The 70,461-nt window shown below is 34.6% G+C and overlaps 6 protein-coding genes across 7 annotated transcripts; all 6 read right to left on the reverse strand.

Annotated features, from left to right (window-relative positions):
- Positions 1-3,497: 3,497 nt before the first annotated feature.
- LOC132662434 (olfactory receptor 56B2-like) lies at positions 3,498-4,457 on the reverse strand. Its single transcript, XM_078433969.2, has one exon. The coding sequence runs from the start codon at positions 4,455-4,457 to the stop codon at positions 3,498-3,500; it is 960 nt and encodes a 319-aa protein (XP_078290095.2).
- A 7,720-nt stretch (positions 4,458-12,177) lies between these two features.
- Positions 12,178-13,161, reverse strand: LOC132660618 (olfactory receptor 56B2-like). The gene has a single exon (XM_060604423.3). It carries the CDS (start codon positions 13,159-13,161, stop codon positions 12,178-12,180), a length of 984 nt encoding a protein of 327 aa, XP_060460406.3.
- Positions 13,162-21,086: 7,925 nt separating this feature from the next.
- LOC132662432 (olfactory receptor 56B2-like) lies at positions 21,087-22,046 on the reverse strand. The gene has a single exon (XM_060607901.3). It carries the CDS (start codon positions 22,044-22,046, stop codon positions 21,087-21,089), a length of 960 nt encoding a protein of 319 aa, XP_060463884.2.
- Positions 22,047-30,007: 7,961 nt separating this feature from the next.
- Positions 30,008-31,156, reverse strand: LOC132677473 (olfactory receptor 56B2). Of its 2 annotated transcripts, XM_078433968.1 has the most exons (2): positions 31,138-31,156; positions 30,008-30,945 (listed from the first exon to the last, which is right to left on the reverse strand). In XM_078433968.1, the coding sequence occupies exons 1-2, from the start codon at positions 31,154-31,156 to the stop codon at positions 30,008-30,010; spliced, it is 957 nt and encodes a 318-aa protein (XP_078290094.1). The 2 variants fall into 2 exon arrangements, with proteins under 2 accessions (XP_078290094.1, XP_060485281.2); XM_060629298.2 differs by lacking the exon at positions 31,138-31,156 and having other exon boundaries at positions 30,008-30,964.
- Positions 31,157-43,423: 12,267 nt separating this feature from the next.
- On the reverse strand, positions 43,424-44,389 carry LOC132662431 (olfactory receptor 52N4-like). The gene has a single exon (XM_060607900.3). The coding sequence runs from the start codon at positions 44,387-44,389 to the stop codon at positions 43,424-43,426; it is 966 nt and encodes a 321-aa protein (XP_060463883.3).
- A 21,262-nt stretch (positions 44,390-65,651) lies between these two features.
- Positions 65,652-66,617, reverse strand: LOC132660617 (olfactory receptor 52N4-like). Its single transcript, XM_060604422.2, has one exon. The coding sequence runs from the start codon at positions 66,615-66,617 to the stop codon at positions 65,652-65,654; it is 966 nt and encodes a 321-aa protein (XP_060460405.1).
- Between the last annotated feature and the right edge of the window lie 3,844 nt (positions 66,618-70,461).

The following is a 70,461-nucleotide window of genomic DNA, read 5'->3' on the forward strand; positions in this document are numbered from 1 at the left end:
TACTGAGCAACATTTACATTATTTCCTTATCCTGTATCAAGGGTTCCAGTGTACAAACAGACATTTTTGTTTTGGTATTCACTACCCTAAGGTTCCTAGCAAGCTAAAACATACTACATTGCTAATAGTAACTTATCGTTTGGATGTACATCATGCTGAACTTTACATTTGCAGTCTATCTCTCTTGCTGAAGTTAGACACAATTCTACAGCTCCATGTGTGTTAGACAAGATATAGAGGTAGACAGACCTGAAACTTCTCCAGGTGGCTCCATGAGGTTCAGTGAATCTCGTAGGTATAGTCCTACAACTCTCAAAGTTCTTCCATACTACTAATATCTTCTGGAGCAGCTGCAAATCTAACACATCACGATGAGCTGGGTATTATGCTAATTGTGATATAAATTATAAGTCAATGGCTGTTAAATTTAAAGTGAAGAAAATGTACTTGCTCAGTCAAAAGTATTCATTTATAATTTACAGTGTACATCTTACATTATATTAAATGCTATTGATACAGAGATGAATAAGTCATTAATCTTTTCATGGAATGTTTGGTCCAGAGGTCCAGACAGTTGTACAACTGGCACATATGCTATAATATGAACGGCTGTGTTGTGAAAATTAAGAAGGTTCTTAGATAATCAAATGAAAGATCTTTTGACTTGATCTAGGGCAAGACTGTGCATATCATTTAACTAGTTGATTAACAAAAATAATTAAATATCCCTTAATTAACAGATTACACTAACAGATTACCCCTAATTCCTGCTAGTATTAGTGACTTTCAATACATTTTAAAGTCAAGATTTGTGATATTAACAAAGGATTGACTGAAGGACATCTGATTTCTTATATTCATTTATATATCCACAATTTAACAGTTAAATGAAAAAGAATACGAGAGAACTTTATACCAGGATTGCAGTGAGGTCAACATTGTGCCCTTATGAAATTGCATTTACTGAAACTTCTTTTCTTGTTATTTCCTTAGTCCTATGAGGTACACTATATGAAACAACAAACAGGAAAAATCCATTATTTTTGTTATAGAGATGCTATTGGGAGTTCCATAAGTTATAAAAGTGCTTATATTGATTAGAACTCATGCAAAATATCACCTCTCCCATCTCAATGTCAGGAATGTTGAGCCCATCCAGAACAACTTGTTTTGATTAAGCTTTTGTGAAACTTATAATTTAGAACTTTCTTTTTGTAGCCAAAATGATTGAAGGAAAATTTAAATCCCAATTGTAGCAATTTTTAAGCAACATGATATAAATTTCTTTCTTTTTCTTTTGATTTTATAGTTTTAAGTTTTTATTTAAATTCTAGTTATCTAACATATAGTGTAGTATGAGTTTCAGAAGTAGAATTTAGTGACTCATCACTTACATATAACACAAAGTGCTCCTTACAAGTACCCTCCTTAATACCTTTCACCCATTAAACCCACCACCCTTTTCCCCTCCGGCAACCCTCAGTTTGTTCTCCACAGCTAAGAGTCTGTTTTATGGTTTGCTTCTCTCTTTTTTCCCCCGTTGTTCATCTGTCTCATTTCTTAAATTTCTTAAATTTCACATTTGGGTGAAAGCATAACTATAAATTTCTGTTTGTGAATTTTGTAATTAGATTATATTTTCTTATTCATATTTTGCTTATGCCATATTTCCACCAATTCTTATCTTTTTCCTATTTTATCACCAGCATTTTTGCAATCTATGTCAGTTCAACAGTTAAATGGGTGGTGAGGTAAATATATAAACAATAAACAGCAAGTGAAAAAACAGATTTCAGTTGCCTCTAAGATGACTTAGAGAGATCCCCAAATAAGATTGGACTGAATAACAGGATGGCTTTAAGTGGATGAAGCCCCCCTGAAAAAAAAAAAGTGAGTAGCCTGGTATAGAAGAATAAAAGGCTTAAAAACAAAAAAAAATTATCTCAAACATGACCATGGTCTTTTGGTTATGATCATTGAGAAAAATTTTTAAGGGTAGTGTAACCATGGCATTGGCAATATTAGAAACAGTCCTGATACTTTTTCATTCATAATGTTTGTTATACATTTTATAAGCAGTGAAATTATGAGAGTGTATCTACACCTCAATGTAAATTACATTAAATGTTTTTTTCATTTTGCTTCTTCAGTGCCTACCGTCCCCTGTAACATTCCTCCTCATTCTGGAAACTGCTCTTTCAACAATTTATCAACATGGAACCCATGAAAATCATGTTACAAATCCACAAACCCCAAAGTAGTGTAGCAATTCTAGATGCCCTGAATTCAAAATAGGAAAATATGAAGATGCTTTAATTATATACAGTTGTTAAAGTCTTGCCAAGTTACAAAGACCTCTATTAGTGTTGATACTCATATAAAGTTATTTTCTAGACACTTAGATTGCAGTATTTTAATAATCCATTAACAGTGTATTATTCTCATGACTTTTATTTCTTTTTTAAAATTGTTTCTTTATGCTTATTTATTTTTGAAAGACAGAACGTGAGCAAGTGAGGGGCAGAGAGAGGGAGACACAGAACCCAAAGCAGGCTCCAGGCTCTGAGCTGTCAGCACAGAGCTCGATGTGGGGCTCGAACCCACAAACTATGAGATCATGACCTGAGCGAAGTTGGGCTCTCAACTGACTGAGGCACCCAGGCGCCCCTCATGATTTTTATTTCTTGTTACTTTGGTATCCAAGGACATTATTTAGTTTCTAACTGAGTGATGCATGAAGGGTATGGATCTTGGATAATGGTTAATTATTTCAGAAAGGATTTCCCAAAATAAATATGGACAGAATGCTTCCCTGGACATTTGCAATGGGAAAAAATATTCCAATTGATACTGAAATGTATTGAACGAATAAATATGATTAATTTGGACAATCAGTATTTTCTTCCTTGTGAATTGAGAAATGGAGAAAGACAGTTTTTTAAGTTTATTTATTTATTTTTATACAGAAAGAACAGGGAGGAGCAGAGAGAGACAGAGAGAGAGAGAATCACAAGCAGGGATTCCAACTTGGGGCTTGAACTCCTGAACTATGAGACGAACCATTAAATGAACCCTGAGATCATGACCCCAACCAAAATCAAGGGATATTTAACTGACTAAGCCACCCAGGCACACCGCTGGAGAAAGACATTCTTAAACAAGAAAAAAAGAGTGTGAAATATGCAAAGAAAAGATAAACCTCCTCAGAGAGGTCTGAGGAAGGTCAAGTAGTATATTTCACTTGTCTTTCCCTAGAATCCCTGGGAATGTAAGAATCAGAATGGTCCCCTTTTCCAGTAAGATGTTTGCTTGAAACCCAAACATTTCAAAACTAATTGTCACCTGGTTGTTTTTTAAGTTCGTTACCACTAATTTGTTACATTAACTGAAAAACTGCCACAGTGCCCTTTTTCCATAGTACTTCTGTCATGCATAATGATAGGAAAAACATAAGGATAAATATTTGGGATTTTACCTAAGTGAGCCCCTTCTCCATGTTAGTTGCTTTTGATGTTCAACTTAAGAGCTTTATATAAGCCATGCCTGAGTTCCTTATTCTTGAGTGCATACACTATGGGGTTGAGGGCGGGAGGAATGACATTGTGTAGTACATTGAGGAGAACTGGGACAAGGGGAAGCGTGATTGCTGCACTATGGGTGATAGAAATGACAACAATGACTGTGTAAAAGAACAAAATGAGGATGAGGTGGGAAGTACAGGTACTTAGGGCTTTGGAAGCAGCTTCTGCTGAGTTCAGTTTCAGCACTGAGTGAAGTATCAAAACATACGATAAAAAAATCAAAGCCAGGTCACTCCCCATCAGTGTCCATGCCAGAAGTAGCTGGTAGATGCTGTTGATTGTCCTGTCATCACAGGATAAGCTAGTGACTCCAAGATTAGAGCACAGGCAGTGCTCAATTTGGTTCTGTGAGCAGTAGTGTCTCTGAGCAGCCAACACAGGCACTGGGATGGTAGCCAGGCTGTTTCTAAGTGTCATGAACACAGTTGCCTTGACCACAAAAGAATCAGTAACTATTGCTGGATAGCGTAGTGGTTTGCAAATGGCTACATATCTATCTATAGCCATGCAGACAAAGATACCTGACTCCATAACCACAAAACAATGTATGACATACATCTGAGCAAAACACTCAGGGAGACTGATGGCCTTGGCATTGAACCATAAGATGGCCAAAATCTTAGGCATGATGGTGGTAGCCAGTCCCATGTCTACAACAGCCAGGACACCTAGGAAAAAGTACATAGGCTGATGCAGTGTGGCCTCCTGATTGATGATGATCAGGATAAGGATGTTGGCAGTGAGAGCTAAGAGGTAGAGCAGAGCCAGGGGCAGGGAGAGCCAGTGCTGCCAGGTGTGAATGCCTGGGAATCCCATCAGAATGAACTCAGAGACCTGGAACTTAGAGATGTTGGAATGTGTGAGATCCTGGAACATCCTTCACTAAGGGAAAAGCATATACAAAGTTACAATTCTTAATATTCTCTCTGACAGTATTTTAAAAGATGTTACCCACCTTCATGTTTATGAAATGCAGGAGTCTTCATCTTCATTATTCTGATCCTGCCACTAACATTTATCGGACATTTATTTTTTTTAACGTTTATTTATTTTTGAGACAGAAAGAGACAGAGCATGAACAGGGGAGGGGCAGAGAGAGAAGGAGACACAGAATCGGAAGCAGGCTCTAGGCTCTGAGCAGTCAGCCCATAGCCCAACGTGGGGCTCGGACTCACGGACCGCGAGATCGTGACCTGAGCTGAAGTCGGATGCTTAACCCACTGAGCCACCCAGGCGCCCCAATCGGACATTTCTAATGACATGAACCATGATAGCACATTCCATGTTTAACTCTCTTAATCATCACAAAATCTCCATAAGGCAGGTCACATTATTTCCACCTTCTTACAATTGAAGAATAAGGACATTGGAGTTACCAGAACCTTGGTCATTACCTTCCATCTTATAAGTTATGGAGACTGACAGGATGAAAGCAATCTTGTAACACAGCCTGGCCTCTTAAGCTTTATTTTGACAGAGTTGGTTATTTTAGGAACCAAAGGTATAGATTCAGAGTAGAGGTTTTTATGCAGAGAAACCTTTTGGTAACAGATTAGGTGAAAGAATATAAGAATTATCTGTTTTTAAAAGTTCAAGTACTCAAAAATTTGTGAAATAATCATGAATATTATAATGTCATTATAATATATGAGGTAATTTAGTATATTCATTTTTAAACAGGAAAACTGATATCTAAAAATGCAAACAAGCTGTCTAAAGCCAAGTTACTGTAAAAGAAATATACCTGGAAACTCAGTAGTTTGTGTCCACTTGATTCTGACTTTGAGTGACTTTCCCCTAGTGGGACATACTTTTGCATCTTAAAGCTGTCCAGCCAGTCACACTATAATGAATAAAGCAGATAGGAAAAAATAGAGTTTAAGATAAATGATTTGACAGAAGTGTTGCTATAATCAAATTACACTGTAACATTCTTATTTTAACCATTTATAATATTTTAATTAAAAACTGAAAGCAGATTTTCATTATCTGTTTTTACCAAAGATGTTCTATTTATTATTGTTTTCAGTGTTTCAAATATCAAGGGCATAATAAAACACAATAATTAATGTTAATGTAGACTGGTGGATATACTAATCTTAAACCATGTAATGACATGCCGTGTGCTTATAACATAGTGAAGAAAAATAAACTATGTATTTGTATTAATATACCTATTCTGCTTCATATCTATTGTTTTTATAACTTCTAAGGTTGAATCATATTTTTGCTAGCTTGCTTTATCTTTTAACTTTAGTTTGGGAACTATTCCTCAAATGTTATGCAACATTTGACTATTAAGTTACACTTAATACAGAAGAGCCTTTGAAGGCTTACTTGAGATTCCAGGTGATGAGTACATATCATCAGTTGGTATCTTTTCCTTTGAGAGCTCTTATAGGGACTACTGCTTCTTTGTAGACATTCTTAGTGATCAGTGTTATATGTCTTTTCTCAGGGACTCTGAATTTGTTCAGAAAATAACCCACCAACTTACTTCCTGCAGGAATATATGACTGGTTGCTAGTTTGGAGTTGAGTAGTAGATGAACACTGGGTTTCTCACATTTAGTATGAATATTGAATTCTACCCTCTCATTTTTTATGATGCTTCATCCTTGGCTTTCATTATATATGTATATATATATATATATATATATATATATATATATATATATATAGTGTTTGTTAAAATTTCTTCTCAAAATAAACTTTCAGTCATCATAAGGGAATAGTTAATATTAAGGAGAGTGGATAGATTAAAAATATCAATTTTTTTTTGGTTTGCCAAAAAATCATGTTATTACATGTTTAAAGTTCAAGTTAAAAAAACAAAACAAAACAAAATCTTTCCAGGGAAACTAGAACCAGAATTTGGAGGTGCTGTCCCCTGACCCCTTGGCCAAACCCCACTCCATTAACTTAGTTTTATGCAATCATATTCCCCAACAAGATTTGCATCTGTGCCTTGGAGATTAGTTTTTACACCTACATTTCTCTTTTATCTTTATTCTCATGGAAGAATGAAAGATTAGATGCTTCAAAAAGCAACATTTTTTGGAAGTAGCAAAGCAGCACAAAGCAAACTAATTAATAAGAATGCTCCTTGAAGATGGTTCTGGTGTCATCACAGATCAGGCAAAACTAGAGGGAAAGGGCAACTAAGCCAACTTCTCGTGGAGATCAGGAAAGTTTTCAAAGAGGAAAAGACAAATGCTCTTAGACCTGAAACATGATTAGGATTCTGCCAGGTCAGCTATCTGTTATAATGCTGTTTGCTCTTTCCTACTCAGCTCACACTGGTAATTTGGCGTTTGATTTAGCACCCCTCCAATCTATTTTGTGTCCTCCCGCCACCGAATCCAGCTGCAATCATCACCTTCTTCAGAAGAACAACTATTTCTCGGAAAGGAGAGAGACCCACCCCTTAAATGTTCTTAATATCAAATAATTGGAAAAGTGGCAGGCTTTGTAGGTAAGGAGTATATCTCCTGATCTCTTTTTTCTATTCTAACATCATGGTATTGTAAAAGCCTACTGCGTTCTTGAATCAGCCCAGCCACAATTTAACCAAACCCTTAATATTTGTACATACTGTATTTACATTTGTATTTGCAGTGTCTAGCAAGGCATCGTGCACATATTAGATATTACAGATGTTTTTGAGTAAATAAACAGATGAATGAAAATGATTTAAATTTCCTAATAGACTTTAAGAATTAGTATGCTGTTGTCCAAATATTATTCTTTGAAAAGCACAAAAGGAGCCACCAGAAGAAACAGAACTACTTCATACGAAAGAAACTTAAAATTGTAAAAAAATAAAAATCCTTTTTCATAAAATAGATTAAACAAAGGAAATTCCCAAAAAAAGCAAAGAAAAAAATAAAGCAGAGAAAAAAACATGCATTTAGGATTGGGCAGTAAAGGTCAATTAAACTACACTATTAATTGGTCATATTACCTAGTGATTTTATATACACATATGCAATAAAAATATACATATATAATTTACATATGCATATATATATATATAAAGCAATACACAAATTATGCACAGATGTTTTGGGGAAACAAAGTACATACTAACACATCAAACACATAAAACAAAATTTGGCTGGAAATATTAATGTCACACAAAATAGAAAACAAAAGCATAAGTGGGATAAAAGTCATCTTTGAGAAATAATAGATGGCATACAATTAAAGTTGACTGTACCAAATTATTTAATCACCAAAGGTTTAATACATTTTTCCACACAGAAAATACTGACAATATCGTTTTCACTTTATTAGTACATGGTAGAAAATTTTTGTTTTTATTTTTTTAAGTTTATTTATGTATTTTGAGAGAGAGAGAGAGAGATTGAGAGAATGCAAGTGGCAAACGGGCAGACAGAGACAGAGAGAGGGAGAATCCCAAGCAGGCTTCAGACCACTAGTGCAGAGCCCGGCTGGGCTTGACCTCATGAACTGTGAGATCATGACCTGAGCCAAAGTCAGACGCTTAACCGACTGAGCCATCCAGGTGCTCTGGGGTAGAAATTTTTTAAAAGAGGAATTCGCTTAAATATTTAACAACTTTTTGGTTGTTTTTCAATTTCCTGTTTGGCAACACTGGTGTACACTAGAAGCTAATCACTGAAAGACTAACAAAAGCCTTGTAATTTGTGTTAATGACAAAATAATAATATGAGTTTGCAGTGTAAGAATCTGGACTTTTTTCATACCAATATTGTCACCAAGTTTCTGTCCAGCTTATACATTTCTACTTAATGTTTGTATAACACATTATGTCTTTCACTTTTTTTTTGAAATTATCATTAAGGAATAGAAGTATTACAATTCATATATGGGTACAGATGCATAATTACCTACCCATAAAAATAAGTGATTACTATGAAAATAAGATAGACTTAGAAATATATTATTGATAAATATTTCAATAGGGTGTACAAATTGTTAAAACTGTTGAAAAAATTGGATCATTCCTCATTTCTCCCTCTCAGTATTTTTAACCAGTCAGTTGTTGACATTATGTTTTCCTGCAGCTGAAGAAAGTAGAAAAATTGGGGAAAGCTAGATACCCATAAATTAAGAATAGGAAGTATGTCTGAGATCAATTTTGCTCCTTTCTAAAAAATATGTTTCCTATATGTGATATAAATATCCTAGTTATGTTCCTTGTGTTTCTCTTTGGTAGTTCTAGTGTTGGTTACTAAAACTGGTTTTATTTTTATGAGACATTTAGGTCCATCTTCGATACATTTGCAAACCTTTTGGTTAAAGATACCAGTTAACACCATGTAATATGGTATTAATGACAAATTATATCAGACTTTTTCCAAAACAAGATTAAATGATTTAAATATATTGTACTTTAATTTTTCTGCAAGAGAAACGGACTGATATCATGCTAAGGGTGGGTGGGCAGGGGTATTCAAGTAGTAACATTAACAAAGGAGTATTACCACTACTAAAGCACAATTTTATATGGTCTCTTGTCTGTTCTCTTTTCCAAACCCTATAAAGAGTAAGGTTGTTTTCTCACTCTGTGCAATCTCATGTGACTGTGTCAATATGACAGTGAGTTCCTTCAAGTAGGTTTTGCTATCTAGAATGGAAGAAACAGAGTCACAAATAAATCTCTCTAGAAATGAAGCAAGTAAATTAGAATCTCATTCTGAGACAATAGGAGGGCAGGTAAAAAGCAAGAGTATTTTGACCAGGACTGAAAACTATTCTCTAGTTATTCTATTTCTTCCTGTCATGAAGGTAATTCATATGGGACTTCTAGAACCAATAATTCCTATTTATTTAGGAAAATAGCATAGATATTCATAAGCATGTTGCAAATTTACACTAAATTGCAATGTGAGAATTGAGGAAATAAAAATTGTCAAGAAAACCCAATATTTTACAACACCTCTGCCTTCACATGGGTGGATGCAATCAAACCTGTGTTTCTGAGAATATAATAATCAATTCATAGGCACTCAAAGCCTGTCTCTTCTTTATGAGAGCTTCCCTCCAGTTCAACTTAGAACTAAGAAGAACAGCAAAAATCCTATTACTAGTCCCACTTTTTATATTCTTTTAATACCTTACTTTCTGGACAGCAAAAACAATGAGCTGAAGGCAATCTGGTCTAGATGTTGAGGGTATTGGTAAAAAAATTACAATTCTACAATATATGTATATGTACAGCTCTAAACCTCTAAATCCCTTGATATCTATGCTGTTGAACTGAATCCTTAAAGAAAAAAAAAAAGGTGTGTTATATATCCCAAGGGGCTATTTTGCCACATTAGAGCATAGGTGCTGATATGAGACTCCAGTCAAACCTTATCTGAGGAGGAAAATGAATGGAAACTTTACCTTCTTGCCACCTATAAGATGATATATAAATAAGAGAGTAATTTTTTTTTTTTTAATTTTTTTTTTCAACGTTTTTTATTTATTTTTGGGACAGAGAGAGACAGAGCATGAACGGGGGAGGGGCAGAGAGAGAGGGAGACACAGAATCAGAAACAGGCTCCAGGCTCCGAGCCATCAGCCCAGAGCCTGACGCGGGGCTCGAACTCACGGACCGCGAGATCGTGACCTGGCTGAAGTCGGACGCTTAACCGACTGCGCCACCCAGGCGCCCCAAGAGAGTAATTTTATGTGCATGTATTTATATCTGCTTGTGTAAGAGAATTATATATGGGGAAGATTGGAATAAACACAGCAACATCTACTGAATGCTACCAATTTTAATATTGATTGAAGAGTTGTGTTTCTTTCTCTGTTGGACCAGTAGGATGCATTTGACAGTATTTACAATGTGTCAGAATGTTGTAATCACTCTCATACACGTTCATTCATATGTTTATTTGATTTCTTTAAAAAAATAAGGTTGATGATGGATATTTTGGCATTGTAGAAATTCATCAAAAGTCCCAGTTAACTAGCTGATATATTAAGTTAGAAATATTTAGATGCCCAAATTTTGAGATAATAATGATGAAGGAGATAACTTGAACTCAAATTAAAGAGACTACAGGTAACTTCTTATGCATTTCTTAATAAACATTTGCTATATACATTTTTGAAAAAAATTAGACACTATCATTTTAAAATATAAATCTTGTAATTTTCAATTGACATTATATAATAAGCAACTCAAACAAGATTATTCAGTAATATTATAATTAAATAAAAGTATTATCATACATAATTACATGGTTTGTTTATCCATTTTTCTATTCTTAGACATATATGTTCTTTATATTGCAGGATTGAAACAATAAGCACATGTGTAGAGAACACTTTTGACAGTTTTATTTTATTTTATTTTATTTTTTATTGGGTAAAATCCACATACCATAAAATTAACCATTTTACCATTTGAAATGTAAATTAAATGGCTCTGAAACCATCAGCACTATATAATTCCAGAACATTTCATTACCTCAGAAGGAAACTCAATAAACGTTAATTGTCCTGTCTCTCCTACCCTGGGAAATAACCAATTTGCTTTCTAATTCAGTAGACTTACCTGTTCAGAACACTTCATATAAATGGAATCATACAAGATGTAGTCTTTTGTGTCTGGCTTTTTCACTTAGAATGTTTTCAAAGTTAATATCTATAATACCATGTATCAGTACTTTATACTAATAGATGATTAATTTTCTTGTGTGACTACATCTAATTCTCTTTTTCCATTTAAAAGCTGATTGACATTTGGGTTATTCCCATTTTTTTGGCAAATAATGCTACTAGGAACATTCATGTACAAACTTTTATAGTAATACCTATTTTTAAGTAGTCTGGGTATATACTTAGGAGTTGCATTGTTGAATTATATAGTAAGTGTACTTAACTTTTTGTCTATTTTCCTGAGCTGTTTGCCACATCTCTTGCATGATTTTACATTCCCACCAGCAATACACAATGATTCCACTGTAGCCACAAAATCCAACACTTGCTTACTTGATTAAGAAAAAGAAATTACAGCCATTTGAAAGGATGTAGGATGTCGTATAATATCACTCATCATCAGGGAAATACAAATCATGGTTTTGAATTGAATTTGTCCAATGACTAATGATATTGAACATTTCTTTATGTGCTTGATGGCACTTACACATCTTTAAAAAAATGTCTACTCAAGTATTTTGTTCATTTAAAAATATATAAGGCACATTTAAAAGCAAATAGACAAATGGCAGGAGTAAGTCCTATGTTTCAGTAAGTAAATAAATGTGCATGATTAAACTCTCCAATTAAAAAGAAGAGAGTGGCAGTATCTGCTCTAACCACTTCCACTCAACACTGTCTAGAAATTGTAGCCAAACAACTAGCATGGAAAATGAGATGAATATTCTACTTGTCCCTTCCTTGGATTCCTTGAGATAAGTGGCATCATTGTGTTATGATGAAGATCCTTCCTGACTTACAAGATTTGAAATATTAGTTTCACCCCCTTTTTGGAAGCTTCATTTACAAAAGAGATTCCTTACACTAACTGAAGTAGCCACAATGCCCATGTACCCTACTTCTTCAACCACGTATAATGATTGGAAAATATAATGGATAAATATGTGGGAAAATTACCTAAGTGAGCCTCTTCCACGTTCGTTGCCTTTGATGTTCAGCTTCACAAGCTTATACAAGCCCTCCCTGAGCTCCTTGTTCTTGAGTGCATATACCATGGGGTTGAGGGCAGGAGGAATGACATTGTGTAGTACATTGAGTAGAACTGGGACAAGGGGAAGCGTCATTGTTGCATTATGGGTGATAGAAATGACAATGACAACTGTGTAGAAGAATAGGATTAGGATGAGGTGGGAAGTGCAGGTACTTAGGGCTTTGGAAGCAGCTTCTGCTGAGTTCAGCTTCAGCACTGAGTGAAGTATCAAAACATATGATAAAAAAATCAAAGCCACATCACTCCCCATCAGTGTCCATGCCAGAAGTAGCTGGTAGATGCTGTTAATTGTCCTGTCATCACAGGATAAGCTAGTGACTCCAAGATTAGAGCACAGGCAGTGCTCAATTTGGTTCTGTGAGCAGTAGTGTCTCTGAGCAGCCAACACAGGCACTGGGATGGTAGTTAGGGTATTTCGGAGGGCCATGAGCACAGTTGCTTTGACCACAAAAGATTCAGTGATTATTGCTGGATAGTGTAGTGGTTTACAAATGGCTACATATCTATCTATAGCCATGCAGACAAAGATACCTGATTCCATGCCCACAAAACAATGTATGACATACATCTGAGCAAAACACTCAGGGAGACTGATGGCCTTGGCACTGAACCATAAGATGGCCAAAATCTTGGGCATGATGGTGGTAGCCAGTCCCATGTCTACCACAGCCAGGATCCCCAGGAAATGGTACATAGGTTGGTGCAGTGTGGCCTCCTGATTGATGATGATCAGGATAAGGATGTTGGCAGTGAGAGCTAAGAGGTAGAGCAGAGCCAGGGGCAGGGAGAGCCAGTGCTGCCAGGTGTGAATGCCTGGGAATCCCATCAGAATGAACTCAGAGACCTGGAACTTAGAGATGTTGGAATCTCCAGGATGCTGGAACATCCTTCCCTAAGAAGGAAAGTATTCAGGGTCATTATTCTTAATAACCTCTAATTATTTTTGAAAAGAAGGCACCGAGGTTTAAGTTTTAGAAATGGAGAAGTCTTCGTCTTAATTATTCTGATACTGCCACTATCATTTATTGGAAATTTCTAGCAAAACAGTAAACATGGTAGTGCATTCTACATGTTGCCTCAGCCAATCATCCTAAAAGCTCCATAGGCAGGACACATTATTTACATCTTCTCATAATTGAAGAATTGCACATTAGAATTGTCAGGACTTTGGTCATTATCTTCTGTCTGGTAATCATGGAACCTGGAGAAGAGGAAAGCGCTCTGATACTTTCTCTAGACACCTAACATACAGAGGGAAAATAGAGATGTTTATGTGTTGAGACACTTAAGTCACAGATCAGAATATAGATTACTGAAGAGAACTCTGTTTTGATTCAAGTACATGAGAATATTTTAAGTATTCATGAATACTATTTAATTTTATTTTTTTTAACATTTATTTATTACTGAGTGACAGAGAGAGAAGGGCATGAGCATGGGAAGGCAGAGAAAGGAAGAGATACAGAATCCAAAGCAGGCTCCAGGCTCTGAGCTGTTAGCAGAGAGCCAGACGTGGTTCTTGAACTCATAAACCGTGAGATCATGACCTGACCTGAAGTCAGACACTCAACCAACTGAGCCGCCCAGGCACCCCTAAATACTATTTAATTTTAATTAAAATGTGTGAAGTAAGTAAGTTACCCTTTTTTTTTAGTGAGGAAAGTGATGTCCAGAATTGTGAATGACCTGCTCAAATCAAAGTAATTATAACAGAGAGAAATATGTTTCAGGTATCTCAGTATTCTTTAAATCCAGTTGTTTCTGGTTTCCTCTCTTTAACACATTTTTTCTTCTTGGAGCTGTACAGCTACTCACACTATAATAATTAAAGTGAATCCTTAATGAAAATGAGTTTGAGATAAATGGATAAATGTTTTTAAAACAAATGAATAAATTATTACCACATATCTAAGCAAATTCTTATATTTAAGCCTTTCTTTATTTTAATGTAAAAACTGAAACAAATTTTCATGAAGTAATTCTACCAAATACGTGCAATTTATTATTTATTTCCTTGCAATAATGGAAATATTAAGGACTTAATAGAAACAGAATATTTTAAAAATAATCTGTTCAAAATTATAGTAGAGGATCAGTGTGGATTAGACTTGATGGATAAACTCACTGTAACTCATGTAAAAACTTTCCTTTACACTTATAGTGAAGAAAGGTAAATGAAAGGTGAAATTATATATACAAAGATATATATATACCTATGTATATATATTCTGCTTTATATCTGTTATTTTTATAACATATTACTTTCAATTTTTTTAATTTTTATACCTTGATTTTTATCTTTAATTTTGGATCTATTTGTCAAATATCTTGCAATCTTTGAGCATGAATTCACAGTTAATAAAAAGTCTTTGAAGCTGATGTGAAACTCCAGGTGATGATCGAGTCTCAGCAATTGGTAGGATTTACTTTGGTCCTCCTGGGGACCTCTTTGCTCCATTGTTGACATCCTTAGTTATCAGTGTTTATAGGTCTTTACTCAGAGACCTTTTTTAGAAAAGAATCCACATGGTTAATTCCTGGAGGAATATGTAATGGACTTCCAGTGTTCTTGGACACTCTGGGCCTCACACTTGAATATGAATATTGAATTCAGCCCTTTCATTCCCCCTTGCCCACATCGCAGTGGATGCATCTGCATGTATAGTACACGTTAATGTTTCCTCCCAGAGCGACCAGGCATCATAAGATGATAATTAATGTTGTGTTGCATAGTGGATGAATCAGAGATATCAAGGTGTTCTTTATGCACTTCTCCAACCTACATTTCTCTTTTACTTTTATTCTCATAGAAGAAAGAAAGATTAGATACTTCAAAAAGCAACACTTTTTGGAAGTAGCAAAGCAACATAAGGCAAACTAATTAATAAGAATGCTCCTTGAAGATGGTTCTGGTGTCATCACAGATCAGGCAAAATTAGAGGGAAAGGGCAACTAAGCTAACTTTTGGTGGAGATCAGGAAAGTTTTCAAAAAGGAAAAGACAAATGCTCTTAGACCTGAAACATGATTAGGATTCTGCCAGGTCAGCTATCTGTTATAATGCTGTTTGCTCTTTCCTACTCAGCTCACGCTGGTAATTTTGGCATTTGATTTGACACCCCTCCAATCTATTTTGTGTCCTCCCACCACCGAATCCAGCTGCATTCATCACCTTCTTCAGAAGAACAACTGTTTCTCAGAGAGAAGAGAGACCCACCCCTTAAATGTTCTTAATATCAAATAATTGGAAAAGTGGCAGACTTTGTAGGTGAGGAGTATATTTGCCAATGGATCAATCTCTCTTTTCTATTCTAACTTGATGGTATTGTAAAAACCTACTGATGTTCTTGTGTCAGTTTAACCAAACCCTTTATATATTAAATACATATTATATTTATATTTATTTTTATTTTTATATTTGCATTTGCAGTGTCTAGCAAGACATTGTGCACATGTTAGTTGTCAACAGGGGTTTGTGAGTGAATGAATGACTAATGTAAAAATAACTCAAACTTCATAATAGACTTTGAGTATTCTTGTAGGCAGTCAAATACTATTTTTTGTAGAGTATAATTTTTTGGAGAAGAGTATAGGAAGCTGAACTATAATGTGTACTTCATAAATTTATAGAAAACCTAAATTTCAAAAAAAGTCCCCATCATGAAATAGATAAATCAGAAGAAACATAAAAAAGCAGAGAAATAATAAGGCAGCAAGAAAAACGAACGTTTTGGATTGGGAAATAAGGGTCAATTAAGTAACATATACTACATTTGGTTCACAGCTCATAGTGATTTTATATACAAACTTATGCTATAAAAATATATGCATATATATAAATAAAAATATTTTTGAACAAGATGTGCAAAGCAAACCATACACAAAGTATGCACAAAGACTTTTGGTTAACAAAAGTCATACATACACACTAAGTGCATACCCCAAAACTAGTCCAGAGATATTAATGTCAGACAAGAATGAGACCAAACAAGCAAATTTTGGATCAAGATCACTTTTGAGAAACAAGATTACATGCTTGACACAGTTCTATTCTCTATGATTCTACAAAGTGTTTCATTTGCAGTTATGAAATGATTTTCCATTTACAAAATAATAGAAAACTCTGAAATAACATTTTTCACTTTATTAAACCACAGTGGAAAATTCAAAAGTGGGGAATTCACTTAAATATATTGAAACTCATTAGCTAATCTTCAGTTTCTTGTATAGCAATCATCTGCCATTTCTTGTATAGATTTAAATTGCATTGAAGCTCATAATTGCAACACTAACAAAAGCCTTGTAATGTACAGCACAGATAGAATAATAACATGAGTTTACAATATTAGCATCATCCCTTATTCACCAATATTGTCATCATTCCTCTTTATCAGTCTTGTAAATTTCTACTTAATGTTTGTATACATTATATTTTTCATATTTCATTTCAAAATTATTAAGAAACAAAACTATAATAATTCATATGTATATGTATTTATACATATATATGTGTGTAATAATTACTATGGAAATGCAATAGACTTTGAAATGCATTGACTGATGTAATTTGACCTGTGTCAAAGTTGTTGAAAACAATAGGATCATTTCTCATTTCTCCCTCTCAATACTTTTGAATAGTCAACTCTTGGCACCAGGTGTTCATGCAACAGGAGAATGTAGAATACCCATAGAGTGAGAACAGGAATTATGTCTCTTAGATTACATGTACTCCATTCTTAAGAACACATTTTTATATCTGAGATAAATATCCTTTTTATGTTCCTTGTGTTTCCTTTGGATAATTCTACTGTGATTACTATAACTGGTATTATTGTTATATGAGTCATTTAGGTTAATCTTCAATGCATTTTTAAAATCTCAGCTAAAGGGGCGCCTGGGTGGCTCAGTCGGTTAAGCATCCGACTTCAGCTCAGGTCACAGTCTTGCGGTCCGTGAGTCCGAGCCCCACTTCGGGTCTGGGCTGATGGCTCAGAGCCTGGAGCCTGCTTCTGATTCTGTGTCTCCCTCTCTCTCTGCCCCTCCCCCGTTCATGCTCTGTCTCTCTCTGTCTCAAAAATAAATAAAAACGGTAAAATAAAATAAAATAAAATAAAATCTCAGCTAAAGATCCGAATTAACTGGGTAATATAGTATTAACCACCAATTACATTAGAATTTTTCTAAAACAAATTTCAGTAATTTCAATACATTATAATTTAATTTTTCTCTAAGGAAAATGGACTCATTATGCTATGGGTGGGCAAATATGTAGAAGTAGTAACATCAACACAGGAATATCACCACTTATAAAGTACAATTTTACATCATCTATTGTCTACTCTCTTTCCCAAACCCCATAAACAGGAAATTTGTTTCCTCACTAGACTGTCCTCAGGGTAACCTCATGCTCTTCTTTCAATATGACAGTGGGTTCCTCCAAGTAGGTTTTGTTATATAAAATGGAAGATACACATCACAAATAAATCTCTCTAGAAATGTAGCAAGTTGGATTACCATTCTGAGAACAAGGAGAAGGCAGGTAAAGAGCAAGAGTGTTCTGACCATGACTGAGAACTATTCTCTAGCTCACCACCATTTCCTTGTATCATATGGGGTGATTCATACCTAACTTCTGCTGAACAGGAACAGTGATTCCTATTTGGTTAGGAAGATAAAAGATATTCATAACATCATGGAAATTTAGTTGCACTAAATTGTAACCTGAGAATTGGGGAAATAAACACTTTTAAGAAAACCCAACCTTTGACAACATTTATGCCTTCAAATGGGTGGATGGAATCAAACCTGTAATTCTCAAATAGAAATCAATTCATTTCATATACTCTCAAAGACTCTCCCTAATTTATCTCAGTACTAACAAAAACAACAAGAATTTTGTCAGTTCCACTTTTGTGCTTTCTTTAATACCTTAGTTTCTGAACAGCAAAAACAGTGAGTAGAATGCAATCTGGTCCAGGTGTTCAGGGTATGGGTCAAAAACATTATGATTCTACCATATATGTACATTCACAGCCTGAAAACTCTAAATCCCTTGATATCTGTACCATTGAACTGAATCTTTAGAGAAATATATGTGTTATTTATCCCAAAGGAATATTGCACAACATTTGGAGATATAGGTTCTGGTATTGGAGTCAAGTAAGAGTGGAAGCTTTACATTTTCTTAAGTAAAATAAATCTTTAAATTGTTATTAATATCCATTTTACTTAAACATTGTGTAAATTAAGGTGTATAATATGATAATTTGGTACATTTATATGCCGTAATATGATGGTCAAGGTAGCAATAATTAGCACCTATATGATGTTACATAATTATTCTTTCTTTTCACTGGTATAACAAAGTTGTAGTCCCTTAGCCAGTTTGTTAATTTTAAATATTGTAAATCAAGGGGAGAGAAAAAAGTAACAACTTAGGCTGCCATGATTCTGACATTATGTAAGCTTTACATTCGTACTGTCTATAAGGTCATATACAAATAAAATAATAATTTTACATGCATATACCTATATCTCTGTACTTGTGTGAGAAAAGTATTGGGTGGGGGATGGAAATGAAGGTAATTTCAATAAATATTAGCAATTTTAATATTTATTGAGAATTTTGTTTCTTTCTGTGAAAGACATTAGGACCACAGTTGAAAGCACTTAAAATGTTTCAGAAAGTTTGATGTACTCTCGCATACATTCATGTCTTTTTTATTGGTTTATTTTCTTTTTTTCTAAGTGAGGCTGATGATAAATATTATGGCGCTGTAGAAATTCATCCAAAGATCAGGCTTATTATGCATACATATTAAGTAAGAATATTTAGACACCCAAATTTTGAGATAATAATGATGATGGTGATGATAGCAACATATCTGATTTTAGTTATTAATAATGTTAATTAGATAATAAGATTCATTCCTGTATATTTGTATTCATTGGAAAAAGAAAATTATTTTGGAGGAAGATAAATAGAACTCTCAAATTCCATAATTTAGGGGTAAATTTTGATTTCTCTTAATAAATATTTACTATACGTTTTGGAAAAAAAGGTTTGGGTAATACAATATTAACATATAAGTTCTGCCATTTTCAATGGACATGTATTAAGCATTAACAGGATTATTCAGTAGTATTATGACTACATAAAAGTACATCACATGTACTTATACCATTCCTTTAACCATTTTCCACTTTTAATCATATTTAATTTTTTTATTTCACAAGCTATGTAACAACAAATATAAATGGAGATAACACTTTTTGCACGGTTTTCGACTTTATAATTTTATTTTATTGAGGTAAAATTCACATATCATCTATTACCCATTTAAATCAATTAATGTGCATAATTAAGTGGCTTTTAGTACGTTTCCAATGCTGTGTTACCATCAGAAATATATAACTCCAGAAAGGATTCAGTCCCAAACAAAACCAGAAAACAAAACAAAACAAAACAAAACCTTCATAATCATTAATCAGTACTCCATTTTGACCCATCCTTCCAGTCCTGTGCAACAAATAATTTGCTTTCTAGTTCAATGGACTTACTTATTCTGGACATACCAAATAAATGGAATTTTAAATACATGTACAACTGGTAGCTTTTTGTGTCTGGCTTTTTCCACTCAGCACAGTGCTTACAAAGTTCAGCCATGTAACAGCATGGATGAGTACTTTATCCTATTTATGGATGAATAATAATGCCTTGTATGAATATGCCTCAACCTGTTTGTCTATTAGGCTGCTGATAGACATTTCCATTCTTTCCTTTTTTTTGGCTAATATTGCTATTATGAGCATTTGTGTATAAGTTATTGTTATAATATTAGTTGTCATTCATTTGGGTATATACTTAGAGGTTGAACTGCTGAGTCATATGGTAATTGCGTTCAAATTTCTGAATAAATATCAAACTGCTTTCCACATCTCATGCATGATTTTATATCTCACTAACAATGTATGAGGATTGTAATATTTACACAAAATCTCCAACACTGGCTAATTTAAAAAATTACAGCCATTTTAGGGGCACCTGGGTGGCTCAGTCACTTGAGCGTCCGACTTCAGCTCAGGTCATGATCTCAAGGTTGACGAGTTCGAGCCCCACGTTGGGCTCTGTGCTGACAGCTCAGAGCCTGGAGCCTGCTTCGGATCTGTGTCTCCCCGTCTCTCGGCCCCTCCCCACTCATGCTCTGTCTCTCTCTCAAAAATAAACTTAAAAAAAATTACAGCCATTTTAGGGGATATATGGGGTCTATTGTGGTTTCATTTGAATTTGTCTAATGACAAACAAGATGAGCATGTCTTTATGTGCTTGATGGCAATTGCACATCTTCTTTAGAGAAATGTCTATTCAAGTACTTTTGTCCACTTAAAAATATATGTGACACGTTAGAAAGCAAAAGACAAATGGCAGTATCAGTATCAGTATCACTACTTACACCAATGCACGTCAATTAAACTCCAATTTAAAAAAGATTGGCAGATATCTCTTCTAACTACCTCAGTTACACATTATCTAGAAGTTTTAGCTAGGGAGGCCAGGTAAAAAAGTGAGATGCATATTCTATTCATCCCTCCCTTGGATTCCTTGAGATAATAAGCATCATTTTGTTCATCTGGAAATCATTCTTGACAATGAATATTTCAAATGTAGTTATATTTTGAAGTTTCATTTTCACCAGATTTCTTATACTGAGTAGTTGCCAGATTATATGTTCCTTAGTTCTTTCTGCAATATGCAGTGTTTGAGAATATATATATATTAATATGAAAATTAAAAGTGAGCCTCATGGTCATGTTAGTTGCCCTTAGTGTTTAGCTTTAGAAACTTATACACGCCCTGTCTCAGCTCCTTATTCTTGAGTGCATACACCACGGGGTTGAGGGCAGGAGGAAAGGTATTTTCAAGTACATTGAGAAGAACTGGGACAAGGGGAAGTGTGATTGCTTCACTATGGGTGATGGAAATGACAATGACAACTGTGTAGAAAAATAGGATTAGGATGAAGTGGGAAGCACAGGTACTTAGGGCTTTGGAAGCAGCTTCTGCTGAGTTCAGTTTCAGCACTGAGTGTAGTATCAAAACATATGATAAAAAAATCAAAGCCACGTCACTCCCCATCAGTGTCCATGCCAGAAGTAGCTGGTAGATGCTGTTAATTGTCCTGTCATCACAGGATAAGCTAGTGACTGCAAGATTAGAGCACAGGCAGTGCTCAATTTGGTTCTGTGAGCAGTAGTGTCTCTGAGCAGCCAACACAGGCACTGGGATGGTAGTTAGGGTATTTCGGAGGGCCATGAGTACAGTTGCTTTGACCACAAAAGATTCAGTGATTATTGCTGGATAGTGTAGTGGTTTACAAATGGCTACATATCTATCTATAGCCATGCAGACAAAGATACCTGACTCCATGCCCATGAAGCAATGTATAGCATACATCTGCACAAAGCACTCAGGGAGACTGATGGCCTTGGTGTTGAACCATAAAATAGCCAAAATTTTGGGCATGATGTTGGTAGCCAGTCCCATGTCTACCACAGCCAGGATCCCCAGGAAATAGTACATAGGCTGATGCAGTGTGGCCTCCTGATTGATGATGATCAGGATAAGGATGTTGGCAGTGAGAGCTAAGAGGTAGAGCAGAGCCAGGGGCAGGGAGAGCCAGTGCTGCCAGGTGTGAATGCCTGGGAATCCCATCAGAATGAACTCAGAGACCTGGAACTTAGAGATGTTGGAATCTCCGGGATGCTGGAACATCCTTCCCTAAGAGGGAAAATATTCAGAGTCATTATTCTTTTATTTTAAATGTTTATGTATTTTTGAAAGAGAGAGAGACAGAGAGAGATAGAGACAGAGACAAGGAGAGAGAGAGAGAGGACAATTGAGGAAGAAGCAGAGAGGGAAACACAGAATCCAAAACAAGCTTCAAACTCCAAGCTGTCAGCACAGAGCCCAAGGGAGGATCAAACCCATGAACCACTAGGTCATGACCTAAGCCAAGTCGGACATTTAACTGACTGAGCCACCAGGGGCCCCAGGGTCATTATTTTTAATAACCTCTCTGATTACATTTGGAAAGAAGTTATCCATGTTTAAGATGTTGAAATTGAGGTTCTTCATCTTCATTATTCTGATCCTACCACTAATATTTATGGACACTTCTGGTGAAATGAAAACTGTGATAGCACTTTCTATGTGTTAACTCAGTTAATCATCCTAAAAGTTCCATAAGACAGAACATATTACTTACACCATTCCATAATTGAAGAATTGCACAGTAGAATTTTCAGGACCTTGGTCATTATCTTCTGTCTGGTAAATCATGGAGCCTGAATAAGAGAAAAGTGATCTGATACCACAAGCTGGCCTCTTCACTTTGATTTTGCTATGGGGTTACTTTCTTTACAGACTATTTGACTCATCCTTCCAGCTCTGGGCAACAAATAATTTGCAGGTATAGAATGAGAGTACAGAATGAGAGTAGAGATGTTTAGGCATTGAGAGAGTACAGAATGAGAATAGAATGTTTAGGCATTAAGACATTTAGGTCATGGATCAGGTTATAGATTTTGAAAATTACTGCATTTACTCAGGTACATGGGATTTTTTGAGGTATTTATGAATATTATTTAGTTTTAATGAAAATGCATGGAGTAAATTAGTATACCCAATTTTTTTGTGAAGAAACAAATTTCCAAAATTTCTAATAACTTACCCAAATACAAGTAACTAGAACAGAGAGAAATGTGTTTCAGGAATCTCAGTGCTCTTTAAATCCAATTGATTCAAGTTTTGAGTAACTTTCTCCTATTTCTACATACTTTTCCTCTTGGAGCCAAGTAGATCCTCTCACTGTAATGAGTAATACATGTTTTTGAGAATATGAGTTTGAGATAAGGGTTTTAAGTCATATTACTGAATTACTGTATATCTAAGCAATTCCTTAATTCAATAATTTCTTCATTAAGAGGTAAAAGTGAAAGACTTTTACTATGTACTTCTACCAAATATAGGCTATTTATTATTATTTCCCTTAAAACTGGACATATTAAGAACTTAATATAAAAACAGAATATTTGGAACATATTGTGGTTCAAATTATAGTATCTACAGAAGAGCAGTGTATAAATAGACATGACACATATATTCTTCCTCACCCAAGTAAACACATTCTATTATGTATATACATCATAATGAAGAGTTGTATATTAAGAAGATATGTATTTATGTAAATATACCTATTCTGTTTTTTATCTGTTATTTTCATAAGATATTACTTTCAATTTTTTAAATTTTTATAGCTTGCTCTTTTATCTTTAATTTTGGATCTATTTGTCAAATATCTTGCAATCTTTGAGCATGAATTCACAGTTAATAAAAAGTCTTTGAAGCTGATGTGAAACTCCAGGTGATGATTGAGTCTCAGCAATTGGTAGGATTTACTTTGGTCCTCTTGGGGACCTCTTTGCCCCATTGTTGACATCCTTAGTTATCAGTGTTTACAGGTCTTTACTCACTCTTTTTTTAGAAAAGAATCCACATGGTTAATTCCTGGAGGAATATGTGATGGACTTCCAGTGTTCTTGGACACTCTGGGCCTCACACTTGAATATGAATATTGAATTCAGCCCTTTCATTCCCCCTTGCCCACATCGCAGTGGATGCATCTGCATGTATAGTACATGTTAATGTTTCCTCCCAGAATTACCAGGCATCATAAGTTGATAATTAATGTTGTGTTGCATAGTGGATGAGTCAGAGATGTCAAGTTGTTCTTTATGCAGTTTTCCAACCTACATTTCTCTTTTACCATAATTCGTATAGAAGAAAGAAAGATTAGATACTTCAAAAAGCAACACTTTTTGGAAGTAGCAAAGCAACATAAGGCAAACTAATTAATAAGAATGCTCTTTGAATACTGTCCTGGTGTCATCACAGATCAGTCAAGACTAGAGGGATGATATGGTTTTCCACTCACAAATTAATATAAAACCCTGAAGTAATATTTTCAATTTATTCATCCAAGGTGGAAAATGCAAAGTGGGGAATTCACTGAAATATGTTGCAACTCATTAGCTAATCTGCAATATCTTGCATAGCGGTATTAATGTGCATTTAAGCTAATAATTGCAAGACTCTCAAAAGCCTTATAATTTGTATTATAGATAAAGGATAGTAGGAGTTTGCAATATTAAAATTTGATTTCTTACATACTAAAATTGTCATCAAGTCTCTTTGTGAGGGTTGTAAATTTCTCCTTAGTATTTATAGATAATTATATTTCATGTTTCTTTTAAAAATTATTGAGGTACAAATCTGCAACAACTTATATCCATGTATATATACTATGTATTTGCATACCCATAACATTTGATTACTGCATATGTATGATAGATTTGAAATGTTTTATTTATTAGTATTTGATGAGTGTTACTAGTTGTCAAGATGTTGAAAATAGGATCATTCTTCATTTATTTCTCTGTTTTTTGAATAGTCAATTCTTGACTCAATGCAAGAAAAGAAAGTAGAAAATGAGCAAAAGCATACAAACCCATAAATTGAGTTTAAGAAATCTGTCTCTGATATTACTTGTGCTCCATTCTTAAGAATATATTTCTTCTATGAGATAAATATTTATTTTCCTTATGTTTCCTTTTGATAGTTCTAGTGGTGATTACTCTAATGTTTTTAATATTACCTGAGAGATTTCAGTCCACCTTCAATACATTTGCCAAATTCTCAGTTAAAGCTCCAAGTTAATACCATATAATATAGCAATAACCACAAATCATAGCACATCTTTTCCATAACAATTTAAATGATTTCAATACATTATAACTTAATTTTTCTGCAAGGAAAATGTACAGGTATATTGAGGTAGTAGCATTAACACACAAATATAGCTGTTTATAAGGTAAACTTTTTTATCATCTATTGTCTGTTTTCATTTTCAAACTCCATAGACAATAAGCATGTTTCCTCACTGGATGGTCCTTATTTTACAACCCTGAGTGTTCTTTCAATATGACAGAGGTTTCCTCCAAGTAGGTTTTGCTATCTAGAATGGAAGAAGCATAGTGACAAATAAATCTCTCTAGGAATGAAGCAAGTAAATTAGATTCTCATTCCAAGACAATGGGATGACAGGTGAAAAGCAAGAATGTTCTGCCCATGACTGAAAACTAGTCTCTAGCTCTTCATTTCTTCTGGTCATGGGGATGATTCATATCTCACTTCTGCTACAACAGGGCCAGTGATTCCTGTTTGGTTAGGGAGATAACATACATATTCATAATCGTGAGGGAAAATTACACTGAATGGTACTCTGAGAATTGAGGAAATGAACATTGTAAAGAAAATCCAATCATTTATGGCATTAATGCCTTCAAATTGATGGATGGAACTAAACTTGTGTTTGTGAATTTATAATAATCAATTCATATATCCTCAAAGCCTGGCTCCTATTTATCTCAGTACTGACAAGTTTATTAAATCCTGTCACTAGTCTCACTTTTTCAACGTTTATTTATTTTTGGGACAGAGAGAGACAGAGCATGAACGGGGGAGGGGCAGAGAGAGAGGGAGACACAGAGTCTGAAACAGGCTCCAGGCTCTGAGCCATCAGCCCAGAGCCTGATGCGGGGCTCGAACTCACGGACCGTGAGATCGTGACCTGGCTGAAGTCGGACGCTTAACCGACTGCGCCACCCAGGCGCCCCACTAGTCTCACTTTTGATGTCCTTTAGTACCTTAGTTTCTCTGTAGAAGACAGATGAATGAAATCTGGTCCAAGTGTTGAGGTAAAAAACGTCCTGATGCTATGTATATGCGCAACCCTCCACCTCTAAATCTCTTGATGTCTGTACTACTGAATTGAATCTTTAAATAACAATGTTGTTATGTCTCCCAAGGGTATATTGCACCATATTAGAGACACAGACGCTGGTATAAGAGTCAAACTAACCCTTACTGAAGTAGAAAAAGAGAAGCTTTACATTCTTACCACTTATGAGATGGTGCACAAATAAGAGAATAATTTAATATGCATGAATATTGGTGTACTTGTGTGTGAAGAATTATGCATGGGGGGTGAGAATGAGACAGGAAATTTTAATGAAAGTTAGTGATTTTAATATTCATTGAGAATTTCGTTTCTTTTAGTGTCAAGTTCTTCAGGACACAAGTTGAAAGCATTTAAGTTTTTCACAAAGTTTCAATCACCATCACACACATTTATGTGTTCTTTAATTGTTTATTTCACCTTAAAGTGACAATGTTTATGAATATTATGGCATTGTAGAAATTCAGGCTCAGGTTTATTACGCCTACATATTAGGACAAGAATATTTTGATGCTGCAATAAATAATAAAAATTTGAGATACTAATGATGATGGTGATAATAGCAATTATAAAATGTAATATCTGATTTTATTTTTATGACTTTTATTAGATAATGAGTAATGCTTATGTATTTTTATTGACGGAAAAAACTAAAATGAGTTTGGAATAGATAAACAAAACTCATATTCTATAATGTAGAGGTAACTTCTAATACATTTCTTAATACACTTTTGCTATATATGTTTTTGAAGAAAGTTTGGATAATACCATATTAAAATAAATTCTGCCATTTTCAATTGACATTATATAAGAATCACATTCAAAATAGGATTATTCATTAATATTATGATTATATAACATTACATAATATGTATTTACATAATTTTTAAACCATTTCCTACTCTTAGACATACATATTTCTTTATTTTGCTGGAAATGATCAACAAATACATATGTAGAGAACATTTTTAGCACTTTTTTCATTTAATCTTTTCTTTTTGAGGGGCAAAACTCACTTACCATAAAATTACCCAGTTAAACTGTTTGAAAATGTACAATTGGGTGGATTAAAGTACATTCTCAATGCTGTGCAAGTATTAGCACTTTATAATTCCAAAATATTTCTGTTAGCTCAGAAGAAAATTCCATAACCATTAGTCATTCCCTATTCTCCTGTCTCTCTTGCCCCTGACAATAACTAATACGCTCTCTGATTCAATAGATCACCTATTTTGGACATCCAATAACTGTAATCATGAAACATGTAACTTTTATGTTTAATTTTTTTCATGTAGCATAATGTTTTCAAAGTTCATCTCTATAATTGCATGTATCAGTATTTCATCCTTTTTATGGATAAATAATAATGCCTGTGGATGAATATGTCTCAGCCTGTTCATTCATTAGGCAGCTGATGAACATTTGGGTTCTTTTGATACTAAGGGTTTGAACTGATTAGTCATATGGTAGTTGTTTTCAACTTTTTGAGTAATTTTTGAACTGTCTTAACATCTCCTGTATGATTTTATATTCCCATCAGCAATGTGTGAGTACACCAATATTTCCACAAAATCTCTGACACTGACTAATTGAAAAGAATTAAAGCCATTTTTTTGAGAACAAACTGAGGGCTGATGGGGGGTGGGAGGGAGGGGGGGGTGGGTGATGGGTGTTGAAGAGGGCGTCTTTTGGGATGAGCACTGGGTGTTGTACAGAAACCAATTTGACAATAAATTTCATATATTTAAAAAAATAAAGCCATTTTTGATCATATTATTTATTGTTTTGGTGTTGAGTTATATAAGTTCTTTATACATTTTAGATATTACCCTGATTTATATATCATTTGAAAATATTTTTTCCCATTCAATAGGTTGCCTTTTTGTTTTGTTGATGGTTTTCTTTAGTCTGTGAAAGACTATTTTGGTTCATTTGTGGTTTTGTTTCACTTGCTTAAGAACATATCTAGAAAAAAGTTGCTAAGGCCAATGCCAAAGAAATTACTGCATATGTTTTCTTCTAGAAGTTTTATGATTTCAGGTCTCACAGTTAGGTCTTTAATCTATTTTAAGTTTATTGTGTGTAGGGTATAAGATAGTGGTCCAGTTTTATTCTTTTGCATGTAGCTGTCCAGTTTTCCAAACACCATCTTTTGAAGAGACTATATTTTCCCCATTGAATATTCTTGCCTTCTCTGTTATAGATTCATTGACCATATAAGCATGGGTTACATTCTGGGTTCTCTATTCTGTTCCATTGATCCCTGTGTCTATTTTTGTGTCAGTGCCATATTGTTTTGATTACTACATATCTTGCATATCTTGAAATTTGATACCTCCAGCTTTGTTCTGCCTTCTCAAAATTACTTTGTTAGCTTAGGTCTTTGTGGTTTCATACAAATTTTCGGATTATTTGTTCTAGTTCTGTGAAAAATGTTGGTATTTTGATAGGCATTGGATTGAATCTATAGATTGCTTTGGGTAGTATGGACATTTTAACAATATTGGTTCTTCCAAACTATAAGTATGGAATATCTTTCCATTTGCTTGTATCATCTTCAATTTCTTTCATCAGTGTCTTATAATTTTCAAAGTACAAGATACTAAAAAAAAAACCTCTGGTGGGAATGCAAATTGGTACAGCCACTTGGGAAAACACTATGGTGGTTCCTCAAAAAATTAAAAATAGAATTACCATATAATTCAGTAAATCCACGTCTAAGTATTTACTCAAAGAAAATGAAAACACAAATTCAAAAACATATATATGCACCCCTGTGTCTTTTTGCCATAATATTTACAATAGCTAAGATATGGAAGCAACCCAAGTGTCCATAGATGAATGGAGAAAGAACATGTAGTATATATATACAATGAAATATTACTTGCCATAAAAAAGAATGAGCTCTTTCAATTTGCAACAACATGGAAGGACCTAGAGGGTATAATGTTAAGAGCAATGTCAGCCAGAGAAAAATAAATACCATATGATTTCACTTATATGTGGAATTTAAGAAACAAAACAAATGAACTAACAAAGAAAATGGAGACAAGCAAGCAAACAAACAAAAATCCACTCTTAAATACGGAGAACAAATTGTTTGCCAGAGGAAGGTAAGGGAGGAGGGGATAGGGGAAATAGATAAAGGAGATTAAGAGTGCACTTATCGTGATGATAACTGAATAATGTTTTCAATCATTATATTGTACACCCGAGACTCATATAACACTGTATGTTAATTATACTTCAACAACAACAACAACAACAACAACAGCAAAGAATTAAGGCCAATTTAGAGGATATAGTGCTATCTTGCGGTTTTGATTTGAATTCGTCTAATGACTAATGATGTTGAGCATTCCTTCATGTGCTTGAAGGAAATTGCATATCTTCTTTACAGAAATGTCTATTCAAGTCCTTTGCTAATTTTAAAAGATATAAGACACATTAGAAAGCATATATACAAACGGCAGAAATTGGTACTATGTTATTACTAAGCAAATTAATATGCATGGACTAAACTCTTCCATTAAAAAGAAGAAACTGGCATATATCTGCCTTAGCCACCTCATTCAACATTGTCTAGAAGTTCTAGCCAGGGCAACTAGGTAGGAAAATGAGATGCATATTGCACTTGTCCCTTGGAATCCTTGAGACAATCAGCATCATTGTGTTATGGCGAAAAACTTTCTGACTACCAAGATTTCAAATATTAGTATCACCCCTTTTTGTGAAGTTTCACTTTCACCACAGTTTCCTTATACTAACTGAAAGTTGCCAGTGTACATGTTCCTTAGTTCTTCTGCCATGTGTAATGATTGGATAATATGATGGATAAATATGTGGGAGAATTATCTAAGTGAGCCCATTGTCAGGGTTAGTTCTCCTTGTCCATCTTCAGAACCTTATACAAGCCCTGCCTAAGCTCCCTGTTCTTGAGTGCATACACCATGGGGTTGAGGGCAGGAGGAATGACATTGTGTAACACATTGAGGAGAACTGGGACAAGGGGAAGCGTCATTGCTGCATTATGGGTGATGGAAATGACAACAATGACTGTGTAAAAGAACAAAATGAGGATGAGGTGGGAAGTACAGGTACTTAGGGCTTTGGAAGCAGCTTCTGCTGAGTTCAGCTTTAGCACCGAGTGAAGTATCAAAGCATATGATAAAAAAATCAAAGCCAGGTCACTCCCCATCAGTGTCCATGCCAGAAGTAGCTGGTAGACGCTGTTGATTGTCCTGTCATCACAGGATAAGCTAGTGACTCCAAGGTTAGAGCACAGGCAGTGCTCAATTTGGTTCCGTGAGCAGTAGTGTCTCTGAGCAGCCAACACAGGCACTGGGATGGTAGCCAGACTGTTTCTAAGTGCCATGAACACAGTTGCCTTGACCACAAAAGAATCAGTAACTATTGCTGGATAGCGTAGTGGTTTGCAAATGGCTATATATCTATCTATAGCCATACAGACAAAGATACCTGATTCCATGGCTACAAAACAATGTATGACATACATCTGAGCAAAACACTCAGGGAGACTGATGGCCTTGGCACTGAACCATAAGATGGCCAAAATCTTGGGCATGATGGTGGTAGCCAGTCCCATGTCTACAACAGCCAGGACACCTAGGAAAAAGTACATAGGCTGATGCAGTGTGGCCTCCTGATTGATGATGATCAGGATAAGGATGTTGGCAGTGAGAGCTAAGAGGTAGAGCAGAGCCAGGGGCAGGGAGAGCCAGTGCTGCCAGGTGTGAATGCCTGGGAATCCCATCAGAATGAACTCAGAGACCTGGAACTTAGAGATATTGGAATCTCCGGGATGCTGGAACATCCTTCACTAAGGGAAGAAAACAAAGTTACTGTACTTAATATCACAAACACTGTAACTATTTGAAAAGGAGTTACCTGGGTTCATGAGATTAAAAGGGGTATTCATCTTCATTATTCTCATTTCAGTACTAACATTTGTGTGATATTATTACAAAACTGGAATGTTGGTAACACGTTTCAAATTAGGAGTCATTCAATCATCACAAATACTCTATAAAGCAAGTTGTAAGATTTCAACTCTCTGATAATTGAGGAATAGAACAGTATAGCAATAGGGTCTTGCTTATTATCTTCCATATTATGTCATGGAAGCTTGATAAAAAGAAAACCATCTCATGTCATAGCCTGGTCTTTGACTTTGCTGGTAGATTGCTTTCTTTGTAGACCAAATGCAAGTCTCAGAGTAGAGATTTCCATGCATGGAGTCTTCTCAGATGACAGATAAGGTTATAGAATATTATTTATATGTCATTAAAATATATGAGTTCAGTTAGTATATCAATTTTATAAGCAGTAAAGTGCTGTCCAGTATGCTACTTACCTAAGTCCATGCAACTATAAATATGGGTTTTCAACATGGGTTGGAAATCTCATTATTTTCAAACCAGTTCTTTCTGGTTTTGTGTAACTTTCCCCTTTTGGACATAGTTTTGCTTCTTAAGTAGTCCAGACAGTCACATTATACTTAATAAAGTAGAAGTGAAAACAAAAACAAAACTGACAAACTAATGAGTAGGGGATCAATATTTTATTCAGAAGTTCTGATAAGATCAAATTACTCTCTATATAAGACATTTCTTTGATATAGTATTTTACTAATATTTTGTATTTAAAATGAAAGGAGATTACATTGTGTGTTCTTTCAAAATGTGTGCTATTTATTTATTTCTTCTTAAGGATTGCATATATTAAGGATACAATATAAATAAAGAGTATTTAAAAATAATTGTGTCTTAAAATGATAGTATGTACAGAAAGGTAGTGTTAATATAGTCTTGGTGGATATATTCACCTAATCCAGATAATGGCATTTTATACTCCTTACAACATAATGAACTAATTAAATGAAATAAGATGTAACTATTAATTTTTAATTGTTAAGAAAACATAGCAATATTTTTAACAAATATGCTAAATTTCAAGTTAAGAATTAAAAATACTTGAGATCGAAATGAAGAGATAAATGTAATTAAAGTTTTTAAAATTTCAAACTGATGCTATAGTAGTTTAGATATATACTATATAGGTTAAAAGCTCTAGTGTTTATGGTTTGGCATTTTGACACCCAAACCTGAACAGTGAAATAGCTTTGGGCGTGCTATTTTGGGTACTGACAGTGAGATTCCTTCATCAGTTCAGAGCAATGGAATAATTTCAACTTCACTTAAAAGAACAAACAGAAAGACTGTTTCTAACTTCCCAAAGAAGGAGCAATAATGGGTGTCAGTGTCTAGTTCATTAAGTTAATATACATATCTCCCAAAGAAAGCAAAAGCAAGGGGTGGCTTAGTCGGTTAAGCATTTCACTTTGGCTCAGGTCATGATCTCATGGTTGATGAGCTCCAACCCTGCGACGGGCTCTGTGCTGACAGCTCAGAACCTGGAGCCTGCTTCAGATTCTGTCTCCCTCTCTCTCTGCCCGCTCCCCCCCGCCCCCCCGCTCGTGCTCTGTCTCTGTCTCTCTCAAAAAAAAATAATAAAAATTAATTTAAAAAAAAAGAAAGCAAAGACATGGTATTTGTGTAATTTATATCATTTATAATGCCTGGCACTTAATATACACTCAGTACATATTTGTTATATGAAAGAATACTGGAGGAGGATTAAGCAGTTTATATGCCCATGATTCTTGAATTATTCATGAGGAGGTTTGAGCTGTTAACAGACATAGTGACATATTCACGTATGTTAAAAATGTAAAGGAATGATGTAAGGGAAAATGTAATGGAGAATGTTAAAAAATGTAAGGGAGAAGCAAATCAAAACAATATAGAGTTAGAAAAGAATAATGGATATTTTATCAAAACAAAAATAAAATAATGGATATTGGCATGAAAAAGACAATTCATATACATCGGTAAATACAATAATTATTAGAATACATTTGCAGATTACAGGAGGAATTTTCAAATTAATTTTTTTAAAAAAACTTGTATTATTTCTAAGGGGCACTAAAAGTGCAAAGTTGGAAAGTAAATGTATAGAAAGAATCAAGAATTCTTAAAGCAATATAATAACATCAGTATCAGCTATTTTTAAAGCATTAATGGAGTTAAAAATAACAATTATGCAGTGATGTATGGGACAATTTATAGGATAATATAATATTTGTGACTCACCTGAATCTGAACACTGAACCATAACTTGTAAGAAATTCAAGTAGAAATTACAAATTTAAAGTTAGGGTGAGAAATGTGAAAATATATTTCTTGAAACAAATATGTAAACAATAATTGGTAATGATATAAGTTTGATAACAGTATTAACAATTTTGTACCCAAGGGGTTAATTATAAACCTACATGCAAAAATAGGAGATTACAGACTATTTTAAGTACTCAAGATACATCATGTTATGGGCCATAAGTGAGAAATAACAAAAAATTCTTATAGAGACAAAAGAATACATACATTTGGAAATATTTAGGAACAGTATGAACTTATAAATGTAACAAATATAATATAATAATAGAAATTGTAAAAAAGAAAGAATAGAAAAATAATGATGAACTTAAACCTTTGGGAATATGGTTAATACATTTGTAAATTTAATAAGCATTAATAAATCTGTAACTTCAAATGTATACAATAGAAAACAAAAAAGTGTCTATGAAGTGATAAAGCAATCATATAATACAAGGCATTACAGCAACTAATTTCAGATTAAACAAAGAAAACAATAAAAATAAGAGAGCAAAGTAGTGGAACTGGAAAAATGTAGTAAGAAGTCTCAAAAAATGAAAGCTATTATTTAAAGAGTGTCGTAAAATAGACACAATCTTGGGCATAGGGGAAGGGGAGGGGAAATATAGGCTTCCAGTTATGGAATGAATAAGTCACAGGGATGAAAAGCACACTACAGGAAATATATTCAGTGGTGTTGTAATCGTGTCATATGGTGACAGATGGTAGCTAGCTACACTTGTGTGAACACAGCATAACATAAAGACTTTCAAATCACTTTGTTGTACCCCTGAAACTAATGTAACATGTATGTTAACTATATTTTAATTAAAAATAGACACAATCTGGGTTACCAGGATGGTTCAGTCGGTTAAGCATCTGACTTCGGCTCAGGTCACAATCTTGTGGTTTATAAGTTCGAACTCCGCGTCAGGCTCTGTGCTGACAGTTCAGAGCCTGGAGCCTGCTTCGGATTCTGTGTCTCCCTCTCTCTCTCTCCCTGTCCCTAACTCTGCTTGTGCTCTCTCACTCTCAAAAATAAATAAAAACATTTAAAAAATAAACACAATCTAAGAACTTATTCAACAGAAAACAAAAACTCAAAGTTGAGACATAGCATTTGGAAAAATTGTTTTGAAATATTAAAGAATATAGTAGTATACTTTATGAATCAAAACTGGACATTCAGGAACTGTGCAATATTTTAAAGAGTGTAAAACTTACTATGATTGACTGAATAGATAAATTGAAACAGAATTTGGAAATGTGTAAAATATCAGAATAATATGCCAAAGGATCTAATATTAACTCTTAAATTATATCTTAAAATTTACTTCTTAGAAGATATAATTGCTATCCTCTGAAGTTATTCAAGGAATTATAAAAAGAGGAAAACTTTCAAGCTGCTAGAATAAGACAATTTCAAACCGGAAAATACCTTGCAAAAAGAAATGTTTTAGGACTATTTTGATTATAAATTTCTAATATTTGCAAATCTAATTATGCAACATGTAAAATATATCTACCATACACAACCAAATATAGTTTATCATTAGAGATATATTATTTATAATTCATGACATTAAAACATATTATTTTAGAAATGTATGTACAGGGGCAGGGAATACATAGGATATCTCTGTACACCTTCTGCTCAATTTTCTTTTATTGTGGTGTAACCCAAATTACATGAAATTTATTATCTTAACTATTTTTAAGTGTACAGTTCAATGACATTAAATACATTCCCATTGTGTGCAACTATCACCACCACCCGTTCCCATAATTCTTTTTATCTTGTAAAATTGATATTCTATAACTATTGAACATTCTCTCTTCCCTCAATCACCTGGCCACCACCATTACCCTGTCTTTTTTTTTTTTTTTTTTTTTTTTTGACTATTGAGTATCTCATATAAGTAGAATCAAACAGTATTTGTCTTTTTCTGACTGGTTTATTTCATTCAAAATAATGTCCCCAAGGTCAATCCATATTGTAGCCTATTGCAGAATTTCCTCCCTTTTTAAGGTTGAGTAATATTCCATCACACACACACACACACACACACACACGCACATACACACACACCACATTTTGTTTATCCATTCACTGGTTGATGGCCTCTTGGGTTGCTTCTATATTTTAGCTTATTGTGCATAATTCTGCTATATACATGGATTTATAAATATGTCTGAGACCTTACTTTCAATTTGATTAAGTATATATCCAGAAGTGGAATTGCTGGATCATATGATAATTCTTTTTTTTTTTTTTTTTATTTCTTTTTGACCCACTGCCTTCTGCTCAATTTTGCTTTGAACCTAGTTGGTCTAAAACATAAATGCTATTAATGTTTTTAAAAATTAAAGGAAAATAAATATGGGTCAGGTAGGTCAGAGACGTATTTGATTTTATCTATTTATAATTTTAAAAATCAACTTCAACAACAGGTATTTAAAAAAGAACTTTTGTAATATGGTAAGTATTGTCTAACAAAGATCATTTATTTAATCAACAGGACAGAGATGCCCACTATCTCAGTTCACATTCATCAATATATTAGAGGTCCAAAGGCTAATGTGTTAGTAAAACACAAAAAATTACTTTGAAGAAAAACTGAGTAATGTATTCTTTTTTTTTTTTTTTTTGCATTTGCATTGACTTGGTGGGTTTAAGTTTTTATTTTAATTCCAGTTAGTGAACACACAGTGTAATGTGTTCCTACTGTGGATTATGTTTATTTATTTACTGACTTGTGCTAAAACTTAATATTTCTGTCCAGACATTTAAGAATAGCTGAGTGTCTTTTCAGTTACAGGGCTTCCTACTGAAAGCTACACACCCAAAATGTATTGTTCTTAGAGTTCAGAAAACCTTCAAATATTTTGAGTGAAATGTAGCTCTATGTGGCCCCAATGAACTTGAAAAATTACCTTAGCCTCTAGGATCCTCTCTTCTAACCATGAAATAAGATAATTCATTTCTAGCTCCTGGGTTTGTATTAACAATTAAATTCTGTTAAAATCCTTGCAAAATAGAAGTAGAATTAATATTTATGTGGTCAGTTTAAATGAGGCCATTGGATGGCTCTTTCCTTACTCAGGACAGTAGCCATCAAGGCTTAATACCATGATTATTAGGAGACAGAAAGCTAAGAGAAACAGGAGTATAAATATGTTACAGAAACCCAAAGGAAAGTGATGACTTCTGATACAGCCAACTAAATCTTGAGTTTGGAAAATTTTCTGAAAAATCGTAAGATACATAACATCTAATAAAAGAAAATTGACAAAACAGTGAATATGATTCTAAACAATGTCAGTACTAATATACTATAATATTTTTTTTACATATTACAGCATAGTGGTTATGGAAATTCCATCATTTTGTCCTATCAAGTTTGGTTAAATTTTCCAGGATTTATGTTAATTTGGCACCAAGTGATTTCATGATTTCTATAGAATCACTGGAGATTATTATACAGTTATGCTTATCACAGATGGGTCCTTCTTTTCTGTAGAAGACATCCCCATATCTCTGCAGAAGATGAAAAGATTGGCTTTGTCCCCAACTATGTACTTACTGTGGGTGTGCTGTATTTGACTTATCTTAAGTAATGGCCTTCAGGATAACCAGAGATGGGATACCAGTACTGAAGATGAACTTCAGGGTTTTATGATCAGTGGAGAGAAACTCAGTGGCCTGTTCTGTGGCGAGAAAGCCAATTCCCTAGGGCCGGTAAGTCCCAAGTCAGTCTGAAGCCAGTCAAATCCAGCAACGTAATTAGGAACAAGTATTGAAATCACATCATTTAGCCAACACCCTAATCTGGGTTTGATGCAGCTAAGCTTTTATTACATACAGGCATAAATGTATTTAAATATCTACATTTTAGCATAGCTTTCTCTTTAAAGGAAGCCTTTTGTAAGTTTTTTTTTTCCTTCATGCAAACCAGTATAACTACTTTATCTATTTCACAAAAAAAAAAAAAATAGCAAACACTTGTCTAGTACTTCTTGCATGCCATAAGATATTCTAAACATGTTACATATATTAAAAAATTAATTCTCATAATACCTCCATGAAGTTCATTACTATTATTTGCCCACTGTATACATGAGTAAACTGATGTGCATAAATGTGAAGAAAGTGGCCTGTCGTCATACAGTTAGAATGTGGTGGAACTAAACTTGGAATCCAAGTGCTCACTACTTCCCATTCATCTTGTATACACAAAAAACAACCCCAACACTAGATTAAAATCTCTATTAGTCATTTTCACTTATTCTCAGGCGTATTCCAAATTCTATTTCTATATCAAAATGTTTCTTTAACCACGAGCATATTTCCCTTCTTAACAAAACCAGCAGTACTAAATTTTAAGACATTGCCCCCTTTATCATCAGCACATCCTCTTCATAGTTGTACAATTTCTGAGTACAAATGCTCATCTTATCCAAATCTGTGCTTTGAATATGGAGCCAGATATGTGATACTTTGTAGATTCTGACTTTATAGGTTTTCAAAAAAGTCCATGTGCTCTTGCAAAATTGAATATTCTATTGTTGTGATTATGTATAAAATCTAAGTATAGACGATCCATTCATTTACTTACAAAAGTACCCACATTTAATGAGTATTTAGAAACTTCAACCATGTTCAGACATTTTCATTTGCTGGAAATTTTAAGCAATGAACCAAAGATCTTGAGTTTGAAGAAATTATTGTCTATCAAAGGTGAAAGTCACATTATTAATATAGTATAATAATGTAATAACCTATATAACACAACACGATTAATATAGTATTATGTACATTTCTGTATTATAAAAGAGCATGTAGAAGCAAGCAATTATAGAAGCATCAATTATACATGTGATAAATAATAAAAAAGGCAGAATACATAAATTTTGAGGTGGACTTTGGAGGGTGAGCAGGAGCACTCCAAAAAGGTAAAAGAGAAAAGTAAGCATATTTCAAACACAAGGAATTGCGTATTCAGGAAGTAGGGTAAGATACACAGTGGTAATATGCAAGTTTGGTTAAGACACAGGGGAACTTTCAAATTAAGTTTCTGGGCAAGATGTTAGTTTTATTTTCTCGAGATTATATCAGTTAAGAGTTAAATTAAAAAAAAAAACTAATAAGTATATAAGATAATGAGAAGAGTGCTCCATTTTAGAAGGTGTTCTACAAATAAACCAGAGGGTGAGAGGAGAGAAAGAAGAAGATAACATTTTCTGTAAATTAAACTGACTTCTTACCGAAGTCACAAGCACAGCCCGTTTTTCACCCCTCTCCACCAGTCCGCCTGCCATAGCGGAAGAGATTGCTCCTCTTCCGGCTATTGCCTCCAGATGTGCTCCTGGTCTCAGATACTTATCTCAGTATCTCAGATACTCACTTTTTATTGTTTATTTTTTGCCTTTGGGGTCTGCATTTCAATTTTTACTGCTTTCTCCTTCAAACATTTAAATATGTTTAATTCTCAATCATTAGGAAGAAACTAATAGTCTCATTTGCTTCATAGATAATATTTTTATAAGTGTTGTTGTTTTCTTCTCTTTGTACCTATTATTAATTCTACTGTAATACAGTTTCTTGTCATTAAACTTCCTTACTAATGAAATCCTCATAGAGACCGCAGCTAATGGTCTGTCGATATTCACACCCTTAGACCTATAAATTTGTACAATCGCCTGTCTAATATCTTGGGCTTAGCTCTCTTGCTTTGGTCAATGGGACAATAGAAAACTAGATATAATTATAGGCTTGCAAAATGCATATACTTTTCACCTCCTCTCTTGGAACCTGACCAGTAACATGTTACAAATGAAGGAGCTTTCCAGCTTGAAAGGATTCATGACCCATGTGGTAGAAGTGAGTCTCAAATGAGGCTGTCCCCCAGTCAGTCTCAACTCATCCAGCCAGCTGACTGCTGGATACATGAACAAACCCAGCTAGGATCAGCAAGATAATTCTAACGTAAATTAACACAAGTCTCCAGGTGAGTCCTTGGCTCGTGGACAAAACTAATTTTTTATTGTGTGCCTCTGAAGTTTTATGGTTGCTTGTTATACAATTTTACTGTAACAAACTATATTTGACTCAGTCCTTATCAGGAAACACTGCCTTCTTGGGAAGGCAGTCAGTGGCTTCCCTGGGTGGCTCAGTCGGTTAGCAATCAACTACGGCTGAGATTATGATCTCGCAGTCTGTTGAGTTTGAGCCCCATGTTAGGCTCTGTGCTAACAGTTAGGAGCCTGGACCCTGTTTCTGATTCTGTGTCTCCCTCTCTCTCTTCCCCTACCCTACTCGTGTTCTGTCTCTCTCAAAAGTAAACAAACATTAAAAAAAAGAAAGAAAGAAAACACTGCCTTCCTTTTACTCAGAGCTGTTATACACCAATAATTCTTTTCACATCCCTATTCATTCCTTCCAAGAAAGTTGGATGGTCTTTTATTCTAATGCCCACTCTTTAAGTATTATTGTTCTTCAGAATTTGGACTGAAGTTTCTTTTCCTAAATTCCCTTTTGATAATCTCATCAATGCATTTATTTCTTTATTCAACTAATATGTTTTGAATGTTGTGTGTATGCACATGCACCTGAGCCATGCCTATAGTTACTGTGCTGAATAAGAAGAACAATGTTCCTGCCCTCACGAACAATTTGGGTAGAGAAAAAAATCAATTTTAAAAAAGCATATAAATAAGAATTTTTATGGATCTCGATGATATAGTTACTGGAGAAACCCCTTTACTAACATTGGACCTTAAGCCTGACACATATGAATAAAAAAGCCATGAATAACATGATTAACAAGTATGAACAAAGAAGAGATACAGAACCCTACAACAAAGAGAAAACACACATCTATTAATGAGACCACAAGATATGTACACATAAATCAACATATATTGGGTTCCAATGTCTCAGTCCTCTCAAAATTTACATCAATAAAAATATTATCTGACTATAACAGAAGAAAACTAGAACTTAATAAGAGAGGACAGTTTGGCCAGAATCTAAAATATATGCTACTTAATATCTTGTAGGGAGAAAAAGAAATTTCATAAAAACAAATTATATTTAAAGAATTTCATGATAAAATGTGGATGACATATGTAAAAACTATATCCAAATAAGTTCTCTTTTTTTTTAATTTTTAACTTCTATCAAAAAGAAAAAAAACATTTTAACCATAACAAATCCGATATTTTATACAGAAATACAGATGAAGAACAAGTGAATTAAGTCAAAAACTAAAATAATCAGGACAGGACAGAATTTAATGCAATAAAAACAGGAAACAAAACTATAAAAAATATTGAAGATTAATGAAAAAAACTTATTCTAAAAATATTATTAATATAGATACATTTCTTATATATCTGAGTGAGAGAAAAATTATAAATAAGATGCAAAGAAACCAAATTTGGGCCCTAAAAGTATAAGAACCAAATAGCGTGCACTCTTTAAATACTTTTTACATTTTAAACACTATATGCTAACATATTTGAAAACAAAAAATAACAGAAGAGAACTAAAATATTAAACAGGGCAAAATTAACAATTAATACCATATTCAAACCCTTTCAATCCACTCCATTCCCCCCAACAAGTAAATAATCCTGTAGGCCCAGATTGTTTCTGTTCACAGCAGAAGAGCAAATTTCAAGTGATAGATAATTTTTTAATTATGCAAAGTATACCAGAAAATGGTAAAATAAGAAAAGATATACAATTCATTTTGCCAAGCACTTACAATGTTAATTTCAAAGACATGTACTTTATAGAGATGATATGAAGAAACAAAATTATAGGCACAGTTTCTTCATTATTTATAACAAAAATTGTAAGTAAAAGATTAGTTAACCAATAATAGTGTATTAAAACTATGTAATAAACAAGAAATGTTTATCTCAGTGATACATAAGTGATTTGATGCAGCTAATTGATATACCTCACCATATTAAAAAAGAAACAAAGATCATATAATTATCTTAATATTTATAGAAGTTATAGAAAGTGATTTTTATGGTTCTATACCAGTTTATCATAAAAACACTAAAAAAAAAAAAAAAGAAAACTTCCTGGCTTAACAAAAGATACATACAAACAACCCCAGCTTGTATCATATTCAACAGACTCCATGCTACTAACATCAAGAAGTACTAATGAGTTTTCACATCAGCAAATACGAATAAGGTATTTTATCAATTTCAGTAAACTCAGTCATCTGGAACACATTTCTTGCAGCGTGATGTTTCATTTGTGACCTGTGGTAATAAAATAAACACTCTGTATGGAAAAAAAAAGAGCAAGGCAAAGATATCCTATGTCACCCCATGAAACTAGCGGTTGTAAAGAGTGTTCAGCAAAAGTGGAGAAAAACATGACATTTTTAATGCTTCTGATATTAAAAAATATATATATTTCAAAACAACAGGAATAAATAAATTAAACATAATTTTTTGGGGGGGGAGGTAAATGAGAATTTATATGGGACCAAAGAATTGCAATTCAGGGAGCACAGATTCAGATAGAAACCCAAATAGTGTTCCTGCTTGTAGAGTAAAAGAAAGAGGTTTTTTATGGGGGAAAAAAAGGGAGCAAATACATGAATTGAAGAACAGAAAGAAAAGCTTTTCCAAGGGTGTGAACAAGTTAAGCTACTCTGGGGTATACACATACAATATTTCTGAGAGGTAATGTTACATGAGATTACAGAATGACCTATTCAATTTACTTTGGAAGGCAATGATAAAATCACCAAAACTAATTCCAGGTGATGGTTAGAAAGACAAACTATAGGGAAAGTGGTTATGAGAAGAGAAAGTGAATGTTGACAATTTCTTTTATAGAAGGCTTGCTGTTACAGTGAGAAGTGAAAAGATGATACATGGAGAATAATTATATTTTGAGGGGTGGGGCAGATGTTTTGCAGGATTTTATAATGGGAGCAGTATAGGAAACTTGACATAATTAAATAAAACTTAATGAGTACCCATAAATTGAATCACTGGAAGAAATGTGTATTCTTGTTACTTGGATAGGGAGAAATTAAATTAATGAATTTACTCTGCATTATTTTAATTGGCATTATTTCTGTGAAATTCATGTAAAATTACTACTTTTTGGTCTATCCACTAGTTATTAATTTGTAAGAATATGAAGATGAAAAACTGTGAATTTTATTTCACGAATTTCATTCTTGAATGGAAAGAAGACAAAAGAAGTACCTTTTGTTCTTTCCTAATCCTGTGCTCATAAAATAATGCATACTGTTAGCCTTCTTAATTTGGCTAACAGGTATTTCCACCTCTCCACACTATTATTGAAGCTAATTTTGAAAAGAACTGCATATCCCACCAGTCTGTAAGGAAACAGTTTTGTTTGGGACACGCTAGGAGAGATGTGGTTAGGTGCCTAACTTATTTCCAAATTAAAAATGTAGAGGCTGAAACCGCATTAAACTAATGCCCTCATGAACATTTCATAGATTCTCCATCAGGAAAACAACATTGAGAAAATAGAGGAATTTTGGTAATGATGACAAAAATACAGCAATTAATTTAAAATAGCGCAAATAAAGTAACAATATATTTTCAAACTGGAAATTCCAATCACTATTTGGAAATTGGACAAACTGGCATCTGGTTGTAGATGATTGCCTTCCATCAAACATCCATCAAAGCTGATTTCATGTCCCTCAGTTGTCTCATTATGTTTTTGTTTGTGGAAACCTGATTAATGATGAGACCAGTCCTTCACAGAGGAGATGAAAACACATAGAAAATGTTGTGGGCATGACAGTGATATTAGGATTCCGAAGACACTGAGTGAGAATGAGATACTCAACACCCTCCGTTTTCTTGGCCCAAATGGTACTTTCAGGAAGGCATTATTAGATCCTGACAAAACAACCAACAGAAGTATTTCTTTTATTCTATTTCCTCCTGTAGACTCCCTTCCCTTTCTCTTCTCTTCCTTTTTTCCCCCCTTTGCTTCTCTTCTACTTCACTCCTCCTTCCTTCCCTTACAAATATCCCTTTCATATGCTGTGGGATTTGATGTCCTTAGAACTTGAAAAGATCCTTATGACACAGTCTCGTATCTGTTTGGTTTTCACTCCATAGACAATAGGGTTCATAGTGGGAGGCAGGAGCAGATAAATATTGGCCACAATGATGTGGCAAGATGGAGGGATTGTGTGGCCCCCAAAGCGGTGGGAAAAGAAACAGAAGAAGGCTGGACTGTAGGAGAAAACGATGGCACAGATGTGGGCAGTGCAGGTGCTGAAGGCCTTCTGCCGAGCATCTGCTGAGGAGAGGCTGACTACTGCCCGGAGGATCATGGTGTAGGAGATTGTTATGCACAGGATGTCAAAGCCCCCAATCAGGAGGGCAACCATCAGACCATAGATGACATTGACCTTGATATTTCCACAGGATAACTTGGCTACAGACATATGGTCACAGTAGGTATGGTGTAGTATATTCCCTCTACAGTAGGGTAGCCTCTTGATGATGAAAGTCAAAGGAATGACAAGCAGCACCACTCTCAGGAAAGTAGCAAGCCCAACCTTTGCAATGACAGGATTGGTAAGGATAGTTGAGTAGCGCAGAGGGTAGCAGATGGCCACATAACGGTCCAGCGCCATAAGCATGAGTACCCCAGATTCCATCCCTGTTGAGGTATAGATGAAGAACATCTGGACTAGGCATTCATTAAAGCTGATTTCCTTAAGGTGGAACCAGAAGATGCAGAGAGCTTTAGGGATTGTAGTAGTGCACATGACAAGATCAGTTAGGGAAAGCATAGCCAAGAAATAGTACATGGTCCTGTGCAGGGAGTCTTCATAGCGGATGAGGTAGAGGAGCCCACAATTCCCTACCACTGCCACAGCATACATGGAGCAGAATGGGAAGGAAATCCACAAGTGCACATCCTCCAGTCCTGGGATCCCATTAAGAATGAATGAGGCTGGGGTCAGGTCTGTTTGGTTTAACATTAGCATGATCACGTTACTGTAATCATTAAACAGCTTATAGATTTTTGTGTGTTTCTGTTTTTTTTTGTTTGCTGATCCTCCAAGATAGGGGAAAAATTCTTTAAAAAAAAAAGAGAAATTTTAGCCATACTTTCTTTCTCACTCTCCCTTTCTCTTTCTGTCAAGTGTGCATTTTAATATCAACCAAATATTGCCAACATGAGAGAATACTGAAACATAGTTCAAACCCAGAGTGTGTTTATCATTAATTCATTAATTTAATGATACATTCAAAATGAATATTTAGCACTCACTGGTTTCCAGATTTTGTGACATATATTGTGTCTTCACTATTTTGAAACAAAAAGGAATAGATTCAATATTCATAAATTCAATACTCAAATTTATAATGAATGATAATTATATTATGATCTTTCTCATGATGTTTTGTTAGCATATGTTATTTAAATGTTAATTACTATGCATATCTCCCTTTGAGTGTTTTCTTAGGGAGAAGTTCATTGATCATTTCTCCAATGAACTAACAGATATGGTAACGTTTTTGTTGTTGTCATTAGCCTTATTGGGTTATATTTATGCTATACTAAATACCATTCCAAGAACTTCACAAATATTAACTCATTTAATCCTCACTACAAGTCCAGGATGTATTTTTATTAATCTGCACTTTACAGTTGAATGCATTGAGGCACTATTTAGATGATGCTTCTTCATGTCTGAGTTGCTGGCATGCAATATCAAATTCCTTTTGATAATACTTTATTGTCTACGGCCATACCACCCTGAATATGCCCAATCTCGTCTGATAATACTTTATTTTTCTTAGTATTTGATGTAGATATCTCAAAAAATTTAACTTATTTTCAGAATTGTAAAACATTTTACGATCATTGCTTGATAGTTAAACACTATCAATGTTAGTTCATCCCACACCATCTGTCTGTTTCTGGGAAGTCTTTGTCCTGCTTCACTGAAATAGTTTTTTTCTCAGTTAGACACATAATTCTCATCTAGAAATTCCTCTTCACCTACTGTTTGTGTCATATTGCTATTTGTAAATCTGATTTTTCTTCTATTTCCTGGACTGCATGAAAAACTTTTTTGGAAGAGTATCAATGTCTGAATATGGTTTAGTCTATTCATCATTTTGCTGGATTTAAAATTGGATTAAATGCTATTCCCCCCCACCCCCAGTTTTTCTAAAAACATTTCTATATGGATCTCCTAGCTTCTAGTGAGATATTAAGAGGTGCATTCCAGTTCTTGATCTTGTACATGAACTATTTCCCGCTGGCATTTTTTTAAAATTATTTTTATGTTTTGGGGCCCTGAATTACTTAAGAACATATAAAATTTTTGTGCTTTGAAGTTAAATGGTGATGATAGAAGGGTATTGTGCTTGTGTATGTCTAATTGTCGAGGCATTTAATGGGGTTTCTGATAATGGAAATCTAACACCTTTGACTTTTGAAATTTACTTAACTTCTAATAATTTATTCCCAATATTTTTTCCTGTTATTTTCTACACATTTTTTAGTCAGATATTGGTTCTTCTGAATTTATTCTTTTTTTTTTTTTTCTTTTTTTGCTAATTAAAATTGTTCAGGCTGAATCTACTTAATCCACTTTCTAAAAGTGTTCTGGAAGTGTTATATAGCCCAAATATATTGTTTTGGTTGTTGTTGTATAATATTACAAATTTCCAACTTCCTATTTTTCTCTGATTAGTGTGAATGTATAAAAATTATGTATATATATATATATGTATACATAAACATATGTATACTTACATATATTAAAATTATATATGTATACAGATATATGCATATATATTTTACTTCTCTTCTATTATTTCTGTAACCTTTAAGTTTAAGAAATTATTTTTATAGCCTACTTCATTTTTTATCTTTCATTTTGGAAGTGTTTCTCAATTGTCTTAAATTTTGACTTAATTCACACTTAATATGGAGTCTTTAGAAAGCTGATTTGAAACTCCAGGTGATAATTGAGTGTCAGAGATTGGTAATATTTATTTTGAATCTTCTGTAAGGACCTCTTTGCTTCATTGTTGACATCCTTAGTTGTCATTGTTTATAGGTCTTTTCTCAGGGACTTGTAATATTTCTAAAAGAATCTATCAATCTACTTCCTGGAATGAAAATTTTATTGTTTGCCAGCATTCTTGGAGTTGAATAGAAGGACACTGCAGATGTCACACTTAAATATGAATGTTGGATTAAACCCTCACATATTTTATAATGCTGCAGCCTTGGACTTCATCACACCTCACATATATGCATTGATAGGACTTGTTATTTTCTTCCCAGAATAAACTTCCGGTCATCCTAAAAGGATAGCTAACACTGCTTAGTATAGTGGATAAATCAGAGATATCAAGTTGTTCCTTATTCTGTTTTTCTACCTACACCCCTGTTTAATCTTTATTTATTCACACTGAATGATGAGAGATTAGGTACTGCAAAAAGGAACTTCCTTTTTTGGAAATAGCAAAGCAATCTAGGATGAGTATGTTATTGAGCGTTTTACCTCATTTGATTATTATAGATATAAGATAACCTTTATATATATAGATGATATAGATATAGATAGATATAGATATATGTTTTTATTTAAACTCCAGGTAGTTAGCATATAATGTAATATTAGTTTGAGTAGAATTTAGTGATTCATCACTTACATACAATACCCCGTGCTCATCACAAGTACCCTCCGTAGTGCCCATCACCTGTTTAACTCATTCCCCCGGCCCCTTCCCCTCTGGTATCCATCTATAGTTAAGAGTCTGTTTCTTGGTTTTCCTCTCTCTTCCCCCCTACCGTGTTCATCTGTTTTGTTTCTTAAATTCCACATATGAGTGAAACCATATTGTATTTGTCTTCCTCAGACTGACTTATTTCACTTATTTGACCAGTATATGTCAAATTATCACAAGTTGTTGAAAAATAAGATCACTACTTGTTTATTCATCTAATGCATTTGAACAGTAAACTCTTAATTCTATGTACACATGCAGTAGAAGCAAGTAGAAAATTTAGGGAAAGCACACATACCCATAAACTAGGAATAGGAATTATATCTCAGAGATCACTTGTGCTCTATTTTTAAGAACATATATCCTAAATATGAGGTAAATACCATATTTATGGCCCTTGTGTTTCCTTTTTATAACTCTAGTGTCAATGAATAAAACTAGCTTTATTTATTACATGAGAAGTTAGGGTACTATCTTCTACACATTTGCAAAACTCTGAAAGATCCATCAAGTTTTAGCCAAGTAATGGTATTAACCACAAATTAAATTACTTCTCCCAAATAAATTTAACATTATTTTCATACATTATAACTTAATTTTTCTGAAAGGAAAATGGGCTCCTATTATGCTATAGATGGGCAGGTTATACTGAAGTAGTAACATCAACACAAGAATATTGCCACTTGTAAAGTACATTTTTATATCATCTGTTGCCTATTTTCATTCCCCAAACCCATAGATAATAAATTAATTCCCTCACTATACTTTTCTCAATTTAAATAAAACAAGTTTTTTTCTCAATATGATGGAGGGTTCCTCCAAATATGTTTTTCTATCAGGAATGGAAGAACCATAATTACAAGTAAATCTCTTTAAAAATGAAGCAAGGAAATTAGGATCTCATTCTGAGAACAAGGGAAGGGCAGGTAAACAGCAAGAGTGTTCTGACCATGGATGAGAACTGTTCTCTTACTCTCTGCCATTTCTTCTTGTCATGGGGGTGATTCATACCTGAAGAGGACAAGTGATCCCTATTTGGTGAGGAAGATAACATAGATATTCATAATCGTGATGGAAAGTTACACTGAATTGCAACCTGAGAAATGGAGAAATAAACATTTTTCCAAGAAAACCTAATCTTTCACAACAGTTCTGCCTTCAGATGGGTAGATGGAATCAAACCTGTGTTTCTGAGAGTATAATAACCAATTGTTATATATGTAAAGACTCTCTCCTCTTTATTGTACTGCCTATAAAATAAAAAATCCTGTCTCTAGTCCCACTTTTGTATGTTCTTTAATACCTGGTTTCTGACAGCAAAGCAATAACCTGAATGCAGTCTGTTCCAGGTGTTCTGGATGTTGGTCACAAAACATCACTATTCTACAATATATGTACATGTATGGCCCTTAACCTCTAAATCCCTTGATGTCTATAATATTTAACTGAGCATTTAAAGAATTATTGCATTTTTCTCAAAGGGAGAAAATTATGTATATCTCCAGAGGATATTTTAGAACGTTAAAGACACAGGTGCAGGTGTCATGATCATGCTTAGCCCTTCGGGATGATGAAAGACAGTGGAATATTTTCATGTTTACTAACTATAATATTACACAAATAAGTGAATAATTTCATATGTTGTGTGTTTGTGAGTGTGTATATATGGGAGGAAACGAGAATAACATAAACTTTTAAAAATGAATATTAGTGATTTTAATATTTGTTGCAGAGCTGTTTCATTCTATGTAGAACCTTGTAGGACACAAGTTGAAACCACTTAAGATCAGAATGTTTCAGTCATTCACACATCCATCCACTTCTTTTATTTGTTTATATTTTCGTGTGTCTAATTGAATAGCATCATTGAAGATTTAGCACTCCCCAAGTCAGGCTAACAGCTATGAAAAAAGAATCAGAAACGATCTGCCCTAGGTTTTTTTTAAATTTTTTAGTTTATTTATTTATTTGAGAGAGGGAGAGAGAGCGGGCAGGCAAAGGGCAGAGAGAGAGAGGGAGAGAGAGAATCCCAAGCAGACTCTGCGCTGTCAGCACAGAACCCGATCCAGGGCTTGAACCCACAACCCATGAAATCATGACCTAAGCCCAAACCAAGAGTCAGACACAACCGACTGAGCCACCCAGATGCCCCAGATCTGCCCTAGTTTTAAAGAAATTTACTTCCTCCTAACATAGATGATGAATATTATGGCATTGGAGAAAGTTCAGGCTTGTTATGCATACATATTATGTAAGGAATAATTAGACACTGGAGAGGAACTAAGATGGCAGAATAGTAGGAAGACCCTATGCTTGCTTGCTTTATTCCTCAAACACAGCTAGATAAATATCAAATCATTCTCAATACCCAAGAAGTCAATCTGAGGACTGACAGAACAAACTGCACAACTAGACGGAAAGAAAAGGACACATCATGGAAGGGAGGATATGCACAGCTGTGATTTGGAGGAGAAACAGGTCATAGGTGTTGTAGAGGAGAGGAAGGCCTTGTCACAGAGAAAGGAAGAGAGAGAGAGAGAGAGGAAGAGAACCACACAGGGGATCACACAAGGAAAACTCTTCCCCCAAAGACATTGACTGGGAAAACTAGAGGGCCTGAGTTTCTTGAGATTTTACAACCAGTGGGACTCAAAGACTGGAGTTGTAGTGATCCATGGCATGGCTGGTGTGGAGTCCAGGGGACACTGCAGTGCTCCTGTGGAGAAGGATGCAGAAAGCCTGGGGGCAGATGGCATGATGTGAGGATCCCCTGGGACACATTGAGAGAGATGGTTTCCCCTTTTCTGGAGTACATTTGAGAGGGGTGGCATTGCCTCTCTGGGACAAAAGAGCTGACAGGTGCCATTACCCTCCCCTGCACCTCAGCATTGGAGCAACTAAGGTCAGCTAACCCGGACACTGGCTCTTTGCTGCAATTTACTCCAAACTCCACACACCTGTGCTTTTGTGCCACTGCCCTTCTTGGACAAACCTGCATCAGTCCCAGTGTGGCAAGACCCTCTCCAGAGGACCAGCACAATGCCCTACCATGCCAAGTCTGTAAAGTTTGGAATTTTAAAACTCAGCCAGCTTTCCTGGAATAGAACACAGGTGCATTATATTTCTAGGTGGACAGACAGCCTGGACACAGGGTAAAGGCAGGGATCTGAGTGATGCCTGGGACACACGAGGGGAGATTGTTCACTCTTCTGAGAGAGCTTCCAGGACAATGGCAGACATGAACTCCCTTCTCTGGGGACGAGGGAGGGGGCTGGTACCATTTCTTTCCCCTGTCCCTTAGGATAAACTAACTTCAGTAAGCAGCACAGTGCCAACATTGATGACCTGAACTGCTGAAACCAACTCTGCCACCCTGTGCTCTGCAGGTGCTTCTTTATTAGGGCAAGTGTACCTGAGAACCAGAGCAGTGGGCTCCTCCCCCAAAACACTAACACAGTCACCCTCCCCACTGCATTGCACCAAGTCTACTGATCATAGAGTGCTGCAAAGCTTTAGATCTAGGGGAATAGTATTGGGCCTCTATTAACAAGCAGACCAGAGCACACCTAGTTAAAACTCACCACGGAACAAGGTCAAAACACCCCACTGTAGGCAAGGAGAAACTCTGCAGAGGACTGACCTGAAAAAAAGAACAGCTAAAACAAAGCAGCAGAATGCACACAACATACACCAGAAACACTTCCTGAAGTGCCAGGCTCTAGACAGTATATGACCCCTTCTTGATAAAACCATTACTTTCAGGAGCAGGAAATATAACAATATAACAGAGACCTAGACAAAAGGCCAAAATGGAGGAATTCATCCCAAAAGAAGGAACAAAAAAAGGTCGCAGACAGGGATCTAATAAATCAATTATAAATAATATGCCTCACTAGGATTTAAAGCAACAATCATAAGGATACCAGCTAGGCTTGAGAAAACCAAAGGGAGTCCTTTACCTCAGAGATTTTTGAAAAAACCTAAAAACTCGTCAGGCCAAAATGAAAAATGCCATAACCAAGATTCAAACTGAATGGTTATAATGACCACAGGATGGAAGACACAGAGGAACAAATAAGTGATATGAAAGATTAAATTATGGAAAAGAGTGAAGCTTAAAAGAAGAGGGAAAGAAAAATATTAGATCGTGAATGTAGACCTAGGGTACTCATTTACTCCATAAAGTGTAATAACATTTGTATCATAGGAGTTCCAGGAGGAAGAAGAGAGGGAAAAGGGGACAGAAGTTTTATTTGAGGAAATTCTAGCTGAAAACTTGCCTAATCTGGGGAAATAAATAGATATCTAAATCCAGGAGGCACAGAAAACTCCCATCAAAATAAGCAAAATCAGGCCCAGACCAAGACATATTGTGATGTGCAATATGCATATCTTAAATTTGCAAAATATAGAGACAAGAAAAAATCCTAAACACAGCAAGACAAAAGAAGTCCCTAGCTTGCAAGGGAAGAAAAATAAGGTTGCCAGCAAATGTCTCACAGAAACTTGGCAGGCCAGAAGAGAGTGGCATGATTCAAAATACTGAATGGGAAAACTATGTAGCCAAGAATACTCTATCCAGCAAGGTTATTATTCAGGATAGAAGGAAAGATAAAGACTTTCCCAGATAAAGTTCATGAACACTAAACCAGCCCTGCAAAAAATATTAAATGGAACTCTTAGAATAGAAAAGAAAGACCAAAAGCAACACAGACTAGAAAGGAACAGAAACAATCTCCAGAAACAATGACTTTATGGGTAATACAATGGTACTAAATTCATATCTATCAATAATCACTCCAAATGAAAATAGACTAAATGCTCCAATAAAAAGACATAGGTTGTCAGAATGGATTAAAAAAAAAAAAACAAGACCCATCTATATGCTGCCTACAAGAAACTCTTTTCAGACCTAAAGACAGTTGCAGATTGAAAGTGAGGGGATGAAGAATGATTTATCATGAAAATGAACATCAAAAGAAAACCATAGTAGCCATACTTATACAAACTAGATTTTAAACCAAAGAATGTAACAAGAGATGAAGAAAGGCACTATATCATAATAAATGGATCAATCCACAAGAAGATCTAACAATTATAAATATTTATGCCCCAACTAGGAAGACTCAAATATGTAAAACAATGGATAACAAACATAAAGGAGCTTATTGATAACAACACAGTAATGGTAAGGAACTTTAACACCCTATTTATATCAATGAACATATCATATAAACAGAAAATCAACAAGGAAAGATTGGCTTTGAATGATACACTGGACTAGATGGACTTAACAGATAATGTTCAGAACATTTCATCATAATGCAGCAGAGTACACATTCTTTTTTTTTCTTTTGAGAGAGAGAGAGAGAGAGAGAGAGAGAGATCATGAGAGGAGGAGGGGCAGAGACAGAGAGGGAGACACAGAATCTGAAACAGGCTCCATCCAAGCTCTGAGCTGTTAGCACAGAGCCCAACACGGGGTTCAAACTTGGGAATGGTGAGATCATGACCTGAGCCGAAGTCGGATGCTTAATCTACTGAGCCTCCCAGGCCCCTGGGTACACGTTCTTTTTGAGTGCACATAGGACATTCTTAAGAATAGATCACAAACTAGGTCACAAATCAGGTCTCAACAAGTACAAAAAGATTGAGATCATACCATGCATATTTTCTGAACACAATGCTATGAAACTTCAAATAAACCACAAGAAAAATTGGAAAGACCACAAATACAGGGAGGTTAAAGAATATTCTAGTAAAGAACGAATCAGTCAACCATGAAATTAAAGAAGAAATTAAAAAATACGTGGAAACAAATGATAATGAAAACAGGATGGTAAAAAACCTTTGAGATGCAGAAAAGCGTCATAAGAGGAAAGTTTATACAATACAGGCCTACTCTAAGAAGCAAGAAAAGTCTCAAATATGCATCCTAACTTTACACCAAAAGGAGATATAAAAGGAACAACAAATGATACTAAAGTCAGCAGAAGATAGGAAATAATAAAGCTTAGAAGCGAAATAAATGATACAGAAACAAACAAAAAACAAAAACCAGTAAAACAGATCCATGAAACCAGGAGATGGTTCTTTGAAAGAATTAATAAAATTGGTAAACCCTTAGCCAGGTTTATCAAAAAGAAAAGAGAAAGTACCTAAATCAATAAAATCATGAATTAGAGAGGAGAGATCACAACCAATCCACAGAAATGCAATTATAAGAGAATATTATGAAAAATTATATGCCAACAAATTGGGCATTCTGGAAGAAATGGATAAATTCCTAGAAACATATAAACTAGGAGAAGAGTTAAGATGGTGGAGCAGCATGGGCATCCTGAGCCCATCTCATCCCTGAAACGTAGCTAGATCAGGATCAAGCCGTTTTGAACACCTAGGAAATTGATGAGGATTAACTCAACAATCTGCATAACTTGAGCCACAGAACTTGGCAGGTATGTGGTGTGGAGAGGTGAACTGGAGGAGAGAAAAGCTGCAGAGCTGCAAAAGGTAGGGAGCTGTTTTCGGGGATAGAGGACAGAGAGAGAAAGAGAAAAAGAGAGAATGCAGCTCATCAGGATCCCTCAAAAACTCATTCCCCCTGAAAGTAGCTGGAGAGAAAGAGAGAAAGAATGAAAACATCCACAAGGGAGTGAACAAGAAATCTGTTCCCCAAAACCATTGATGGGGACAGGGATGTCCACTCTTATCACTGTTATATGAGATAGTGCTAGAAGTTAGCCTCAGCAATCATACAACAAAAAGAAATAAAAGGCATTCAGATCAGCAAGGAAGAAGTCAAACTTTCACTATTCACAGACAGTATAATACTCCATGTAGAAAATCTGAAGCCTCTGCCAAAAAAAAAATTCTAGAACTGGTACATGAATTCAGTAAAGTCTCAGGATACAAAATCAATACACAGAAATCTGTTGCATTTCTATACACCAAAAATGAAGAAATAACAGAAATCAAAATCAGAGAATCTATCCCATTTACAGTTGCACCAAAACCCATAAGATATCTAACCAAAGTAAATTATCTGTATCTGAAAGCTACAGAAAGTTTATGAAAGCAATTGAAAAGGATACAAAGAAATAGAAAAACATTCCATTCTCATGGATTGGAAGAACAAATATTGTTAAGATGTCAATACTATCCAAAGCAATCTATATATTTAATGCAATCTCTATCAAAATACCACAAACATTTCTCACAGAGTTAGAACAAACAATCCCAAAATTCGTATCGAACCACACAAGACCTCGAATAGCCAAAGCAATCCTGAAAAAGAAAAGCAAAGTTGGAAGCGTCACAATTGTGGTCTTCAAGCTATATTACAAAGCTGTAATCATCAGGACAGTATGGTACTGGCAGAAAAACAGACACAGAGATCAATGGAACAGAATTAAAAATCCAGAAATGGGCCCACTACTACATGGTCAAATAATCTTGTACAAAGTAGAAAAGAATATCCAATGGAGAAAAGATGGTCTCTTCAACAAATGGTGTTGGGAAAACTGGACAGCAACATGCACAAGAATGAAACTGGACCACTTTCCTACACCATACACAAAAATACTTTCAACATGGATGAAAGACCTAAATGTGAGACAAGAAACCATCAAAATCATAGAACAGAACATAGGCAGCAACCTCTTTGATCTCAACTGCAGCAACTTCTTACTAGATATGTCTCCAGATACAAGGAAAATAAAAGCAAGAATAAACTATTGGAACTTCATCAAGATAAAAAGCCTCTGCACAGTAGGGGAAACAATCAATAAAAATAAAGACAACATTCAGAATAGGAGCAGATATTTGCAAATGATATATCTGATAAAGTCTTAGTATCCGAAATGTATAAAGAACTTATCAAACTCAACACCCAAAAAACAAATAATCCAGTGAAGAAATGGACAGAAGACATGAATAGACATTTTTCCAAAGAAGACATCCAGATGGCTAACAGGCACATGAAAAGATGCTCAACATCACTTATCATCAGGGAAAGAGAAATCAAAACTAAACAAATCCAAACTAATCTGTAGTGACAGAAAGCAAATCAGTGGTTATGTGGGTCCAGGGTGAAAGGAGGCCTGAACTACAAGTGGGTATAAAAAAAATCTTTGAGGTAATAGAAATGTTTTGTATCTTGATTGTGGTGGTGGTTTCATGAGTATATACTGTGTCAAAACTCATCAAATTGCACACTTTAAATGAACACACTTTGTTGTCTATAAATCGTACTTAATAAAGTTGATTTTTGAGAAACTATGCCTGCATATTTTGATTGATTTTGAAAAATATAAATGTTTGGGAGGAGATAAACAGCATTCCTAAATTGTGTAATGTATTGTTAACTTATGATACTTTTATATATATCCTATATAAATATATACATATATAGCTCATGAGTGTGAATATACATATATATTCATATACATATATACATACATGTTAGCAATATGTGTTTTTGGCAAAAGTCTGGATTGTGACATATTAAAACATACATTTGGCCACTTTAAATTTATATTGTATAATTAATACATTATAATAAGGATGATTTAGTGTTATTAGGATAGAATAAAAGTTCTTCATATATATTTATACAATTAATTTAACCACTTTCCTATTCTTAGACATGTAGATTCTTGTAATTTATAAGAAATAATATAAAAATGTATACACAGATACTATTTTTAATGCAATTCTTTAACTTCATTTGGGTTTTTAAATTTTTATTTCTGTATTCATGCATTTATTTTTTTATTTATGTAATTTTAAAGAGAGAGAGAGCAGGGGAGAGGGGCAAAGGGAGAGAGATAGAATCTTAAGCAGGCTCCATGTTCAGAGTGGAGCCCAACTTGGGGCTCGATCCATGACCCTGGGATCATGACCTGAGCCAAAATCGAGTCAGACAACCCACTGAGCCACCCAGGCACCCCATTTGGTGTTTTTTAAAGTAGAGGTTAAATTCACAGAATATGCAGTTAACCCCTTAGTCATTTAAAATCATAGCTTTTAGTACATTCACAACACAGTGCAAACATTACCGCTATATAATTCCAGAACATTTCCAGTACCTCAAAAAGAAATGCCCCTAACCATTAGTCATTCATGATCACCCCATCCCTCAGCCTCTGACAACTAAATTACCATGTATTTCTATAGACGTACTTATTCTAGACATTTCATGTAAATGGAATCATGCAATATATTTTTGTTTCTGTTTTTTTCCTCTCAGCATGTTTTCAAAATACATGTGTATTGTAGCTTGTACCAGTACCAGGAAATAACTAGTATTAGTGAAGATTTGGATAAAATGAGATCCTCAAACTTTGCTGGTAGGAATGTACTACTGTGAGAAACAGTCTGGTAGTTTTTCAAAAAGTAAAATATGGAAGTATGATATGGTCCAGCAATTCCTCTGCCAGGTATAGAGAATTGAAAACAGATGTTCTGAAAAAAAAAATGTGTACATAAATTTTCATAGCAACACTATAGCACAATAGCCAGATTGTATTAACAACCTAAATGCACATCAACTGATAAATGGATAAATAAAATGTGGTATACATACAAAAAATATTATTCAACCTTGAAAAGGAAGGAAGTACTGATACATGCTAAAGCATGGATAAATTTTGACAACGTTATTTGAAGAAGTCAGAGATAAGTGGCCATGAATTGTATCATCCTATTTCTATGAAATACTCAGAATGGGCAAATTTATAGAACAAAAGGCAAATTAGTAGTTGTTAGGGCTGGGGAAAAGGTGTGAGAGAGGGAATAGGAGCAACTGATTAATGAGTACAGGGTTTCCTTTTGCAGTAATGGAAATGTTCTCGAACTACATAGTGGTGATAATTGTACAACATTGTTAATGTACTGCAGCCACTCAATTGTACACTTTAAAATTATCAAAACGGTCAATTTTATGTTGGAAGAACTTTGCCACTATTAAAAAGTAATACAGGGTCACCTGGGTGGTTCAGCCAGTTGAGCCCCCAACTCCTGATTTTGGCTCAGGCCATGATTCCAGGGTTGTGGGATTGAGCCATGCATTGAGCTCCATGCCGAGTGTGGAGAGTCTGCTTGGGATTCTCTCTCTCTCTCTCTCTCTCTCTCTCTCTCTCTCTCTCTCTTTCTCTCTCTCTCTGCCCCTCTCCCCCACTCACACTCTCTTCTCTCTAAAAAAAAAAGTAACATTGGGGTACCTGGGTGGCTCAGTGGGTTGGGCGTCTGACTTCGGCTCAGGTCATGATCTCGCGGTTCATGAGTTTAAGCCCCACATCTGGCTCTGTGCTGACATTTCAGAGCCTGGAGCCTGCTTCGAGTTCTGTGTCTCCCTCTCTCCCTGCCCTTCCCCCATTCATGATCTCTCTCTCTCTCTCTCTCTCTCTCTCTGTCAGAAAGAAATAAATATTAAAAATTTTTTTTAAAAAAGTAACACAAAATTCACTTAGTGAGATTCAGCTGTTTTTTCTAATTTCTAATTTCAGCTCTTCCTCTAATTTCTGAAAACCTCTGATTGGTAACGAGTTCTGAGAATGTTGATTCTTACAATTTTTCATTGCTTTTGCTAAGGACAGACGCTTTTGGAGTTTCAACTTCGCCATTTTGGTTCTCTTATCACTGTTTATTAGTTTTTGTGAGTAATTAAGTATTTATTTTTCTGGGACAAATGCCATTGATAAGTTTTATGGTGTCGTGTATTTAGCTTTTTAAGAAACTGCCAAATGATTTTCCAGAGTGATTGTACCATTTGTAATTCCCACCAGCAATGTATAGCAGTGCATAAGTTATCCAGTTTCTGTGTATCCTTACTAGCTTTTGATTATTGTGATTTTTTTTTTTTTTATTTTAGCCATGGTCACAATTGTGTAGTGATATCCCATTATGATTTTAATTTTCATGTAACTAATGATTGACAATACTAAATATTCTTCTTTGTACCTATTTTTCTTTTTTAATTTTATGTTTCTTTTTTAATTTTAATTTTAATTTTCTTTTTTAAGTTTAATGTTTATTCATTTATTTTGAGAAAGAGAGAGCATTAGTGAGCAGGGCAGAGACAGAGAGAGAGGAAGAGAGAAAATCCCAATCAGGCTCCACACTGTCAGTACAGAGCTTGATGTGGGGCATGAACCCAAAAACCGGGAGATCATTCATTACCTGAGCCGAAATCAAAAGTCACCTGACTGAAGGGTCAACTGACCAAGCCACCCGGGTGCCCCTATGTATCTATTTTTCAACTGTTTATCCTTTTCAGTGAAACATGTTTTTTGGCTATTTTATTCTAAATGATTGGGATTTTTTAAAGTGTTGAATACACACACATACACACACACACACAAAGACTAGTCCTGTTTTCAGATATGTGTTTTATAAATATTTTTCCCAGACATAGCTTGTCTTACATACTTTTGCAGAGTAAATTTTTTATTTTTATAAAGACAAATTTATCAGTTTCTTTTTAAAGATTATTATTTTGGTGTCAAGTCTATATTGCTTAGCTATAGACCCTGAAGATTTTGTCCATAGTTTAAACACTGTTTTAGAGCTTTGCATTTTGGGGCACCTTGGTGGCTCAGTTGGTTGAGCATCTGGCTCTTAATCTCAACTCAGGTCATGAAACCAAGGTTCACGAGTTAGAGACCCACATCAGGCTCTGCACTGATGACACAGAGCCTGCTTTGGATTCTGTTTCTCCTTCTCTCTGCCCTACCCCCACTTGTGTTCGCTTTCTCAAAAAATAAATAAATAAACTTTAAGAAAAAGAACTTTACATTTTACATGAGCCACTTTCAGTTCATTTTTGCATATAGGTACTATTATAAGAGTTGGTTCAAGGTTTGGTATTTTTGTTTTGTTTGTGTGTTTTCTATTTCTGACTTCTCTGTTCTGTTGCATGGATCTATGTGTCTATCCTCTGCCAATACCACACTTTTTTAAATTTAAATTTTAGTTAGTTAGTTAACATACAGTGAATGTTGATATAATGGCTATATAATAAATTTTGAAATTGAGAAGAGTTTTTACTTTAATTATTTTTCAATTATTTTAGTTATTATTTTCATTTGACTTTCTCTCTATATTATATATGTACTAAATTATATATATAATTATATACTTTAAAAATATATATTAATTATATTTAAATTTAGAATATTTAATATATTTTTTAAATGTTTATTTTTGAGAGAGAGAGAGAGACAGAGCACTAGTGGTGGAGTGGCAGAGAGGGAGTCACAGAATCTCAAGCAGGCTCCAGCTCTAAGCTGTCAGTGCAGAGCCTGATGCAGGGCCTGAACTCATGAAGTGTGAGATCATGACCTGAGCCAAAGTCAAATGCTTAACTGACTGAGCCACCCAGGCACCCCTAAAATATTTAATATTTAAATATAAAATATGTAATATTTAAATACAAATATATATATTTTTTTAATTTTTAATGTTTATTTATTTTTGAGAGAGACATACCACAAGCGGGAGAGAAGCAGAGAGAGAAGGAGACACAGAATCTGAAGCAGGCTCCAGGCTCTGAGCTTTCAGAACAGAGTCCAATGTGGGGCTCAAACCCATGAACCATGAGATCATGACCTAAGCTGTAGTCAGATGCTTAACTGACTGAGCCACCAGGTGCCCATCAAATATAATATATTTTAATATATGTATTAAATAATATATAATATATAATTACATGTTATATATTATATATATAATTTAAAATAATCTTATTCAATATAAACAAAAAATCTTGATGAGCTTTTTGTAAGAATTGCATTAAACCCGTATCAGTTTGGAAAGAATTGATATCTTTACATCAATAAACAATAAACAAGGTATGCCTCTCCATTTATCTACTTTATCTTTTATCTTATCGAGTCCTCTAAAATTTTGTTAGATTTACATCTAACTATTTTCTTTTGTTCAGCATTTGTAAATATCATTGAATTTTTTATTTAATTTTTTATTGCTAGGTTATGAAGCTACAATTGATTTTTTGTGTGTGTTTATTTATTTGAAAGATAGAGAGATAGAGTGCAAGGAGGGGAAGGGCAGAGACAGGGAGAAGGCCCTGCATTGTCAGTTCAGAGCCAGATGTGGGGCTCAAACCCACAATCTGTGAGATCATGACCTGACCCAAAACCAAAAATCAGATTCTTAACCAACTGAGTCTAGGATATTTTTTTGTAGATTCCTTGGTAGTTTCTTTTCTTTCTTTCTTTTTTTTTTTTTTATTAAAGGATAGTTGACACACATTGCTACGTTAGTTTCAGGTGTATAATACAGTGATTCAAGAAGTCTATATGTTATGATATGCTCACCACAAGTGTAAATATCATCTGCCACATTCCTCAGTAGTTTCTACATAGACAATTATAACATCTGCAAATAGGGACATTGTAGTTTCCTGCTTTCTAATTTGTGGCCCTTTGTTTTCTTTTCTTGCCTTATTGCAGTGGCCAGCATTTCAATTAGTTTGTTGAATAATAGTGGTGAGACCAAATATCCTTGCTACGTTCCCAGTATTAGAAGAAAACTTTCCATTCTTTCATCATTAAGCATAATATTAGCTTTGGGAGATTCATAGATGATCTTTAGCATATTGAGGACATTTCACTCTTCTTATTGGAGGCGGTTTTTTTTTAGGAATAATGAATGAATATTGAGGACATCAGCACGATGGAAAAACAGAAAGCCCCAGACCTCATTCTCCTATAGGTAAACTGATTTAACAACAATATGTGGTCCAAAAAACTTCTAGAACTTCAGAAGCCGTTTAAGAAGTCACAACACCCCACAGAAGCCTAAAGCCAAGAACAGGTTCATTGAAATAAGTAAGAAATATTGTTTTATTTCTTTTTATTTTGTTATTTTTATTTTTTGTTTACAGTTTTTAGTTAAATTCTAGTTAGTTAACATATAGTTTAACATTGGTTTCAGGTGTAGAATTTAGTGACTCATCACTTACATATAGCACCCAGTGCTCATTCCAACAAGTGCCCTCCTTAATGTCCAGCATCCATTTAGCCCATCCCCCACTCTCCTCCCCTCCAGGAACCCTCAGATTGTTCTCTATAATTAACAGTCTCTTATAGTTTGCTTCCCTCTCTTTTTTTCCCCCCTTACCCTAAGTTCATCTGTTTTGTTCCTTAAATTCCACATGGGAGTGAAATTGTATGGTATTTGTCTTTCTCTGACTGATTTGTTCCACTTAGCATAACACACTGTAGCTCCATCCACATCATTGCAAATGGCAAGATTTCATTCTTTTCTGATGACTGAGTAATATTCCATTGTATATATATGTACTACATCTTTATCCATTCATCAGGTGATGGACATTTGGGCTCTTTCCATAATTTGTCTATTGTTGATAGTGCTGCTATAAACATTGGGTGCATATGTCCCTTCAAATCAGTATTTTTGTCAGGTCTCTGAGTCAGGTGAGACAGAAACCAGTTTCTCTGGTGATTCCCTGAGAAGTTGGAACATTGGATGCATACTTTGCTTTTCTCTTTCTCTCTTATTTCTGTTGTTTAATTTCAATTATGTCAGCCTGTTCCCCAACCTGGAATCACTCACTGCAACTGGGGGGTTGGGAAGCTCACTGGCAGCTTTTTGTCTGGGAGAAAAAGAGAAGAGAAAAGTATGCATCCAATGATCCAACTTCTCAGGGGACAACTGGAGAAACATTTCTGTCTCACCTGATTCAGAAACCTGACAGCACCAGCATACTTTGGATGTCTGGGAGCAACTAAAAACAATATAGAACTCAGTTTCTTGTTCAGTTGAAGAGAAATTGTAATACTGTAGACATAAACTAGTACTACTCACCACAATCATGATAAGTGTCTAGCTCGTGGCTTCCACCTTGGGAGGGAAAAATAGAATGGAATATATGCCCAATGGTCTGGTTTTCAGGGAGCTACCTAAGGGACTGTTTTTTTTTTCTTTCCTGACTGGGAACACTGGCAGACTCAGGATACTTTGGATGTCTTTGGGGCCGCTGAAAATAAAAGAGAACTCTGTTATTCATTTTAGTGCCTGAGTATGTCCTACTAGTAGACTGATACCAGAGGAAGCAAGAAATTGCAAGTTCTTAAAAAGAAACCAGCCAACCTTTATAATTGAGAAATTACATACCCAAGCCCAAGAAAATGCATCCCCATAAAATGTTCAAAAGGCCATCAGAATTTCTAGTCATTCACTCGTATGAGGACTTTAAGAGACAAAACAGATGAACGTAAGGGAAGGGAAACAAAAATAATATAAAAACAGGGAGGGACAAAACAGTAGAGACTCATAAATATGGAGAACAAACTGAGGGTTACAGGAGGGGTTGTGGGGGGGGGATGGGCTAAATGGGTAAGGGACACTAAGGAATCTACTCCTGAAATCATTGTTGCACTATATGCTAACTAATTTGGGTGTAAATTTTTAAAAACTAAAAATAAATTTTTAAAAAATTAATTAATTAATTAAAAAAAAGAATTTCTAGCCAGATGATCAGTGAAGACCTTTCACTATACAAAGAAAGTTCATGAAGACTAGGAAAAGTGGTTGCTTTTTCAAATGCGCAAATCACAACAACAACAACAACAACAAAAACAAAGCACAAGAACAAAATAAATCTTCAAAATCTGACCCTAAAGAAATGGAGATCTATGAATTACCTGACAAAGTATTCAAATTAATCATTGAAAATAAACTCAATGCACTACAAAAGAAGACAAACACAACCAAACAAAATCAGGAAAAATGTGAAAATACAATAATATCAACAAAAAGAAACTATAAAAAAGAACCACAAAATATTGTGGAGTTGAAGAATACAATAATACAATTTAAAAACTCTATTACAAAGCATAAACATCAGTTTTGATCAATCAGAGAAAAGAAAGTGATCCCGAAGACAGGTCATTTGCTGTTATTAAGCCAGAAAAAAAAAAAAAAAGAAAAAGCAATAGGAAAAAAAGTAAGGAAAACCTCAGATATTTACAGGGAATAAGCAAGATAATCAGGGAGTCCTAGCAGGAGAAGAGGGAGAAAAAGGGATAGTGAGTTTGTTTGAAGAAATAATGGCCAAAATTTCCCAAATCTGAGGAAGAAAAAAAAAAAAAAAAAACCTCTAACTTCAAGAAGCTTAAAGGACTCCAACTAAGATAAACCCAAAAGGGTCCAAAGACACATTACAAACAAATTTCCAGAAACCACGACAAAGAGAAAATCTTAAAAGTGGCAAGAGAATCCATCATGTTCAAGTGAGCTTCCATAAAATTATCAGTGATTTTCAGCAGAAATGTTATAGATCATAAAGGAGTCAGATGATATATCCAAAGTGCTGAAAGGAAAAAAAAACTGCTATCCGAGAATACTACCTGGCAAAGCTCTTTCAAAAATGAAATAGTAATAAAGACCTTCACAGATAAATGAAAGCTAAAGAAGTTCATCAATACTAGATCTATCTTGCTAAGAATTGCTACAGGAACCCGAAGTTAAAAGGACACTAGACAGCAACATGAAATTATATGAAAATATAAAGCTCTTTGGTAAAGCATAGATAAATACAGAATCCTGTAATACTGTAGTAGCAGCACATAAATTACTTTTAATTCCAGTTTAGAATTTAAAAGATAAAAGCACAAAAAATAACTATGAGACTGTGCTAATGGTACAAAATATAAAATAACGTAATCTGTGACATCAGTAACAGAAATTGGGGGTAGGAAAGATGTATAAGAGTAACATTTGAATAGATTATTATAACAATATGTAATTTTATGCAGTCCCCACAATAGCCTCAAAGAAAATATCTATATGAGGTGCACAACAGAAATAGGAAAGAAATCAAAACATGCCACAACAAAGAAATTAATGAGACACAAAGAAAGGAAATAAGAGAGGAAAAGAACTAATTAAGGGACAAACAGAAAATAATTAACAAAATAAAAATACTAAGTCCTTTCTACCATTAATACTTTAAATGTAAATGGATTAAATAAACATAATGACAAGACATGGAGTAATTGAATAGATTAAAAATGCAAGATCCAACTATATGCTGTATACAAAAGACTTTAGATATAAAGATATAAACAGGTTGAAGGGAAAAGGATGGGGAAAGATACTTTTGCAAATGGTAACCAAAAGAGAGCAATGAAGTCCATACTTGTATCTGACAAAATAAACTTTAAGTAAAACTGTCATAAGAGACAAAGAAGGATGTTAGATGATGATAACAGGGTCAAATAATCAGAAGGATCTAACATTTCTGCCATTTTGTAGGTCCTGAAAGTATTTTTAGAAGTCCATTTTTATTTATGTATAGCATTTTTACAGTGTATCTCTTTGCATAGATTCTTTAATGGTTATTCCACATTTTATATTTATATACATAGCATCTCAGCCTCCTGATGTCCTCATTTGACCAGTTCAAATGAAGTATAAAAACTTTACCTCCCTTTAAATTCTTTTGCCCCCCTGAAAAAAACTGTTAGAGAGGGAGGGAGCCAACCCATAAGAGACTCTTAAAAACTGAGAATAAACTGAGAGTTGATGGGGGGTATGAGGGAGGGGAAAGTGGGTGATGGGCATTGAGGAGGGCACCTGTTGGGATGAGTACTGGGTGTTGTATGGAAACCAATCTGACAATAAATTTCATATTAAATAAATAAATAAATAATAAATTCATTTGCCCAATATCATTTGTAATTACCATAAACATTTCTTTAACATAAATTTAGAACCATATCAACAAGGTTATAATTTCCCTCCAATAGTCTAACATAATTTAGAAATTGAAGATGAGAATAAAAGATTACTGTATTTATCTTTTTTTCCCCCTTACTATGTGCTTTCTTCTTTCCAGATCTCAAGGTTTCTTCTTTTATGTAGTTACTAGACATTGGCCATTTAGGAGTTTTCTATAGGAGACATAGTCAGATGACTAACTTATTTCTGAAATACAGTCCAGAGGTTGAAATCTCATCAGACTAATGACATCATAGTATATTTACTAGTTTCTCCATCAGGAGGACAATACCGAGAAAATAGAGAAATTTTGGTAATGATGAGAATAACATATCACATATTTTCCAGAGGAAAGTAACAAATGTCATTCAAACTAGAAATTCCAATCACTATTTGAAAACAAGACAAAATGGCACCTGTCAGCAGAATATCTCTATGATTTATTCATTTCTTTTGATAATTTACTCGGCTTCCCATTGCTTTTTGTTCACGGGAACTTGGGTTAATGATGAGACTACGTCTTCACTGGGGTGAGAAGGTGAAAAATTCAGAGTGTGCAGGGCCACATCAGTGACTTTGGGATTCTGAAAACATTTACTGTCCTTCTCAGGTCCTACCTTGGTCAAAAACAAAATAGTAATCTTAAAAAGGCATCTTTAGACCATGACTAAACAGCCAACAGAGTATTGTTTTCCTTCCCCTTAACCTCTTCTATGAAAAATATCCCCTCTATGTGCTGTAGGATTTGATTTTCTTTGAACCTGAAAAGATCCTTATGACACAGTCTCGTATCTGCTTGGTTTTCACTCCATAGACAATAGGGTTCATAGTGGGAGGCAGGAGCAGATAAATATTGGCCACAATGATGTGGCAAGATGGAGGAATTGTGTGGCTCCCAAAACGATTAAAAAAGAAGCAGAAGAAGGCTGGACTGTAGGAGAAAACAATGGCACAGATGTGGGCAGTGCAGGTGCTGAAGGCCTTCTGCCGAGCATCTGCTGAGGAGAGGCTCACCACTGCCCGGAGGATCATGGTGTAGGAGACTGTGATGCACAGGATGTCAAAGCCCCCAATCAGGAAGGCAGCCACCAGACCATAGATAACATTGGCCTTGATATTTCCACAGGATAACTTTGCTACCGATAGCTGGTCACAATAGGTATGGTGTATTATATTACCCTTGCAATAGGGTAGTCTCTTGGTGAGGAAAATCAAGGGAATGATGAGGAACACCGCTCTCAGGAAAGTAGCAAGCCCAACCTTTGCAATGACAGGATTGGTGAGGATAGTTGAATAGCGCAGAGGGTAACAGATGGCCACGTAGCGATCCAGGGCCATAAGCATGAGCACCCCAGACTCCATCCCTGTGAAGGTATGGATGAAGAACATCTGGACTAGGCATTCTTCAAATCTAATTTCCTTGAGATGACACCAGAAGATGCTGAGAGCTTTAGGGACTGTACTAGAGCACATGACAAGGTCAGTAAGGGAAAGCATTGCCAAAAAATAATACATGGATCTATGCAGGGAGTCCTCATAGTAGATGAGGTAGAGGAGCCCACAATTCCCTACCATTGCCACAGCATACATGGAGCAGAATGGGAAGGAAATCCACATGTGCATGTCCTCCAGTCCTGGGATCCCATTAAGAATGAATGAGGCTGGTGTCACATGTGTTTGGTTCAGAATTATCATAATTAAGCTGGTATGATCATTAAGATGCTTGTAAGGTTGTAATTTGATTTTTGTTTTGTTTTGTTTTTTGACCCTCCAAGATTTGGAAAAAATAGAAAAAAAAAATCTTAGTTGTGCTCTCTGTCTCTTCTCTCTGTTAAATATTGTATTTTAATAACAAGAAAACAAACATTTGGAATGTCAGGAACTGTTTATTTAAACATTGTCTAAACTCGTTTAAGCCATTGTTAATTCATTAATCTATCAGTTCATTGAAAGTACATACTTAACACCCACTATGCATCAGGTTTTATCACAGATATTGCAGCTACATTACTTTAAAACAAAAGGATATAGATACAATCCCTCTAAACTTATAATCAAGTGTAATTGTGTTACACTCATGATCTATGTCATTATGATCTTTCTGATTGATATCTGATATAATATCTCATTTGAATGTTAATTACTATACCCCCTCCAGTTTAGGTATTTTCTTAAAGTAGAACTCATTGAATACCTTACCAGTAACACAACGGATATGATTAAGGTGCATTGTTATTCTTTCTTTTATATTTTCTTGTTTTATTTTTAATAATAATTTATATTTATGCCTACTATGTACCAGGTAAAGTTCTAAGAAGTTTATAAATATATTAACTCATTTTATCCTCATTAAAAGCCTAGAGTGCATTTTTATTAATCTGCACGTTATTATTAAGTAAATAGTGGGTCTTTGTGGATGAGGTTTCTAAGGTCTGAATTTCAAAGACATTCTCAATCCCCTAGCTTAAGGTATAGATAGTAAGAGGACCACTGATACTTTTTTACATGAACTATTCTTTTGCTTTTCTTCATTTATTTGTTTTTTGGTTCTGAAATATTTAAGAACATTTTTAAACTTCTATGCTTTCAAATTCAGTGGTAGAAGTTATGATGATAGAGATGTCCGTGTGCATGTCTTTTATTGTGCAGGCACTTATTGGGCTTTTTGTGTCTGGAAATCTGCAATCTTTGGTTTTGGAAATTTTCTTGCATTAATTTTTGTGATATTATCTTCACAACCACATCCTTGTTATTTTACTACTGTTACTTTTAGTTAGATCTTCTGGGCTTATTCTCTTTTCTTTTTTCTCTCTTAAAACATTTATATTGGGGCACCTGGGTGGCTCAGTAGGTTAAACATCCAACTTCAGGTCAGGTCATGATTTCACAGATTGTGGGTTTGAGCCCCACATCTGGCTCTATCCTGACAGCACAGAGCCTAGAGCCTGCTGCAGATTCTGTGTCTCCCTCTCTCTCTCTGTCCCTCCCTCACTCCTGTTCTGTCTCTCTCCTTCAAAAATTAAAAAAAATTAATGTTTATATTGGATATATTTTTATAATCCATTTTCTACAAAAATTCCTGAACTCTATATCCCAAATATCTTGGCATTGTTTGTTGTTGTCTAATATTACAAATTTCCAATATCACATTTTCTTCTGAATCTTGCGTATCTGGTGGTAATAAATATATATTTGAAGGTATACACATTACATATAATTTCCATATCATTTAAGTTTCAATTATTTATTTTTATATAGCTTTTTTACATTGGAGAAGTTTCTCACATATCTGGTAAATTTTGAATATTAAATCATACTGAAGAAAGAGGCTATAGAGGGGAGCACAGGTGACTGGCTCAGTTGGCTGAGTGTGGGCCTCTCGATTTCAGCTCAGGTCATGATTGCACAACTCATGAGATCAAGCCCTGCATCAGGCTCTGCACTGACAGCACAGAGCCTGCTTGGGATTTTCTTTCTCCGTCTCTCTTTGTCCTTCTCTGCCTCAAAATAAATAAATAAACATTAAAAAAAAGAAGGAATGAGAATGAAGTTAACTTTGAGGCATATCAGAAGAGCTTCTAAGAGGAATGGACAAATGCTTTTAAACATGAAGTGTGGTTAGGTTTATGACAGGCCAGATGGGCAGAGCAGTGTTCTCTCTTGTGCTTATAATTTCCTACGCAAATCATACTGATATTTTTAGCTTCATGATTTTGCAATCTTCTCTCCTTTTTGTGTTCTCCCATAACAGCCTCTCGTATAACACATTCCAGGAAGATTCAGCTCTCTCTTGGACAGTTTAGAAAGCCAACCTCTAAAGCCTCTTAATACAGTGTAATTAGCAAAGTACCAGGCTTACAGTAAGGAATGGATATGTTGATGGAATCAATGTCTTTCACTATTTCAATATCATGGTATTATAAAAATCTTATTCTATTCTTGAATCATCCATAATTTAATAAAACCTTCACATTAAGACAGATTGTATTTTACACCTGCAGTCTATACCAAGACGCTTAGTACATATTAAATGTCAATAATTTTGGAATAAATGAGCAGATTAATGAATTAATGAATCATAGTCTGTACTTGATTTTAAGCATTATTAAATTAAATGCTGTAATATAAATATTATTACTTGGAAAACAGAAAGGAACTACCAGAGGAAAAAAGCTCATAAATCACCAGAAACCATTAAGTTTAAATGAAATAGAGAAAACAAAGGAAATCCCAAGGAAGCAGGAAAATATAATGTCCTAAGTAAAATAAATATATTGGTTTGAAAAACAAAGATCAACTATTTGAACTACGCTACGAATTAGTCCTAATTCAGAGTGATTTTTAAAAACAATATTGTATAGTTTTGAAGAAGAGGTATATCGGAAAGTAGACCACACACAAAGTATGCACAAAGTTTTTGCTTTTTTGTTTGTTTGTTTGTTTTGTAAACATGAAACATACCAAGAAACAAAATATACCAAAAAATTTTGGATAAAATATTACTTTGAGATAATGCAGAAGCAAAAACAAGAAAATATTGAGTCAATATCACTTTCGAGTAAAATAAAAGGCTTGACACGGGGAAATTAAAGCTGGTACACCAAAGTGTGTCACTCACCTCTAGCTTTGGCAAAGTTTTTCCACAACCAAACATTGTACAGTACTGAAATAATTCTGTGGTTCACTCTGTTAGTACACAGAAGTTTTAAAATGAGACACTGAAAAATAAATAAGTGAAAAATAAAATGAGACACTTTAATTATATCACAGCTTATTAGCTCAACCTCCACTTCTCATTTCAGTGTGATTCGTTTGGCCTTCAAGCAGGCTAACAAAAGCCTTACAATTTGCATTTTGGAAAAAGGAAAACTGTGGGTTCACAATGTAAGTGTTGTGTTTCCACGAGTAACAAACTGCTATCAAGTTTCATTCTATCAGGCTTGTAAATGTGTACTTTATGCTTGAATAAAAAATATTTTTATGATTATTTTCACAGCTATCATGAAAGGATATTTTTTAAAGTATAAAATTCTTATGTATGTATGTAAATGCACGTATGTTTATCCATATATGCGCATGTTTACCATTAAAATAAAATAGATTTTGAAATTTATTTTTTATAAATACGTGGCTAGGGTGTAATAAATTGTCATAAGTTGTTGAAAAAATAATATCACTACTCATTCCTCCTTAATACATTCAAATGTCAACTCTTAACTCTATGCAACAGAAGGAGATGCATTTAGGAAAAGTATCGGTACATGTAATTTAAAAATAGGCAATATATTTTGGAGATTACTTTTGCTGTGTTCTAGAGACTATCTTTCCTAAATATGAAGTAAATATCCTGCTTATATCTTGTGCTTTCTTTCTATAGATGTATCTTTAATTACTAAAAGTGACTTTCATGTTACACAATAATTTTAGGTCCCATGTTTAACATATTTGCAAAACTGTCAGAGATCCACACTTATACACAGGTAGTATACTATTAACCACAAAGTAAGTAAGGAAATGTCCAAAACATGTTTAAAATGAT

Source organism: Panthera onca, chromosome D1 (genome assembly GCF_046562875.1).
Source record: "Panthera onca isolate mPanOnc1 chromosome D1, mPanOnc1 haplotype 2, whole genome shotgun sequence".
Lineage (NCBI taxonomy): Eukaryota > Metazoa > Chordata > Mammalia > Carnivora > Felidae > Panthera > Panthera onca.

Coding starts and splice junctions, on each gene's coding strand:
- LOC132662434 (XM_078433969.2), bottom strand. CDS start 4,457: ATGTTCCAGGATCTCACACATTCCAACATCTCTAAGTTCCAGGTCTCT.
- LOC132660618 (XM_060604423.3), bottom strand. CDS start 13,161: ATGTTCCAGCATCCTGGAGATTCCAACATCTCTAAGTTCCAGGTCTCT.
- LOC132662432 (XM_060607901.3), bottom strand. CDS start 22,046: ATGTTCCAGCATCCCGGAGATTCCAACATCTCTAAGTTCCAGGTCTCT.
- LOC132662431 (XM_060607900.3), bottom strand. CDS start 44,389: ATGCTAATGTTAAACCAAACAGACCTGACCCCAGCCTCATTCATTCTT.
- LOC132660617 (XM_060604422.2), bottom strand. CDS start 66,617: ATGATAATTCTGAACCAAACACATGTGACACCAGCCTCATTCATTCTT.